At 37.8% G+C, this 72,089-nt stretch overlaps 1 protein-coding gene across 1 annotated transcript; it reads left to right on the top strand.

Moving 5' to 3' along the window:
• The first annotated feature begins 41,544 nt into the window (after positions 1-41,544).
• LOC126024231 (interleukin-36 gamma-like) lies at positions 41,545-52,765 on the top strand. Its single transcript, XM_049784636.1, has 4 exons — positions 41,545-41,596; positions 44,561-44,668; positions 48,376-48,515; positions 52,556-52,765. The coding sequence occupies exons 1-4, from the start codon at positions 41,545-41,547 to the stop codon at positions 52,763-52,765; spliced, it is 510 nt and encodes a 169-aa protein (XP_049640593.1).
• The last annotated feature ends 19,324 nt before the right edge of the window (positions 52,766-72,089 follow it).

Raw genomic sequence — 72,089 nt, 5'->3', positions numbered from 1 at the left:
ACTCCTGAAATTCATTTGGAACAATAAGCACCCATGAATAGCTAAAACAATCCTTGGGAAAAGGAATATGGGAGGCATTACTTTCCCCAATTTTATACTGTATTAATAAGCCATAGTTATCAAAACAGCATGGTACTGGAATAAAGATACATCCTCTGATCAGTGGAATAGATTTGAGTACTCAGAGAATATTCCCCAGACAGGCAATCAACAAATCTTTGATAAAAGGCAAGAGATCCAAAATGGAGCAAGGAAATCATCTTCAACAAGTGGTGTTGACACAACTGGCTAGCCACTTACAAAAAAGCGAACTCAGACCTCCATCTAACACCATGCACAAAGATCAAATCCATATGGATAAAAGACCTTGATATCAGGCCTGAAATCATAGGATTATATTAAGCTGAGAAGCTTCTGCACCTCAAAGGAAATAGTGCATAAGATACGAAAACCAGGGCCCGGAGAGATAGCACAGCGGTGTTTGCCTTGCAAGCAGCCGATCCAGGACCAAAGGTGGTTGGTTCGAATCCCGGTGTCCCATATGGTCCCCTGTGCCTGCCAGGCGCTATTTCTGAGCAGACAGCCAGGAGTAACCCCTGAGCAATGCCAGGTGTGGCCCAAAAACCAAAAAAAAAAAAAAAAAAAAAAAAAAGATACGAAAACCATCTACAGAATGGGAGAAACTATTCACCCAATATCCATCAGACAAGGAGCTAAAATCTAAGATATACAAGTTACTGACAGAACTTAATAAGAAAAAAAACATAAAACCACATCAAAAAATGAGAAGAAATGAACAGACACTTCCTCAAAGAAGAAATACAAATGTTCCATGTCACTAATCATCAGGGAGATGCAAATCTCACCATCTCACACCACAGAGACTGGCACACATCACAAAGAATAAGAACAATCAGTGCTGGCAGGGATGTGGAGAGAAAGGAACTCTTATTTACTGCTAGCGGGAATGCCGTCTAGTCCAGCCTTTATGGAAAACAATATGGAGATTCCTCAAAAAACTAGAAATTGTACTCCCATATGATCCAACTATTCCACTCCTAGGGATATACCCTAAGAACACAAAAATACAATTCAAAAATCCTTTCCTCACACCTAATTTATTGCAGCACTATTTACAATAGCCAGACTCTCGAAACCATCAAGATGCCCTTCAACAGATGAATGGCTAAAAAAACTGTGGTACGTATACACAATGGAATATTATGCAGCCATCAGGAGATGAAGTCATGAAATTTTCCTATACGTGGATGTACATGAAATCTATTATGTTAAGTGAAATAAGTCAGAGGGAGAGAGATAGACACATAATAGTCTCACTTATCTATGGGTTTTAAGAAAAATTAAAGACATTACTGTAATAAGGCCCAGAGACAATAGAGTTAACGGCTGGAAGGGCTGGAAGGACTGACTCACAATTTGAAGCTCACTACAAAGAGTGGTGAACTCTGTTAGGGAAATAACATGCCAATGTTAAAGAATGAGAGAAGTAAATGCCTGTCACAAATACAGGTAGAAGTGGGGAGGGGAGGGCATTGGTGGTGGGAATGTTGCACTGGTAATGGGGGTTGTTCTGTTTATAAATGAAACCCAACTACAAACATGCTTGTAATCATGGTGCTTAAATAAAAATTTATATTTAAAATAAATAAAAATAGAGTGTTTTATACAATTATATCCACTCTTACTGAATTTTATCAGAATACCTAAACTAAAAAGGGATTGACTATGTCATCTAAAATACATAGAGCTAGGTTATCTATGTATGCTAAAGTATTTCTGATGTGTGATTAAACTGAATGTTCCTGCTTTAAACTGTAATATAAAATTATATAATAGCAAAACTGTGGTACTGGTATAAAAGTAGTGGAGATGAATTGAGTTCCTCAGAGTAAGCTATCAAAATTATGAAGAGTTATTTTAAAATAAATGAACCCATAGCAATGAACTAGAAAGGAAAACCTCTTCAAAAAAAGTATAGGGAGAAAATTTGGGAGCCATCTACAAAGGCCTGAAGTTGGACTTACCTCACACCATGCACAAAATTTTACTCCAAATGGATTGAGGAATTAGATGATAGACATAAAACTATAAACGATATAGAATAAAACATTGGGAAAGCACTATGATATTGGGTTCAATAGTGTCTTGATTACTTGGTTTCAATATCAAGAAAATCAAAATCAAAAGTAAACAAATGGGATTACATTAAACTAAAAACTTTTTTCTATTTTAAGAAGCTATCATTCAAACAAAAAGATGTCCTATATAATGGGAGAAAATATTTGCACCATACATCTGTCAAGAAGCAAATATCTTAGATATATTAAATACAAAACTAACACAAAACAGTACCAAAACATATTTATATCTATATGAGATTTCAAGAAGTCAGGGACATGCGATTTTGAAGTGTTGGGACCCAAGTATGAATCCTAGCATCACGAGGTATAGCCGCTATGGACCTGGTGGTTCCTAGTACCAACAACCCAAGCTGCTTGGTATACTTGGGTTCTAGCATAGACCTACCTGGTCTTTTCTGTGGAGTATGACTGTGAGTAGCATACAGGTATCTAGAGCACAGTTTGTCAAACCCACCCTCTTTAAAAATAACTCAGTCAACAAATGAGAAGAACAATCATTTCTCCAAAGAATACATACAGATGACCACAAGGCTATGAAAAAAAAAGTGCTCATCATATTCAAATATCAGGTACAAAGCAAATCAAAATGAGTATGAGGTATGAAACAAGTGCAGGTTAAAATGTGAAAAAGAAAAAAACCTCATTCACTGTTAGTGGGATTAAAAATGACTTTAACTTTCATAGGTAATAATATGAAAGCTTTTCAAATATTAAAAATAAACTTTAATTCTACCTAGAAAATACATTCTATTTATATATTCAAAGAACACAAAATGCTAATTGGAAAAGAATAATGTGAATACCTGTATTCATTGCAGCTTACTTATAGTTGTTAAATAAGGGAACAAATCAAGTGCCCAAAAGGAAATGAATGGATAAAGAAGTTGAGATATATATGCATAATTAAAAAGCAATCAGCTATAAGAAAAAATAAAAGTTTCCCTTGTTCTATGCTATGCCATAGATGGAGCTGGAGGATATCATAGCAAGCAAATTAATAGTCAGGAGAAGACAAAAATAAGTGTATCTCACTAATATCTGGTACACAGATAGAGCAAAGGAAAGGATAATGTCTAGTAAAAAACAAACCATTAGACCTTATTGACTGAATGAAGTTAGAGGACTGAGACGGTCCTATATACTGTGAAATGTCATAGTGGCAATGCTAGAGTGGGTATGATATGTTAACATTGTAAAAACAACACATAAAAATAATTAGACTATAGGGGTAAGAGCTAGATAGTACAGTAGGTAGGGTATTTGCTTTGCATATAGCCAACCCAGGTTTGATCCCTAGGATTATATAGGGTGTCCCAAACCCTGCCAGAAGTGATCCTTGAGGAGACAGGCCTAAGTACCAGTGGGTGTGATCCTCTAAATAATTGCACTCTAGTAAAAATTATTACATAAATAAAATTTTTGGGAAAAGTTAATATGCATTTAAATTTAGGTCAAGATATCCTGATATTCTGTATCTAATTAAGGCTATTTATGAGTCCTTATAAATTAAATTTTTTTTGGATTTTGGGCCACACCTGGTGATATTCAGGGGTTACTCCTGGTTATGTGCTCAGAAATTGCTCCTGGATTGGGGGACCATATGGGACTCTGGGGATGTAACTGAGGTCAGACCTGGGTAAGCCACGTACAAGGCAAACTCCAGATCACTGCTCTATCACTCCGGCCCCCTTATACATTATCTTAAGGCAACAGGTGAATGGCTAAACAAACTGTGGTGCATCTACACAATGGAATACTATGCAGTTGTTAGAAAAACATGCAGACATAAAATTGACCTATATATGGATGAACATGGAGACTACTATTATGTTAAGTGAAATGATCCAGAAAGAGACGGATAGCCATAGAATAGACTCATCATCTGTGGGATCTAAGAAAAAAAGAAGACAATATGGTAATAATATCCAGAGACAATGAGATGAGGGCCTCAAGGACAAGTCCATGACATGAAGTTTACCACAAAGAATGGTGAGTGCAGTTAGAGCACTAATTATAACAATGATAATAAGAGAGAGAAGCATTGTCAATTGTCAATAAGAGATGCTTGTCCCTGAGACAGGCAGGGGTTGGAGGGAGGAAATGGGGAGCATTAGTGGCTGGAAAGTTGTGCTGGTGTGTAGGATTACAGGATTTATCTGCCTGTTTCTACCTCAATCTTTATGTATTGTTTCCTCATTGGATCTTTGAATGTAGAGCCTTGGATAGGTGTGAAAATAGGATGTTCTACCTTCCAAGTGTGACATTGTCCCCTCGAATAAAATTCTTGTTAGGAAGGAATAAAGGGTTTTCCGTTTTGTTTTCTAGAGCTCCAGCTTGGATTGTCGGCTGGCTAATAGGAGTGTATGGGAACTCGGGGGAAATCTTTCAAAACCTTTTCTCATTACATGAGTGTGTGTGAATTATTTTCCAGAACGTCCTCTGACCCCTACCCATCCCATGGCTCCCCAGTGTTCTAGGGTTGGAACCTGAGGGATTAAATACAATGGCTCCTGTTACAGTGAGTTATCTGGAACTTGGTGAGCTGATTTCATGGCTTTCTGATTGGGTATCGCCGTGGATTTGTGGGTTTGTCTCTCATCGTTTTGGAGATAGGACTAGGAACATGGAATACACAGATATTATAATTTGTTTGATGGGAATTGTATGTTATTATTTTTTTTTTACTGTTAAGGTATAAAGTTTATCACAGAAATTGACTGATGTACTTTTAAAATACTCTGATTTATCTCAGAAAATATCTGAGGTGGTTTTTTTTTTTTTTTCCTGAGTATCGGAGAAGCCTTGATTTACATTTTTCCATCATGACAAGTGGTCGAGCTGGTTCTACACCGCCAACTACTGGCGATGGCCAGAAGACATCTTAGTTCCATGGGTCCATAGCTAGCATGGGTCAGACAGGACATATTTTGGAAACTGTAGAGAATCATACAAATATGTTGTCTCAAAATTCTGATTCTATACAAGAAACTAATGTAACCCAATAATCTGGGGCAGAGGGGGGATCTGTAAGCCTATCACCCACACTCCCTTCACCACAAACCTCTAGTGAATGCAGTACAGACTAATGCAATGAATGCAGTACAGACTTTCTCCCTCACAGACTAATAGGGAGTGTGGTACAGATCCCATACCTTTTCCACAGACTTCCAGACGGAGTGGGGCAGACCCACTGTTTTCCCCCAAATGACTAGTCATAAGAGAAATTGGCATAAATACAGATTCAGAAACAAAGGAACTCGATTGGAAAAATATCTGACCATGGGGGTCAGTTCTTATAGAAATTGAAAATGAGACAGATTCTGGAACAAATTTTCTCTACCAAGAGGATGAAATAGCCTTAACCTGTGAAGGCTAATAACTTTAAGAAAGCATGCACAGAATATGGGCCTTTTGCCCCATACTGCATCCAACACATTGGTATCTGGAGTGAAGAGGCAAATTGGACTCTCAGAGACTTTAGAAGCATGACAAAGGTCTGTCTCAACCCATCTCAATATTTATAATGTAAAATGTATTTCCATAAGCTGGCTTGGGACAGACTGAAAAAAACTAGATTACTCTGGAAAGATGGTTGCAGGTTGCAGGTATCCAATTGAATTATGAAGTACTTGCAAGTTAGATTACCATATACTCTTTTAAGGATGATTAGGGATCTTGCTTTATAGGCTTTAAAAAAGGTTGACTTGAAGCTAAATATATTGGTAGCTATGCTAAGATTATCCATGGGGCTACAGAGCCATATGTAGATTTTGTATAGATTATGAAGTGGAAATGAGAGACAGGTAGAGGATATAGACTCCTGACAATGACTGATAAGATATTTAGCCATTGATAATGTTAATGTACAGTATCAAGCAATATTACACCCTATAAAAGAAAGGGATGCTTTAATAGGGTACCTACATACTTGTAAAAATTTCAGCTATTTACAATAACCTCAGACATAGTCCCCTTTTCCCCCCAATGGTTCTAATAATTATCCTTCTGGGCTTTATGCCACCATACCTGTGGTTTTTGCCAACTTCCCTCACCCCCTGCAGTTACTCATGTAACACCAATACTATACAGATGCAGATCCTGGGAAATCAAGTTAATGGCTTGGCTTAACCTCCCATAACTTCATATGCTATTCAAACAGGGAATCAGGCTACAGGCCTTTGTACAATAAGAGTACCTAGACTATGTCTAGGTGTGGCAAGGGAGCTTGCTGGAGAGAGACTGCCATTCACATTGAGATGGCACACAGGGAAAGGGTTTAAAACCTAACTCAAGTGGCAGGTAAAATACTTTAATTGTGGGTATATGGAACATTTAAAATGATTTCTTTGAGATATTGGCCCTGAAGTCGGGTTCTACAAGGAGTTTAACACCGTTTAGAAAGGATATGAGGCATCTTGCCTCAATGCTTTGTTCACCAGGGAGCTAGATATCTGAAATGCTAAGGGCCGGAAACTCAACAAGCAGTAATTTGGTATTTATAACTCTAGTTTCCATGAGTCTATGGGGATGTGATTTGTATAAGCAATTGTGGGGCAGAATAGCATATCCCTCACCAAAAACTTCTCAGCATGTTAATTCAGTGGTTTCACCTTTTTAATTGGGACCACTGGTTAAAGCACCCAGAACCCATTCCTATCGAATGGAAATTTGATGTTCCAATCTAGATTCCCTGGCAGCCCATTCATAACATTAAATTTGAGGTGCTTAGAAATTTAGCTGATGAACAGTTGAGACTGGGATATATTGAAATCTCATTTTTTAGTTGAAATTCTCCAATATTATCACAAATCCATCAGATTCTGAAGACTTTTAACTGGTTTAAGGTCTGTTAATTTTCAAATGGTTTTGATGAACAAAAGGCAGAATGCTTTACCTTCTCCAGCAGCCATTCTAAGAGATTGACCTCTGATAGCAATTGATTTAAAAGACTGCTTTTATAATATTTCTATACATCCAAAAGACAAAAAGAGATTTGCCTTTTCAGTTCCTTCTCTTAATAACAGAGCCCTATATGTAGCGATTTCAATGGACAGTATTACTTAGGGCATGTAAAATTCACCCAACACGTGTCAATATTTTGTTGACGTGATCTTACGTCCAGCTTGTGAAAGTTTTCCATAGGTATATTTGATCCATTACATGGATGACATTTTAATCTTGGCTGAGACTCACAGAGAATTGCAAGGTGTTTATAAATTTGTTATTAACTGCTTGCAGAGAGCTGGGCTAATTATATGCACAAAAAATCTAGACTCTGCCTCCCTTTCAATATTTGGAATTTGTACTGGAGCATACTCCAGTGTGTTCACAAAAATTTCTATTTATGCTGTGTTTCTGAATCCCTGAAGGTCTCCTCAGAGGCCTAGGAAGCACCCCCCCAAAATAACTGCATTTTGAAGCTGCCCAGTGAGTAGATTCTGGTTGTGAGGGTCTCCGTCCAATAGGCTGGGCTCTCTGACCTGCGGAGGCTCCGCCCTGCTATGCCTTTGTTCACTCTAAGGACTTCAAGGAAAACTTCTCCTGTGCCTGTCTGCCTGTGTTTCTGAATCCCTGAAGAAACCAAATCAAAATAAAAACAACAACAACAACAACAACAAAAAACACAATAACCCTGAATCCCCCAAAAAACTGCATTTTGAAGCTGCCCAGTGAATAGATTCTGGTTGTGGGGCCGCCGTCCAATAGGCCAGGCTCTCTGGCTTGTGGAGGCTCCACCTTGCTGTGCCTTTGTTCACTCTGAGGACTTTAAGGGGAACTTCTCCTGCACCTGTCTGCTTGTGTTTCTGAAACCTTGAAGGTCTCCTCAGAGGCCTAGGGAGTGCACCCACAAAGAACTGTCAACTAGAGGCAGCAGAAGAGAGTGACTGCTTCGCTTCGTGGCTGCGCATTCTTTCTAACCAATGAACCCCACCACAACACGCAGGAAGAACCACATTACAAGCGTGACAATGGAGAAACCTCGCAGGCAAACACCAGGCACAGAGAATGAAGACAAAAGCTCGGATGACCTAATAAATTCCAACAACCTGATTAACCTCTTGGATAAGGAAATTAAAATAGCAATATGGAAAATGTTTGAAGAACTCAAAGAAAGCATAGATCAATTTGAACAGAACACAAAGACAGAAATCATAAAACTCCAAACTGAAATAACAGATCTAAAAAACACGGTAGCTCAACTGAAAACCTCAGTGGATGGCCTCGCCAGCAGGGTATCAGCAGCTGAGGAGAGAATCGGAATACTGTAAGATGTGATACAGAAAAACTCAACACAACAGAAGAAATTGGAAAAGAAACTTAAGACAAATGAACAGGCAATGGAAAAAGTACTCAAGGAATGCAAACAGATGAAAATAGAAGTCTTTGATAAACTCAACAGAAACAACATAAGAATCATTGGCGTCCCAGAGGCCCAGGTAGAAGATCTCCAGGAAGAATCAACTGTCAAAAACATCATCAAAGACATACATACTCCCAGAGTTAAAGACTACACGCATTCAAATCCTGCATGCCTAAAGAGTACCAGCTAAAAGAGACCCAAAGAAAAACACCCCAAGACACATCCTCGTTACAATGACAAATCCCAAAGATAGAGATAGAATACTGAAAGCAGCAAGATCAAAAAGGGAAATTACATTCAAAAGAGCATCCCTAAGACTTATAGCAGACATGTCATAAGAAACTCTCAAGGCCAGAAAACACTGGTGGGATATTGTGACAAGACTAAATGAAATGAATGCCTCACTGAGAATACTGCACCCAGCTCGACTCACGTTCAGGTTTGAAGGAAGAATACATAGCTTCATGGATAAACAATAGACCAGAAACTTCACAGATGATATAACAACCTTAAAGGAAAAACTGAAAGGTCTACTCTAAGACAAGGGAGACCAACAAACACAGCAAACTTATCTACAAAGATGACATTAAATCCTATGACAATCATCTCCCTCAATGTCAATGGACTAAATTCACCAATTAAAAGACACAGAGTGGCAAAATGGGTCAAAAAGATGAATCTAACCTTCTGCTGCCTACAAGAAACATATCTGAATAGTCAGAACAAACGTAGACTCAAAATCAAAGGCTGGAGGAAAATCATCCAAGCAAACAACACCCTCAAAAAAGCTGGGGTGGCCATATTAATATTTGATGACACCAACTTTATACTCAAACAAGTGGTAAGGGACAAAGATGGACACTATGTACTAATGAAGGGATATGTGCAACAGGAAGAAATCAGACTATTAAACATATATGCACCCAATGAGAGAGTAGCAAATTATGTAATACAATTACAAATTAAATTACAAATACAAATTAGGTAATTGTATGTCTGGGGGACAATGTCTTAGAACTCAAGCCTATTCCACTGATCTGAGGGTCTGTCTTTATTCCAATACCATGCTGTTTTGATAACTATTGCTTTGTAGTACAGTTTAAAGTTGGGGAAAGTAATGCCTCCCATTTTCCTTTTCCCTAGGAGTGCTTTAGCTATTCGAGGGTGTTTATTGTTCCAGATGAACTTCATAAGTGTTTGATCCACTTCTTTGAAGAATGTCATGGGTATTTTTAAGGGGATTGCATTAAATCTGTATAATGCTTTGGAGAGTATTGCCATGTTAATGATGTTAATCCTGCCAATCCATGAGCAGGGTATGTGTTTCCATTTCCGTGTGTCCTCTGTTATTTCTTGGAGCAGGGCTTTATAGTTTTCTTTGTATAGGTCCTTCACGTCTTTGGTCAAGTTGACTCCAAGATGTTTGAGTTTGTGTGGCACTATTGTGAATGGGATTGCCTTCTTGACTTCCTTCTCTTTCCTATCATTATTGGTGTATAAAAAGGTCATTAATTTCTGTGTGTTAATTTTGCAGCCTGCCACCTTGCTATATGAGTCTATTGTTTCTAAAAGCTTTTTGGTAGAGTCTTTAGGGTTTTCTAAATAGAGTATCATGTCGTCTGCAAACAAGGAGAGCTTGACTTCTTCCTTTCATATCTGAATTCCCTTGATATCTTTTTCTTGCCTGATAGTTATAGCAAGAACTTCCAGTACTATGTTGAAGAGGACTGGTGAGAGAGGACAGCCTTGTCTTGTACCAGAATTTAGATGAAAGGCTTTTAGTTTTTATCCATTGAGGATAATATTTGCCATTGGCTTGTGGCAGATGGCTTCAACTAAATTGAGAAAGGTTCCTTCCATTCCCATTTTGCTGAGAGTTTTTATCAAGAATGGGTGTTGGACCTTATCAAATGCTTCTTCTGCGTCTATTGATATGATCATGTGATTTTTATTTTTCTTGTTGTTGATGTTGTTTATGTTGATAGATTTATGGATGTTAAACCTCCTTGCATTCCTGGAATGAAACCTACTTGGTAGTAGTGTATGATCTTCTTGATGAGGCATTGGATCCTATTTGCCAGGATTTTGTTGAAGATCTTTGCATCTGCATTCATCAGGGATATTGGTCTGTAATTTTCTTTTTTGGCAGCATCTCTGTCTGGTTTTGGTATCAAGGTGATGTTGGCTTCATAAAAGCTGTTTGGAGTGTTCCCGTTTTTCAATTTCATGGAAAAGCCTGGCTAGGATTGGTAGTAGCTCCTCTTGAAAGATTTGAAAATATTCATTAGGAAATCCATCTGGGCTTGGGCTTTTCTTTTTGGGCAGATGTTTGATTACAGTTTCAATTTATTCAGTAGTGATGGGGGTGTTTAGATATGATACATCCTCCTTACTTAAATGTGGAAGGTTATAAGTGTCCAAGAATTTTTCCATTTCTTCTAGGTTCTCATGTTTAGTAGCATAAAGTTTCTCAAAGTAGTCTCTGATTACTCTTTGGATCTCTGAAATATCTGTCGTGATCTCCCCCTTTTCATTTCTAATACGGGCTTTCAGGTTTCTTTCTCTTTTTCTTTGTGAGTTTTGCCAATGATCTATCAATCTTGTTTATTTTTTCAAAGAACCAACTTCTGCTTTCGTTGATATTTTAGATTGTTTTTTGGTTTTCCACTTCATTGAGTTCTGCTTTCAGCTTTGTTATTTCCTTCTGTCTCCCTATTTTTGGTTCCTTTTGTTGGTCATTTTCTAATTTTGTGAGCTGCATCATTAAGTTCTTCAGGTATGCCCTTTCTTCCTTCCTGATGTGTGCTTTTAAAGCTATAAATTTTCCTCTCAGGACTGCCTTTGCTGTGTCTCATAGATTCTGGCAGTTTGTGTCTTCATTATCATTTGTTTCCAGGAAAGTTTTTATTTTCTTTTTGATTTCATCTCAGACCCACTGGTTGTTCAGTAACAGGGTGTTTAATTTCCAGTTGTTAAAGTTTTTCTTCTGTGTCCCTTTGTAGTTCACATCTAATTTCAGAACCTTGTGGTCAGCAAAGGTAGCCTGCAAGATTTCTATCCTCTTGATTTTATGAAGGTATGTTTTATGTGTCAGCATGTAGTTTATCCTGGAGAATGACCCATGTACATTGGAGAAGAATGTGTATCCAGGTTTTTTGGGATGGAGTGTCCTATATATATCTACTATTCCTCTTTCTTCCATTACTGTTTTCAGGGCTAGTATGTTTTTGTTGGGTTTCAGTCTGGTTGACCTATCAAGTGTTGATAGGGCCGTGTTGAGGTCTCACACAATTATTGTGTTTTTATTGATGTCTTCTTTCAGATTTGTCAACAATTTTATTAAATATTTTGCTGGTCCCTCATTCGGTGCATATATGTTTAGGAGAGTGATTTCTTCCTGCTTCCCTTGATTAATACCAAATGTCCATCTTTGTCCCTTACATCTTTCCTAAGTATAAAGTTTGCATCATCTGATATTAATATGGCCACTCCAGGTTTTTTATGAGTGTTGTTTGCTTGGATGATTTTCCTCCAGCCTTTTTTTTTGAGTCTATGTTTGTTCTGACTATTCAGGTGCATTTCTTTTATGCAGCAGAAGTTTGGATTGAGTTTTTTGATCCATTTAGCCACTCTGTGTCTCTTAACTGGTGCATTTAGCTGATTGACATTGAGAGAAAGAATTGCCCTGGGAGTTAGTGCCATCTTTATATTGAAGTTTGGTGTGTCTGTTGGTCAGTCTTGTCTTAAAGTAGGGCGTTCAGTTTTTCTTTTAAGAATGGTTTTGAGTCTGCAAAGTTTCTGAGCTGTTGTTTGTCTGTGAAACCATGCATTGTTCCTTCAAACCTGAAAGTGAGTTTTGCTGGGTGCAGTATTCTAGGCGAAGCATTTATTTCTTTGAATTTTTTCACTATGTCCCACCACTGCCTTCTGGCCTTGAGTGTCTCCGGTGACAGGTCTGCAGCAAATCTCAAGGATGTTCCCTTGAATGTAATTTCTCTTTTTGATCTTGCTGCTTTCAGAATTCTGTCTCTATCTGTGGGATTCGTCATGTGTCCACGGGTGTTTTTTCTGGGGTCTCTTTTATTTGGTACTCTTAGAGCATGCAGGATTTTATCGCATGTGTTCTTTAGCTCTGGTAGTTTCTCTTTAATGATGTTCTTGACTGTTGATTCTTCCTGGATATTTTCTTCCTGGGTCTCTGGGACTCCAATGACTCTTAAATTGTTTCTGTTGAGCTTATCATAGACTTCTATTTTCATATGTTCCCATTCTTTGAGTAATTTTTCCATTGTTTGATCATTTGCTTTAAGGCTTTTTTCCAATTTCTTCTGCTGTATGGAATTGCTATTCATCTCATCTTCCAGTGTACTATTTCTATCCTCAGCTGCTATTAACCCATGGGAAAGTTCAACCATGTTTTTCTTTAATTCATCTAATGAGTTTTTCAGACCTGTTATTTCACCTGTAATTTTAGTTTGGAGTTTTCTGATTTCTATCTTCATATTCTCTTGATTCTTATAGTGTACTCTTCTATACTTTCTTTGAGTTCTTTGAACATCTTCCATATTGTGACTCTAAACTCCTTAGTTGGTTGGTCATGTTCAAGTTATCAGAGTTGCCATCTTCATTCTCTATGTCTGGCGCTGGCCTGCGTTGTTTCCCCATTGTCACACTTGTAATGTGGGTTTTTCTATGTGTTGTGGTTGTATTCATTGGCTAAATGATGTGCATGGCTGTGAAGTGGAGCAGCCGAGGTCCTCTGGCTCCTCCCTTTCTGGGCGTGTAAACTCACCTCCAGGGAAGGCGAGCAGTCTACAGATGAGCCACACACAGGATGAAATCAGGCCAAAAATGCAGCACAGCACAGAAGACAGGCTGATAGGGGCGCTGGCATCTGAGTTCCAGCAGAGTTCAGAGACTTCCCCTTTCTGGGTGAGTAAACTCACCTCCAGGGAAGGCTCCAGGGAAGGCGAGCCGTCCGCAGATGAGCCACACACAGGATGAAATCAGGCCGAAAATGCAGCACAGCACAGAAGACAGGCAAATAGGGGTGCTGGCATCTGCGTTTCCAGAAATCCTTTAGAACTTTAATCCTAGTCTGAAATGGGTAATCCCCTCAGATGGTTGGGGCTTCCCATCCTCTTACTGACAAAGGTGAAAGAGCTTGAAACCTCCAAAACCTTTACTGTGGTCTCCAGGATCACCTAGAAAATTGACATTCACCTCTGAAGCAGGCAGGATCACCGGCAGGAATGCTGATGAAATCCAGTCTCAGGCAGCTGAAAACAGCATGACCCAAGATGGCTTCTGCACCCTTCTGACTCCTGGCAGAAACCAGCAGGAATCAGTGTGTGTATGTTCCAACCCACCTCTGAAGCAGTCAGGATAGCCGGCAGGAAAGCAGATGAAATCCAGTCTCAGGCAGCTCTGAAGCAGGCAGGATCACCGGCAGGAACGCTGATGAAATCCAGTCTCAGGCAGCTCTGAAGCAGGCAGCAGTAAAATGTATTGTTAATGAGAACTGGGGCAACACCTTGATAGAGGAGAAGCTCATTCCTCTCCTAACCTCCTTTGGTCACTGCTACAAGTCATTCTGTCTCCCCCACCCCACTTGAGGAGATGACACTTTCACTATTCCAAACTCTGGCATTCTGAGTTTCTTCACTTTTCTAGTATCTAATTCTATGCCCACTCTGTTTTCTGTTTTTCAGAGACTATCATGTTGGTAGTCTCTTTAACTCTTCAGAGGTCAACTTTGAACCTTTGAGGCCAACTTAACCTTAATGTTTTACCTTGCCTTAATGAATTCATACTATTCACAAATGATTTCACTGCAATTATTTATTTTTTTATACACAGAATGTGCTCTGTAGGTAAGAAATGCAGAATCTTAGGTCCTACCCCCATAAGTAATGAATCTGTACTTTGTCTGAACATTCACAAGATCCCTCTTGATGCAAAACCTGAGAAGCATGCTTCAGGCCTACAGTTAGAAAAAGAAGAAAGATACAAAGCTAAACACACTACACAGAAGCAAGTCTTCCTCTGCATGATGTCCCCAGATGTGGGGACACCATGGTGCATGTAGAAAGCTACAGGGATGAACACTGAGTAAATAAGGTTGAATTGTACAACTTATCAAACTCAGTCTTATTTGTGTGTTCAAGTTCCTAAGTATTAAAGTTCATCTATGAATGAGTTGACAGGATGAGGTGAAAAAAAATAGTGTAGAGATGTGCACTACAGACAGTCATCAAGGTGTAGTGAAAACAGCTCTCCTGTGCCTACTAATGCTGGAGAGGCTAATGGGAAGGCATAAGATTTGGTATACTAAGTGTCCAAATCTTTTGACTATTTGGGGTCAAAAAAATAAAAACATGACTCCAGAAAAACATGTAATTCAATCTAGAAACTACCAAGTTCTAATCCTGAGAGAGGAGTCCTTGGAGCCTTTAATGACAACCCCACCATAACTGGAGGTACCACAGACATGCTCTATGCAACAAAACTGGCTTCCTCCTCTCTCCTTCCTCACCTGGCCTCTATTGAGTCACTGTCTCTGACTGAGACAGCTCTCACTTCTTAGAAATGAACAAAGAGAGAGTCACTTTATGGGGTAGCCTTCTCAAGGGTAAGATGGTGATGGGCCAGGGAAAGAACAGACTTACTCCTCCACAGGACTATTTGATCCCTGGGAGGCTGGAAGAAGCCAAAATATACAGGGGGTACAGTCTTCTAAGAGCAGGGATGTCTCTGGTACAGAACCAACTTAGGGGTGAGAATCTGATCACATTACTAATGGAAAAGGGGAGTTGAACCTAAAATATAAAGGGTAATGATCCCTTTCTTCCTCCACCACTGACTCTGTCATTTGACTTTTTCTAGAGTAATTTCTTACATTACCTTCACATAGAGCTAACAATGAAAATGAAATCTTTTTGGTTGTCACTGAAGAGAAACTCTTTAGTGTGATAGGGTCAAAGAGCCAGAGAATCTGAAAGAGCTACAAAACTTCTTTTCCCCCAACTCAGTGCAGCAGGAGACTGACATCTGAGGCTAAAACACAAAATAGGCAAAAACCTATGCCAGGGGTGGCGAACACGCGGCTCTCGAGCTGCATGGCTCCTGGCCAAAATGAATGCGGCTCTTTGCCTCTTATCATAATTTTATATACTGTGGCTCTTTGCCAAGTTTGGATTTTGTTCTGCTACTTCTGAGGAGGGACCTCTGAGGAGAGATCTCCGAGTGCGTAGTCTGGCCCCAGGCTGCGTCATCCCGTCTCCCATCCCTTGGAAAAAACTGCACGGGCCAGTGAGAAATGATTGAGCTACGCTAGGAAGATAGACTGAAATCTCTTTTGAAGGAAGGCCATGTTACGTTTTGGAGAGCTGTGCCAACTGAAAAATACCCGTGAGTAAAAAGAGCCGCTCAAGCTGCTGTCTATGTTCTCGTCAACATACGTCTGTGAGAAGCTGTTTTCTACTTTGAAATTCGTGAAATCAAAGCACCGGTCCATTCTGACTGACACTCATGCAAAGGAGTGCTCCGAGTGGCTACAACTGAATACAAACCTGATTTGCAGATTACTGAAAACAAAAGATGCCAGAAATCCCACTGAGATTATCATACCATCACTCTAACAAGGTAACAAAAAACACCTGATTGAGCATGTTATATTATGCGTTTTATATATTATTATTATAATAATTATTAAAATTATATGCTTTTTGTGTGAGTGTTTGTCTGTTTTGGCAGGTCACTGCATGGTGTGGCTCTCTGACTCTCACAGTTTAAAATTTTGGTTCTTTGTGTCGAACTTGTTCGCCACCCCTGTTTATGCTGATCTCATATTCTTTCCTTCACAGCATAGCCTGGATACTTAATAAATTCTCTTCATATTTCAGAGAAAGATTATTAAATATGCTTATTTGGTGAGAAGGAGAATCTGTCCTTTACTTTCAGGCTCCCCCTTAACTTTGGTGAAATGAAATACTAATCCTAAAATATAAGAAATGGCTACAAATTGAAGATATTTCATCTACAACTTTAGCTTACTCAGACAACCTGTGGAACTATCTATGGTGGGGGTTCCAGCTCACTACATGAAGCTCACCACAAAGAATGATGAGTACAGTTATAGAAATAACTACAATGAGAACTAGCATAACAATGTGAATGAATGAGGGAAGTAGAAAGCCTGTCTAGAGAACAGGCTGGTGTGGGGTGGGGACTAGGGAGATTTGGGACATTGGTGATGGGAATGTTGCACTGGTGAATGAGGGTGTCTTTACATGACTGAAACCCAACCACAATTATGTTTGTAATCAAGGTGTTTAAATAAAGATATTAATTTAAAAATAGTGGAGTCACACACACACACACACACACACACACACACTCACAAAAGAGCAACTACCAACTCCAAATAGGGCAGACAGGCTTGTTTGTTATGCAAATAAGCCCATTCTAGAGGCCCTAACATCTGATCAAGAGCACCCACCTGTAGGAGAAAGAGGGGTAGCAAAATTAAAAGCTATATATTTTTCTTCAGGTATAAACCTGGTAAGATAGGACTCTCTAAGCCAGTACATAAAAAATTTCAATTCCTGTTCTGCCTTTTTAGTTAAACACCTGGGACTATAGTGCAGGTCACCTTTCAAGACACCAAACAGGTTACTAAGTTGAGTTTGGGATTCCTAGAGATAGGAATACCCAATTTATATCACCTAAATGTTTTTGAAAGTCATTAAGAGTCCTTAGATTTTTTTTCTGATAAATAGAAATTTTTTTTATGATAAAAATTTTTAATAAAATAGGGGTGGAATAAACCTTCCATAACATAGTATTTGTTATCTATAAAAATCCCTTTGCCAATATTATTCTTTTTTCTTTATTTAAACATCTTGATTACATATATGATTGTGATTAGGTTTTAGTCATGTAAAAGAACACCCCCTTCACCAGTGCAACATTCCCACCACCAATGTTCCAAATCTCCCTCCATCCCACCCCACCACCATCTGTACTGTAGACAGGCTTTCCAGTTCCCTCATTCATTCACTTGATTATGGTAGTTCTCTGTGTAGTTATTTCTATAACTGCACTCACCACTCTTTGTGGTGAGCTTAATGAGTGAGCTGGAAATTCCAGCCCTCCTCTCATTGTCTCTGAGGATTGTTGCAAAAACGACTTTTATTTTTTTAAAACCCATAGATGAATGAGACTATTCTGCGTCTCTCTCTCTCTCTCCCTGACTTATTTCACTCAGCATAATAGATTCCATGTACATCCATGTATAGGAAAATTTCATGACTTCATCTCTCCTGACAGCTGCATAATATTCCATTGTGTATATGTACCACAGTTTCTTTAGCCATTTGTCTGTTGAAGGGCATCTTGGCTGTTTCAAAAGTCTTGCTATGGTAAATAGTGCTGCAAAAAATATAGGTGTAAGGAAGGGGTTTTTGTATTGTATTTTTGTGTTCCTAGGGTATATTCCTAGGAGTGGTATAGCTGGATCAAATGGGAGCTCGATTTCCAGTTTTTGGAGGAATCTCCATATCACTTTCCATAAGGTTGAACTAGACGGCATTCCCACCAGCAGTGAATAAGAGTTCCTTTCTTTCCACATCCCCGCCAACACTGCTTGTTCTCATTCTTTGTGATGTGTGCCAATCTCTGTGGTGTGAGGTGGTATCTCATTGCTATTTTTGTGTGTTAATTTTGTAGTTTGCCACCGTGATATATGAGTCTATTTTTTCTAGAAGCTTTTTCGTAGAGACTTTAGGGTTTTCTAGGTAGAGTATCATGTCATCTGCAAACAGCGAGAGCTTGACTACTTCCTTTCCTATCTGGATTCCCTTGATATCTTTTTCTTGCCTATTTGCCATAGCGAGTACTTCCAGTGCTATGTTGAATAGGAGTGGTGAGAGAGGACAGCCTTGTCTTGTGCCAGAATTTAGATGAAAGGCTTTTAGTTTTTCTCCATTGAGGATAATATTTGCCTCTGGCTTGTGGTAGATGGCCTTAACTATATTGAGAAAGGTTCCTTCCATTCCCATCTTGCTGAGAGTTTTGATCAAGAATGGGTGTTGGACCTTATCAAATGCTTTCTCTGCGTCTATTGATATGATCATGTGATTTTTATTTTTCTTGTTGTTGATGTTGTGTATTATGTTGATAGATTTATGGATGTTAAACCAGTCTTGCATTCCTGGGATGAAACCTACTTGATCGTAGTGGACGATCTTTTTAAGGCATTGAATCATATTTGCCAGAATTTTGTTGAGGATCTTTGCATCTGTATTCATCAGCGATATTGGTCTGTTATTTTCTTTTTTGGTAGCATCTCTGTCTGGTTTAGGTATCAAGGTGATGTTGGCTTCATAAAAACTATTTGGAAATGTTCCTGTTTTTTTCGATTTCATAAAAGAGTCTTGCCAGGATTGATAGTAGTTTCTCTTGAAAAGTTTGAAAGAATTCATTAGTAAATCCATCTGGGCCTGGGTTTTTGTTTTTGGGCAGACATTTGATTACTATCTTAATTTCTTCAATAGTGATGGGTGTGTTTAGATATCCTACATCCTCTTCATTCAACCGTGGAAGATTATAAGAGTCCAAAAATTTATCCATTTCTTCCAGGTTTTCATTTTTAGTGGCATAGAGTTTCTCAATGTAGTTTCTGATTACCCTTTGAATCTCTTCCATATTAGTAGTGATCTCTCCTTTTTCATTCCCAATACGGGTTATCAAGACGCAGAATGGTTTCACTCATCTATGGCTATTAAGAAAAATGAAAGATGGGGCCGGGTAGGTGGCGCTGGAGGTAAGGTGTCTGCCTTGCAAGCGCTAGCCAAGGAAGGACCTCGGTTCGATCCCCCGGCGTCCCATATGGTCCACCCAAGCCAGGGGCGATTTCTGAGCACATAGCCAGGAGTAACCCCTGAGCGTCAAACGGGTGTGGCCCAAAAACCAAAAAAAAAAAAAAAAAAAGAAAAATGAAAGACATTCTTGCAGTAATGACTTTCAGACACAAAAGAGAAAAGGGCTGGAAATTACAGCTCACCTCATGAAGCTCACCACAAACAGGGATGAGTGTAGTTAGAGAAATAACTACGTTTTGAACTATCCTAATAATGAGAATGAATGAGGGAAATAGAAAGCCTGTCTAGAGTACAGGCAGGGGTTGGGTGGGGAGGAGGGAGATTTGGGACATTGGTGATGGGAATGTTGCACTGGTGATGGGTGATGTTCTTTACATGCCTGAAACCCAAACACAATCATGTATGTAATAAAGTTGTTTAAATAAAAAAAATTAAAGAAATACATTTTACCGTCATTGGGTAAGGACCAGTAGACAATCCATATCCTTGGATTGGCCTTGTATGAGCGGCCACTATCTACAAGTTAGAGGGTCAGAAGGATGGAGAAAGACTGAATTAGGTCAGCTTCCCACTGTTGATTATGAAGACAAGAAGGACCTTTAGGACTGGTCTGAAACTGACCAAATATTGCAACACATGTAGGCTCTTGTCTTTTTTTTGTTTGATTGTTTGTTTTTATTTGTTTTTTTTTTGTTTTTGTTTTTGTTTTTGGGCCACACCTGACAGGGTTCAAGAGTTACTTTTGGCTTGGTCCTCTAGAATCACTCTTGTGGGCTCTGGGGACCATACAGAATGCTGGGGATTGAATCTAGGTCAATCATGTGCAAGGCAAAAGTCCTACCTGTTTACTATCTTGCTAGCCCTTGAGGCACTTATCTTTAAACCCCCAGTATTGGAAGCAGAGACAACCCAATAACCACATTCAGAAGTTTTATTTAAATATATAGAAGAATGGGAAAAGAATAAGAAGGCTTCTATATTTTGGAAGGGTATCCTAAAAAGCATTCTGGAGAAACCAGAACACCATTATTTTATATTCTTTAAATTAGGGACAAAGATGAATGTTTAATTTCAAAATTTCAATTAATTAATTTATTTTAGTTTGAGGTCACACATATGGGTTCTTGAGAGCTATTTCTGGCTCTGTGCCCAAGAGTAACCTTAATAATACTTGGAGATAATGTGTGATGCCAGGGATATAAGGCAAAGAGATGATTATTTTCTGGTCATCCAAGCTGGTCATTTTTTGTGACATTCCATTCTACACACTGATAATTTATTTTTTTATATAAAATCTTTATTTGAGCACCGAAATTTATATCTTTTTATGGGCATATAAATGATAGAAATTAACATTATGAACAATTCTGTGGCAATATCTTTTGAAGATTTATATGAGGTAGATAAGTCCTACAACATAAAAGATTTTTTAACCACAAGCTATTGTGTTAAGTTTACCAAACCTTATTTTGATTTCTCTAAGGATTATTTATCTTTTTGAAATCATCTTTATTCTCTCTGGTGTGGGCATTTAATGAATTCACAGACAACTGGATCATCATGCCCATAAATATCTGACTCTTAAATTTGGCTTTGACTGTGTGCCCAATTGTATCCTCATATTGTAATTGGGGATTGTTTTGCATTATATTGATAGTTCAGTTGCATTCAATTGTAATAGTTCAATTTTATTAAAATTGCCAAGCTCCTGAGGATATTCAGTGGCTCCCAATAAGTTCTTATGCTCCTCATTACCTTGTCATTTGTGGCGTGTGTGTTCAAGAACATGAGAAGGATTATAGTGATAGATAGCATTGTTTTTGCATAAAGTTTCCTTATTTATTTGCCCTTGCCATAGCTTCCCTTCCATGTAGGTTGAGTGTACTTCCTTACTCATTTTATTTTTGGTTAGCGAAATGTGGGCCTCAGCGACAGTGAACAAGCCATGAGTGAAAAAGATTGCAAGTGGACTGGAGTAAATATTTTGCACAGAGAATACTGAATTCAATTCCTGGCATTGTGTGGTCCCCAAACAATTCCAGGAACAACTGCTGAGAACTGAGAAATAACCTCTGACCATCACTGGATGAATGGTAGTCCAATAAAAGACACATAATAGCCCATTGGAATTTGTGCCCTTTTTTATGATAAGAGAAGGCTCCAGTATGCTGAGTTCTGAGTACTAACAAGGGGACCCAGAAGACTCTGACTCACAACCCTTCTTTCACACCATGGATGGAAGATAATCAAAATGAGATCAAGTGAACCAATACTGAGACCAGAGAGCAAGAGCAAAATAAATGTTCTAAGTCCCAAATTTTTATTTGTTATGTAGCATAATTGTGTCAGAAACCTTTCTAATACTAGGTGGCAATTTCAATGCATCATGACTGTATAGTGAGTGCATATTATTGAACACTTCACCTCTGACATAAAGGCAAACAAAAATGGCAGTCATTAAAACTTCTTTTTACTTCCTTAGTTACAGATAAATAATCAAAAATATTGAAAAGGAAAGTGACATGAAAGTAGCACAACCAAAAGTAAAGAACAGGATCTAGTATTAGAAAGGTCTCTGACCTTACTCTTGTATCCTGAGTTGGGAAGTTGGGAAAGTTGCAGAGATCAGAAGGTTGAGGGACAAAAGTTTGAGGTACAAAAAGTGACATACAAATTGTTGACGTACAATTATAAACTGCAGTGTCCATCCTGTAGCTTTTGGCACCCACCAGGAAATGTGCAGGTAATTCATCCTACAGAGACAGCCTTACAGTGGGAAGTCATCCCCATAACAATAACCCCAAGGTTGGGATTATTCCCAGGCAAAACAAATTAGGCCTTTTAGAATAATATAATCTGGGCAAGCAAAAATGCACCCAATAAAGAACAGAATAAAATAGTTTAGGGCCTTTCAGATATAGGAAACACCATAGGCAAAAATAGAGTAAGAATTTGTCGTGACATTACACTAAACTTTAAGAGCTTCCTACATAGAAAAATAGCATTAGATAGCTATTTTTTATATATTCATAATTTTTTTTTGGTTTTTGGTCACACCTGGCAGCGCTCAGGGGTTACTCCTGGCTCTTTGCTCAGAAATTGCTCCTGGCAGGCTCGGAAGACCATATGGGATGCCGGGATTTGAACCACCAACCTTCTGCATGCAAGGCAAGTGCCTTACCTCCATGCTATCTCTCCGGCCCCTATTTATAATTTTCAATATATTTATATATAAATATATTTTATATAAAAACTATGAGAAAATAATTTGAAAAAAGAGTGCTTATTGATTGGCTATGTAAAATATTTCTCTGCTCTGAGTGTACCCATTGAATTTTGATGTCTAAGTCAATTACTGATGGCTGCCCATGTGATTCTAAAACTTGGACAGTCCTTAAATATTAGTCTTTAATAGTCTGTCACATTCTCTTTAACTATTTTCCCCCTCAAACACACCTTACCTTTGGATGGAAATCAGAGGTGGTAATCTGATTGGCTTTATTGTGTTAAAATGCCTATATCTGGCCTTTATGTAGAATGTGACTTCTTTGTGCACATTTCCTCTGTCCTTTTTTTTTCTGACAGAAAAACTCACACATGACTCAAACTATTTTCTGTGAATTCCTAGGGATCTTGCGAAAGTTTAAACGAGATTCTGATTCAACAGTTCTGGGGTGAGTAGTTCTAGGGTGAGACCCGATGCTCTGTGTGTCTAATCTATTGACTCTGAGTTATTTGAGTAATTTATCATTGCAGTGAAATAATGTGTGGCTAATATGCATAAGTTTAGGTAATATGAATGTTGAATTGAAGTAAAATTTTATTTGAAAGAGTATTTTTCCATGGATCTTTACTTTTCCAAGATCTTCTTTTTGGGTGTCTTGGAAATATGTCTTGAAAATACTCATTCAGGAGTAGGTTTGGACTTGTATATTTAGAAATTATTTTCCAGCTAGATTCTTGATATTTTCAATGGTTTTATTTTGGACTCATTCCAGGAGGTGCTCAATTGACTCTGCAATCAGGTACCACTCTTGGCCTGGACTCAGGGATTGAGCATATGTTGTCTGTAAATGTCCTATCTGCTGTATGATCCCTCCAGTCCTTCACATTTTCTTTTTTTTTCTTTCATTTTTTTTTATTTAAACACCTTGATTACATACATGATTGTGTTTGGGTTTCAGTCATAAAAGGAACACCACCCATCACCAGTGCAACATTCCCATCACCCAAGTCCCAAATCTCCCTCCTCCCCACCCAACCCCCGCCTGTACTCTAAACAGGCTCTACATTTCCCTCATACATTCTCAATATTAGGGCAGTTCAAAATGTAGTTATTTCTCTAACTAAACTCATCACTCTTTGTGGTGAGCTTCCTGAGGTGAGCTGGAACTTCCAGCTCTTTTCTCTTTTGTGTCTGAAATTTATTATTGCAAGAATGTCTTTCATTTTTCTTAAAACCCATAGATGAGTGAGACCATTCTGCGTTTTTCTCTCTCTCTCTGACTTATTTCACTCAGCATAATAGATTCTGTGTACATCCATGTATAGGAAAATTTCATGACTTCATCCCTCCTGACAGCTGCATAATATTCCATTGTGTATATGTACCACAGTTTCTTTAGCCATTCGTCTGTTGAAGGGCATCTTGGTTGTTTCCAGAGTCTTGCTATGGTAAATAGTGCTGCAATGAATATAGGTGTAAGGAAGGGATTTTTGTATTGTATTTTTGTGTTCTTAGGGTATATTCCTAGGAGTGGTATAGCTGGATCGTATGGGAGCTCGATTTCCAGTTTTTGGAGGAATCTCCATATTGCTTTCCATAAAGGTTGAACTAGATGGCATTCCCACCAGCAGTGGATAAGGGTTCCTTTCTCTCCACATCCCCGCCAGCACTGTTTGTTCTCATTCTTTGTGATGTGTGCCATTCTCTGTGGTGTGAGGTGGTATCTCATTGTTGTTTTGATTTGCATCTCCCTGATGATTAGTGATGTGGAGCATTTCTTAATGTGTCTTTTGGCCATTTGTATTTCTTCTTTGTCAAAGTGTCTGTTCATTTCTTCTCCCCATTTTTTGATGGGATTAGATGTTTTTTTCTTGTAAATTTCTGTCAGTGCCTTGTATATTTTGGAGATTAGCCCCTTTAACTCGTCTCCATCCACAAACCATTGTAATTGAAGATATTGGGTCAGACAATATAAACTTAAATATTCTCTTCAGTTATTCAGCAAAGAATAAATGTCTATCATTTCAAAAAAAAATTTAAAGCACTTTTTAGCATATGGTTTCAGAAAAACCACTGACACAATCAAGATTTTAAACAAAAGGGTATAGTGAAAAAATACTCTCTAAAATTTGCAAGTCTAGATAAAATATATAAGTTCACAAAAATAAAAATTTTAATAATATAAAAGGAAATATATAATTTTGATAAGCCAATTAACAATTGATAAAATTGAATGTAGATCCTCCTATACCCAAAAGTACCAGACTAGGATAATTTTAAGGATGATGTCTACCAAAAATTTTAAAGAAACAATCAATTCTTTTTGATACAATATATCTCACATATAAAAGTTTTCAACTGTTAGGACTGAAGGGATATTGCACAGCAGATGGGGCATTTGCTTTGTAGGGTTTCATTCTTGGAATATTATATGGTCCCATGAACCTGCCAGGAGTGATTTCTGACTTAAGAGACAGGAGTAGCCCCTGAGTGCCACCCAGTGCTGCCCATAGAAACTAAAACAAAAAATGTTTTTAATTCTTTCAAGGAATACATTTTTTTTTACCAAAAAGTCTTAAGTAAATTATTTGTATCTGCCAAGGGACAGGCTATGAGCAGGTTGGAAATCTGATGACCAGGGTGGAAGGAATGTCACATTGCTGGAAGGGTTAGTGTTGAAATATTGGATGCCAGAAATAACTGTGTTATAAACAACTCTGTAAATCACAGTGTCTAAAATAAATTCAATTAAAATTTATTTTAAAAATTTAGCTTGTTAATTTTTTAAATTTAAGTAATTAAACATTTTATTTAAAAATTAAAAATAAATTTAATTAAATGATAATTAAATTATAACTATAGCAATTATGGATCACTGCAGAATGATCACTGTGGAAAGTGGCTGCTGATCTGATCCTTGTGTGATGGTTTTGAAAGCAACTCCACCTAGAAGCATCTCTGATTGAAGCATCTATATGACTGAAGATGAGCTGGCAACACCTAAGAAGGGTGGAGCCTGATTGCAGTCCTAGTAAGCGACTGGTGACCTGACCCTTGGCTTCCAGTTTTGGGAACTACCCCACTCAGAAGCGTCTGTGGAAGCTACATGTTTGGAGGAAGGAGGCATCACTCATGGATTGGGAAGATTAACATAATTAAAATGGCAATACCCCAAAGCATTGTACAGATTTAATGCAATTCTTTTAAGTTTACCCATGACATTCTTCAAAGAAGTATATCAAACACTCCTGAAATTCATTTAGAACAACAAACACCCATGAATAACTAGAACAACCTTTAGAAAAAGAAATATGGGAGGCATCACTTTCCCCAACTTTAAATTGTCATTAAAGTCATTAAAGCAGGATGTTATTGGAATAAAGACAGACCCTCAGGTCAATGTAATAGACTTAATTATTCAAAGATGTTCCATAGACATACAATCAATTAATGTGAGATAAAGGGGCAAGAAATGCAAAATGGAGCAAATGGTGTTGGGACAACTGGTCAGCACATGCAAAAAGTGAACTCAGGCTTCCATCTAACACCATGCACAATTCAAGTGAATTAAAGACCTTAATTTCATTCAGGTCAAAATCAGGGCACAAAGATTCTGTAGCCTGACATTTCCCAAATGCACCAACAATATAATATGGCACCATTCCTTTTTGCAAAGGCATACTAAAAAAGGGGGGGATTTTATGTATAGAAACAAGCTCTTATCTACTAGAGATAAGAACCTATAGATTTTATAATACAAGGGCGCCTCTCACCCTGAACATGTATCATATGGACCCAACTTAGACTCCATGTGATCTGGCAGTGAGTGTCCAATCCTGAGACCTAGACCTCAGACATAGAACCGACACCATTCCCCACAACAGTACCAGGAACCAAACTCCCCTTGGGAAATTCTTAATACTTCTATAGCATCAACTTATGCCAGTTTTGATATGACATCCTGACAAAGAGGAAATGGCAATAACTTGATCCAAGAGCAGAACTTTCTTTTTTTTTTTTTTTTTTTTTTTTTTTTTTGGGCCACACCCGGTAACGCTCAGGGGTTACTCCTGGCTATGCGCTCAGAAGTCGCTCCTGGCTTGGGGGACCATATGGGACGCCGGGGGATCGAACCGCGGTCCGTCTCCTAGGCTAGCGCAGGTAAGGCAGGCACCTTACCTCCAGCGCCACCGCCCGGCCCCAGAGCAGAACTTTCTAATGGTAAGATGAAATCAGAAGACATGTCACCCTTTGACCTATGCAAAGACCAAGATTACCAACTACTGAAGACTGACATTGACAGCCAAGACTGGGCAGTACTTACCTTGGGACCAATAAAAAAGACCCTACACTAGCCTTAGGCCTAGGGTCTGTACAAAAACCAAGACCTCCTAGAGATCTGATTGTAACAACTGTAATGGAATAGAACTTCTGGAATCATAATTTAAGATAACAGATCAGGATTTGGAGATGGAATCATAATTTAAAAACTCTATTCCAGGCTTTGCCCTAGGATTTGCGCAAAAACCAAGACCACTAATTATAGAAGTCTGTTTACAACAACAATGATGGAACAGAACTTCTAGAACTATAAAAAAAAAAGACTATTCCTAGGCTTCGTCCTATGACCTGTGTAAATACTAAGATATCGAGTTAGAGAGGCCTGATTATATCATTCACAACGGAGTGGAATGATGCCTGGCACCATAAAAAGACTGTGGGGAGAGAAAAAGAGCATCTATGGAGCCTGTAGTGGTTCTCATGAAAGTAAGATTCAAGGGCAGAGAAATCCAAAATCTCTTAGACCAAGGGAATTCCTTTTCTAACTTCCCCAATACTTACTACGCTTTTGTGGATTTCACCCCCACAAGATATTCCAAAAGACAATGGGGAAGCCTATATTTTCTTTATAAGTGTAAGTCCTATATAATACTACCGCTTAATATGTTTATCATCAAAAGCCAGGTAGCCTCCTCCAACACTTGGTTCCCTTAATTACTATTTAAAACTCATTTTTGTTTACTTTTTTCCTTTATATCTATATGTAGGGGCATATATATATATATACACACATACATACATACATACATACATATATATATTTGGCCCTGTTTTGCTTAACTCCATTTATTTTGGTGTTTTGGCTCTGCTGGGTACAAAGACCTACAAGAAAAAAATCTTGCCTGGGATTAAAGCCTAGGTTAAAAGCAGGGCACAGAGCCCAACACTCTCAGCCCCAAATACACCAGTAATATAAGATAGCACCATTTCTTTTTGCAAAGGCATACTAAAAGGGGGGAAATCTTACATATAAAAATAAGCTTTTATCTACTAGGGATAAGAGCTCATACTTTTTTGCAATACAGGGTCACCTCCCACCTTGAACATATGTCATGTGGTCCCAACTTAGACTCCATGCGATTAGACAGTGACCACCCAACCTGAACCCTGAATCTCAGATATAGAACCGACATAGTTCTCCGCAACTGCTCCAGGAACCAAACTCCCTCTGGGACATTCTTAATACGGCTCTGACACCAATATGCGCCAGTTTGGGTATGATATCCGACGAGGAAATGGCAATAATTTGGTCTAAGACCAGACTGTCTCATTATCAACACCTAACAATATGATAAAACCAGAAGACAAATCATCCTTTGATCAGTACAAAAGCCACGGTGGCTAACTACAGAAGACAGAACGTAACTATTATGACTGGGCAGAACCTATCACAGGACCAATAAAAAAGTCCCTAGTCCAGGCTTTGGCCTATGAACTATACAACAACCAAGATCTCTAATTCCAGAGATATGACTGAGACAATTGCAACCGTACAGAACTTCTAGAAACATAATGACTCTATCCTAGGATTCGTCCTGGGATATATGCAAAAACCAAGACCACCAAATACAGATGACAGAGTAAAACAACAGTGATGGAAAGTAACTCCTGGAACTGTAAAGAAAGATTCCATCCTATGACATGTGCAAATACCAAGATCACTAGTTACAGAGGTCTGATTTTATCATCCATGAGGGAGCAGAAAACTTCCAGACATCACAAAGGATCTAGGAGAGTAAAAGAGCATGTACGGAACCTGTAGTTATACCCATGACAGCATAGTTCAAGGGCTGAGAAACCCTGTATATCTTAGGCCAGGGGAATTCCCTTTCTAATCTCTACAATTTTTACTGTGCCTATGCAAAAAAAAAAAAAAAAGCACAAATAATTTTTTTCTTTAATTTTTTAAAAGATTGTTGACTTTTTTTCTTTTTCTTTTCATACTCTTTTCTTTGCCCCTTTTTTCCTTTTTTTTTTTTTTTTTTTACCTGTACTTTGATTCTCTTTCAGGACCGTGGTTAGTGTTTAGTTGTTGTTAGTAATGCTGTGGTGCTTCACAGGTTTTTTATTTGTTCATTTTTGTTTTGTTCTATTATGGGTTTTATTTTTTTGTATTATTTTTATGTTTTCCTTCCTTTCTCCCCCCTTTTTTTTTTCTTAAAATGAGATTTATAGTCTCTAGAAGGACCCCTCTCGTTTTTGTTTGTTTGTTTTTTCTTTTGAATTTTTGCCCTCTTTTTATTCTTTTCTTTTCTCTTCTTTTCTTCTTTTCTTTTTTCCTCTTACCTTCAAACAGAAATACATAACTTGAACCATCTTGTTCTGCCTTTCAAATTGAGGGGAAATAATGGAGGGCACCAAGACCAAACAGTCATATGAACATTGAGTAGAAATAAAAAAAAAATGATCAGACTTGAACACCAAATCCAAAGCCAACTACAACAGAAACGATACCCAATCTACAACAGGCTAGACACAGAAGGGACCACTTGTACTAGCAGCCCGGGAGGCAAAGGAAGGGCGATATGGGATGCAGGGAACAAGGGTGGAGGAAGGACAACATTGGTGGTGGAAATGCCCCTGATTCAATGTCACTATGTACCTGAAATACTACTGTGAATTATTTGTAAACCACTTTGGTCAAAATAAAAATTATTAATAAAAAAATTTAGAATACAATACAAAGGCTTTAAATAAAACCAAAAGTTGTTATATTTAGAGTAAATGATAAAGTACAACCTTTAGTTAGTTTCATAAGAGAGAGATCTTAAAAATTGTATTAGAGATGAAATGGAAGTTTGTGCAAAGACAAATCAGAAATACAAAATATCATGGCAGTACTATGAACAACTCTATGCACTAAGCTGAAGAATCAAACAATGGATATATTTTATGTTTTTACAATATCTTTAGATTGAAATTATGAACAGACCTAATCCTGAATAAGAAAATTGAGAAAATGATTGCAAATTCCCCAAGAAAATTATACCTATATCCTGATGGGTTGATTGTTCTTCATTATCTTTATTGTCAAGAGAAGGCATGTTCTCAACATCAAGAAGAGATGTTAAGGGAAATAATTTTTATAGAGAAGGATAAAAATGAATAATTTTATTCATTTCAAATATAGAAAAACAAAACAAGGGAATAGACCATTTTTATTGATAGCAAATCAATTGGCAATGGATCACAAAATTGAGATTACCTATAAGAGTGCTAAAAGTTGTGAGGTGTGGATAAGAGGAAGTGGTGGAGTAAAAGCAGAATAAAACATTGCTGGATTGTCTTGGGAGTTTTGTTAGTGATGGGTTTAGTAAACGTACAGCAGTACCAGAAATTTTCACACTATTGTTAATATATTACCTAAACTATATAAATAAAAAAATAAAATCCTCACAAATATTCACACACACACACACACACACACACACACACACACACACACAAAAGAAGCAGAAACCTTTTTATGTAGTTGCTGGTTGGAGTTTTTTGACTTTTTTTCCCCCTTTGTCGTTGTTGGTCTTTTTTTCTTTTTCGTAGTTGCTGGGTTTTTTTTTTTTGTTTGTTCTTTTTGTTTGTTTGTTTTGTTTTTGTTTGTGTGTTTTTCTTGTTATTGCTTTGTTGTTTTTTGTTTTACCTTTTTCTTCTTTTTCCCTTCTTTCTTCTAAATTAATATTTATAACACCTAGAAGGACTCCTTGTTTTCTTTTTCTTTCTTCTTTCTTTCTTCTTCTTTTTCTTTCTTTCTTTCTTTCTTTCTTTCTTTCTTTCTTTCTTTCTTTCTTTCTTTCTTTCTTTCTTTCTTTCTTTCTTTCTTTCTTTCTTTCTTTCTTTCTTTCTTTCTTTCTTTCTTTCTTTCCTTCCTTTCCTTCCTTCCTTCCTTCCTTCCTTCCTTCCTTCCTTCCTTCCTTCCTTCCTTCCTTCCTTCCTTCCTTCCTTCCTTCCTTCCTTCCTTCTTTCTTTCTTTCTTTCTTTCTTTCTTTCTTTCTTTCTTTCTTTCTTTCTTTCTTTCTTTCTTTCTTTCTTTCTTTCTTTCTTTCTTTCTTTCTTTCTTTCTTTCCTTCCTTCCTTCCTTCCTTCCTTCCTTCCTTCCTTCCTTCCTTCCTTCCTTCCTTCCTTCCTTCCTTCCTTCCTTCCTTCTTTCTTTCTTTCTTTCTTTCTTTCTTTCTTTCTTTCTTTCTTTCTTTCTTTCTTTCTTTCTTTCTTTCTTTCTTTCTTTCTTTCTTTCTTTCTTTCTCTCTCTCTCTCTCTCTCTCTCTTTCTTTCTTTCTTTCTTTCTTTCTTTCTTTCTTTCTTTCTTTCTTTCTTTCTTTCTTTCTTTCTTTCTTTCTTTCTTTCTTTCTTTCTTTCTTTCTTTCTTTCTTTCTTTCTTTCTTCTTTCTTTCTTTCTTTCTTTCTTTTCTATATCTCCAACAGAACCACATTGCTTGAATCATCTTGTTCAGCCTCATAAATTGAGGGGGGAAAAATAAATGGCACCAGGTCCCGACACTTGCACGAAAATTTAGTGCAAAAAAATGCTCAGACCTGAACATCAAATCCAAAGCCAATGACAACAGAATCTATACGTGTCTGCATTTCTGTGTGTCCTCTCTTATTTCTTGGAGCAGGGCTTTATAGTTTTCTTTGTATAGATCCTTCACATCTTTGGTCAAGTTGACTCCAAGATATTTGAGTTTGTGTGGCACTAATGTGAATGGGACTGCCTTCTTAACATCCATCTCTTCCATATCATTATTGGTGTACAAAAAGGCCATTAATTTCTGTGTGTTAATTTTGTAGCCTGGCACCTTGCTATATGCTTCTATTGTTTCTAGAAGCTTTTTGGTAGAGTCCTTAGGGTTTTCTAAGTAGAGTATCATGTCATCTGCAAACAAGGAGAACTTGACTTGTTCCTTTCCTATCTGGATGCCCTTGATATTTCTTTCTTGCCTGATCGCTATAGCAAGTTCTTTCAGTACTATGTTGAAGAGGAGTGGTGAGAGCGGACAACCTTGTCTTGTACCAGAATTTAGACGAAAGCCTTTTAGTTTTTCTCCATTGAGGATAATATTTGCCATTGGCTGTGGTAGATGGCTTCAACTAGATTGAGAAAAGTTCCTTTCATTACAATCTTGCTGAGAGTTTTTATCAAGAATGAGTGTTGGGGGGCCGGGAAGGTGGCGCTAGAGATAAGGTGTCTGCCTTGTAAGCGCTAGCCAAGGAATGGACCGCGGTTCGATCCCCTGGCGTCCCATATGGTCCCCCCAAGCCAGGGGTAATTTCTGAACACTTAGCCAGGAGTAACCCCTGAGTGTCAAACGGGTGTGGCCCAAAAACCAAAAAAAAAAAAAAAAAAAAAAAGAATGAGTGTTGGACCTTATCAAATGCTTTCTCTGAGTCTATTGATATGACCATGTGATTTTTATTTTTCTTGTTGCTGATGTTGTTTATGATGTTGATAGATTTACGGATGTTAAAACATCCTTGCATTCCTGGAATAAAACCTACTTGGTCATAGTGTATGATCTTCTTGACGATGCATTGGATCCTATATGTCAGGATTTTGTTGTAGATCTTTGCATCTGCATTCATCAGGGATATTGGTCTGTAATTTTCTTTTTTGGCAGCATCTCTGTCTGGTTTTGGTATCAAGGTGATGTTGGCTTCATAAAAGTTGTTGGGGAGTGTTCCCGTTTTTTCAATATCGTGGAAGAGCCTGGCTAGGATTGGTAGTAGCTCTTCTTGAGAGGCTTGAAAGAATTCATTAGTAAATCCATCTGGGCTTGGGCTTTTCTTTTTAGGCAGCTGTTTGATTACAGTTTCAATTTCCTCCATAGCGATGGTGATGTTTAGATATGCTACATCCTTCTTACTTAACTGTGGAAGGTTATAAGTAAATTTATAAGGAATTTATCCATTTCTTCCAGGTTCTCATGTTTAGTAGCATAAAGTTTCTCAAAGTAGTCTCTGATTAACCTTTGGATCTCTGAAATATCTGTCGTGATCTCCCCCTTTTCATTTCTAATACAGGTTATCAGGTTTCTCTCTCTCTCTCTCTCTCTCTCTCTCTCTCTCTCTCTCTCTCTCTCTCTCTCTCTTTCTTTGTGAGTTTTGCCAATGGTCTATTAATCTTGTTTATTTTTTCAAAGAACCAACTTATGCTTTCGTTGATAACTCGGTTTGTTTTTTGGGTTTCCACTTTATTTATTTCTGCTTTCAGCTTTGTTATTTCCTTCTGTCTCCCTATTTTTGGTTCCTTTTGTTGGTCATTTTCTAGTTTTTTGAGCTGCATCATTAAGTTATTCAGGTATGCCCCTTCTTCCTTCTTGATGTGTGCTTTTAAAGCTATAAATTTTCCTCTCAGGACCGCTTTTGCTGTGTGACATAGATTCTGGTAGTTTGTTTCTTCATTATTATTTGTTTCCAGGAAAGTTTTGATTTTCTCTTTGATTTCATCTCAGACCCACTGGTTGTTCAATAGCAGGCTGTTTAATTTCCAGCTGTTAAATTTTTTCTTCTGTGTGCCTTTGTAGTCCACATCTAAGTTCAGAGCTTTGTGGTCAGCAAAGATAGCCTGCAAGATTTCTATCCTCTTGATTTTATGGAGGTATGTTTTATGTGTCAGCATGTGGTCTATCCTGGAGAATGACACATGTATAGTGGAGAAGAATGTATATCCAGGTTTTTTTTTGGGGTGGAGTGTCCTATATATATCTACTATTCCTCTTTCTTCATTACTATTTTTAGGGATATATGTTTTTGTTGGGTTTCAGTCTGGTTGAGCTATCAAGTGTTGATAGGGCCCTGTTGAGGTCTCCCACAATTATTGTGTTATTATTTATGTCTTCTTTCAGATTTATCATTAATTGTATTAGATAATTTGCTGGTCTCTCATTGGGTGCATATATGTTTAATAGTCTAATTTTTTCCTGTTGCACATATCCCTTGATTAGTACATAGTGTCTTTATCCCTTACCACTTTTCTGAGTATAAAGTTGGTGTCATTATATATTAATATGGCCACCCCAGCTTTAAGTGTGTTGTTTTCTTTGATGGTTTTCCTCCAGCCTTTGATTTTGAGTCTACGTTTGTTCTGACTATTCAGATGTGTTTCTTGTAGGCAGCAGAAGGTTGGATTCATCTTTTTGACCCATTTCGCCACTCTGGGTCTTTTAATTGGTGAATTTAGTCCATTGACATTGAGGGAGATGATTGTCATAGGATTTAGTGTCATCTTTGTAGATAAGTTTGCTGTGTTTGTTGGTCTCTCTTGTCTTAAAGTAGACCTTTCAGTTTTTCTTTTAAGGCTGGTTTTTCATCTGTGAAGTTTCTGAGCTGTTGTTTATACATGAAGCTATGTATCCTTCCTTCAAACATGAACGTGAGTCGGGCTGGGTGCAGTATTCTCAGTGAGGCATTCATTTCATTCAGTCTTGTCATAATATCCCTCCACTGTCTTCTGGCCTTGAGAATTTCTTGTGACATGTCTGCTGTAAACTTAAGGATCCTCCTTTGATGTAATTTCCCTTTTTGATCTTGCTGCTTTCAATATTCTATCTCTATTTGTGGGATTTGTCATTGTAACAAGGATGCGTCTTCGGGTGTTTTTTTTTCCTTGGGGGGGTCTCTTTTAGCTGGTACCCTTTGGGGATGCAGTATTTTATTGCATGTAGTCTTTAACTCTGGGAGTATCCTTTGATGATGTCTTTGACAGTTGATTCTTCCTGGGGATCTCCTACCTGGGCCTCTGGAACTCTAATGATTCTTATGTTGTTTCTGTTGAGTTTATAAAAGATTTCTATTTTCATCTGTTCACATTTCTTGAGAACTTTGTCCATTGTCTGATTGTTTGTCTTAAGGTTATTTTCCAATTTTTTTTTGTTGTGTTGAGTTTTTTTGCATCTCATCTTCTAGCACATTGATTCTGTCCTCAGCTGCTGTTACCCTGCTGGCGAGGCCATCTACTGAGTTTTTCAGTTCAGCTACCTTGTTTTTCAGATCTGTTATTTCCGTTTGGAGTTTTCTGATTTCTGTCTTTGTGTTCTGTTCAGATCGATCTATGCTTTTTTTGAGTTCTACAAACATCTTCCATATTGCTATTCTAAACTCCTTATCTGAGAGTATAATCAGATGGTTGGGATCTTTTAGGTCATCCGAGCTATCATCTTCATTCTCTGTGCATGGTGTTTGCCTGTGAGGTTTCCCCGTTGTCACACTTGTAGTGTGATTTTTTTCTGCATGTTGTGGTGGGGTTCATTGATTAGGAAGAGTGCATGGCCTGAATCAAAGCAAAGCGGCCGTGCTCTTCTGCGGCCTCTAGATGACAGTTTTTTTTTTTGGGGGGGGGGTGCACTTCCTAGGCTTCTGAGGAGAGCTTCAAGTTTTCAGGAAAGACAGACAAGGAAAGAAAAGAGTTACCTTTAAGTCCTCAGGGTCATCCAAGGCACAGCAGGAGGGCAGAGCCAGCCAAGAACTCTCTGTAGCAGGGAGTAGCACAGGCAGGAACCCTGATGAAATCCAGTTTCAGGTGGCTAGAAACACCATGACCCAAGATGGCTTTTGTGCCCTTATGACCCACCTCTGAAGCAGGTAGGATCACAGGCAGGAACGCTGATGAAATCCAGTCTCAGGCAGCTGGTAACCACATGGCCCAAGATGGCTTCTGCACACTTCTGACTCCTGGCAGAAACCAGCAGGAATCAGTGTGTATATGTCCCAACCCACCTCTGAAGCAGGCAGGATCACCAGCAGGAACGCTGATGGAAACCACATGGCCTAAGATGGCTTCCTGTCTTTTTATTCTTAAAACTCATAGATAAGTGAGCTATTTTGTGTCTCTATCTCTGACTTATTTCACTTTGCATAATAGTTTCCATATTCATCCATGTATAGAAAAATTTAATGACTTCATCACTCCTGATAGCTGCATAATATTCCATTGTGCATATGTACCACAGTTTCTTTAGCCATTCATCTCTTGAGGGGCATCTTGGTTGTTTCCACATTCTGGTTATTTTAGAGAGAACTGAAATGAATATAGGTGCGAGGAAGGGATTTTTGTATTGTGTTTTTGTGTTCCTAGGGTATATCCCTATTAGTAATATTGCTGGACATATGGGAGCTCAATTTCCAGTTTTTCGAGGAATATCCATATTGTTTTCCATAAAGGCCTGACTAGATGGCATTCCCACCAGCAATGAATGAGAGTTCCTTTCTCCCCACATCCCTACCAGTACTTATTGTTCTTAAACTTTGTGATGTGTGCCAGTCTCTGTGGCATGAGATGGTACCTCATTATTGTTCTGATTTGCATCTACCTGATAATTAGTGTTGTGGAACGTTTTTTCACATGCCTTTTTGGCCATTTGTATTTCTTCTTGAGAAATTGTCTGTTCATTTCTTCTTCCCATTTTTTTCTTGATAGTTATGTTAGTAACTTATATATATTAGATATTAGACCCTTGTCTGATGGGTATTGGGTGAATAGTTTCTTCCATTATGTGGTTAGTCTTTGTATTCTAGGCACTATATCCTTTGAGGTGCAGAAGCTTCTCAGCCTCATATAGTCCCATTCGTTTATCTCTGTTTTCAATTGTATGAATAGTTCTGTTTCCTTCTTGAAGATGCCTTTAATCTCAGTGTCATGCAGTGTTTTACTTACGGTTGTTCAATATACCTTATGTTTTTGGGTCTGATATCAAGGCCTTTAATCCATTTGGATTTGACCTTTGTGCATGGTATTAGATGGATATCTCAGTTCACTTTTATGCAAATGGCTGACCAGTTGTGCCAACACCACCTGTTAAAAAGGCTTTCCTTGCTCTATTTTGCATTTATTGCCCCTTTATTGAAGATTAATTGATTGTATATCTGGGGCACATTCTCTGAATACTCAAATCTATTCCACTGAAATGAGGGTCTGTCATTATTCAAGTACCAAGCTGTTTTAATGACTATAGTTTTGTATTACAATTTAAAGTTTGGGAAAGTGATGCCTCCCATACTCTTTTCTTCAAGGGTTGCTTTAGGTATTCGTGGGTGTCTATTGTTCCAAATAAATTTTAGGAGTGTTTGATCAACACTTTTGAAGAATGTCATGGGCATCCTTAGAGGGAATGCATTAAATATGTACAATGATTTGGAGAGTATTGACATTTTAATGCTGTTAATACTGCCAATCCATGAGCAGGATATGTGTCTGCTTTTTCTTGTGTCCGCTTTTATTTCCTAAAGCAGGGTTATGTAGTTTTCTTTGTATAGGTCCTTCATGTCTTTAGTTAGGCTGACTCCAATATATTGAATTTGTGTGACACTAATTTGAATGGAGTTTTTTTTATGTCAATTTCTTCTCTATATTATTGGTGTATAAGAAGGCCATTAATTTTTGAGTGTTAATTTTGTAGCCTGCCTCTTTGCTATATGAATCTATTGTTTTTAGATTTTTGGTAGAGTATTTAGGGTTTTCTAAACACATTATCATTTCATCTGCAAACAGTGAGAGCTTAACTTCTTCCTTTCCTATCTGAATGCCATTGATATCTTTCTCTTGCCTAATTGCTATGGCAAGAACTTCCAGCACTATGTTTAATAGAAGTGGTGAGAGAGGGAAGACATGTCTTGTACTAGATTTTATAGAAAAGGCTTTTAGTTTATCACATTGAGAATAATATTTGCCATGGCTTATGGTAGATGGCCTTGACTATAGTGAGATATGTTTCTTCCATTCCCACCCATCTTTTTTTTTTTTTTTTTTTTTTTTTGTTTTCTGGTCACATCCCAGCAGCACTTAGGGGTTACTCCTGACTCTATGCTCAGAAATTGCTCCTGTCAGGCTTGGAGGACCATATGGGACCCTGGGATTTGAACCACCATCCTTCCCCATGCAAGACAAATGCCCTACCTTCATGCTATCTCTCCGGGCCCCCATTCCCATCTTGATGAGTTTTTTAAATTGAGAATGGGTATTGGATCTTATCAAATGCTTTCTCTGATCTATTGATACGACTATGTGTTCTTTTTTTGTTGATATGGTGTATTATGTTGATTAATTTGTATGACTTTTTGACGAGGCATTGGTTCCTATTTGCCAGAATTTTGTTGAGGATCTTTGTATCTGTGATATTGGTCTGTAGTTTTATTTTCTTGCAACATCTCTGTCTGGTTTTGGTATCAGGGTTATGCTAGCTTCATAAAAAATTGGGAGTGTTCTTGATTTTTCAATTTCACGAAAGAGCCTAAAAAGAATTGGGAGTGGTTCTTCTAGAAAGGTTTGAAAGAATTTGTTTTTGAATTCATCTGGGCCTGGGCTTTTGTTTTTAGGAAGACTTTCGATTACTCTTTTAATTTCCTCAGTAGTGATGGGTCTATTTAGTTATGCTAGATCATCCTGGTTTAACCATGAAAGATTATAGGATTCCAAGAATTTATCCCTTTCTTCCAGGTTCTCATGTTTTGTGGCATAGAGTTTCTCAAAGTAGTCTCTGATTACCTTTTAAATCTCTGCAACATTTGTAGTGATTTCACCCTTTTTTTTTCTAATCCAGTTTATTAAGTTTTTATCTCTGTGCTTCTTTGTGAGTTTTGCTAGTGGTTTATCAATTTTGTTTATTTTTTCAGAGAATTAACTTTTGCTTTGTTGATCTTTTGAATTGTTTTTTTTTAATTTCCATTTCATTTTGATTTTTGCTCTAAGCTTTATTATTCCCATTTGCCTACCTATATTTGACTACTTTTGTTGATCATTTTCTAATTTTAAAAGCTGAGTTATTAAGCTTTTTTATATAGGCCCTTTTTTCCTTTCTGTTTTGTTTGTTTGTTTTTGGTTTTGGGGCCACACCCGGCGGTGCTCAGGGGTTACTCCTGGCTATGTGCTCAGAAATAGCTCCTGGCAGGCACGGGGGACCATATGGGATGCTGGGATTCAAACCAACCACCTTAGGTCCTGGATTGGCTGCTTGCAAGGCAAACACCGCTGTGCTATCTCTCTGGCCCCCTTTCTTCCTTTCTGATGTGTGCTTGCAAAGCTATAAATTTTTCTCTTAGTACCACTTATGCTGTGTCCCATAAATTCTGACAGTTTGTGACTTCATTGTCATTTGTTTTCAGAAATGTTTTGATTTCCTCTTTGATTTCATCTCTGACCCAACAGTTATTCAGCAGTGTGCTGTTTAATTTCCAGGAGTTAAAGTTTTTCTTCTATGACCCTTTAGAGTTCACTTCTAATTTTAGAGTCTTGTGATCTGAGAATGTACACTTTCTATCCTCTTGATTTTATGAATATATGTTTTATGGGTCAGCATGTGGTCTATCCTGGAAAATGACCCATGTGCATTGGAGAAGAATGTGTATCCATTTTTCTGGGGATGGAGTGCCCTATATATATCTATTAGTCCACTTTCTTTCATTTATATTTTCAGAGCTAGTATATTCTTGTTGGGTTTCAGCCTGGTTGACCTATCAAGGGGTGACAGGGCAGTGTTGAGGTCTCCCACTATTATTGTGTTGCTATTGATGTTTTCTTTTAGGTTTGCCAACAATTGTATTAAATATTTTGCTGGTACCTCATTGGGTGTGAATATGTTTAGGAGAGTGACTTCTTGCTGTACATGTCCTTTGATTATTACAAAAAATTATTATTCTTGGTCTCATAACATTTCTGAGTGTAATGTTTGTGTCACTGACATTAATAAGCAACTCCAGCATTTTTAAGGGTGTTGTTTGCTTGGATAATTTTCCTCCAGCCTTTTATTGAGTCTATGTTTGTTATATTTAGTGTGTTTCTTGTAAGCAACAGAATTTTGGATTCAGTTTTTGATCCATTTTGCCACTCTGTGTCTCTTAACTGGAGCATTTAGTCCATTGACATTGAGAGACATAATTTTCATGGGATTTAGTGTCATTTTTGTATAGAAGTTGTGTCTGTTGGTCTGTCTTGTCTTAAAGTAGACCTTTCTGTTTTCCTTTCAAGGCTGGTTTTGAGTCTAAATTTTCTGAGCTGCTGTTAATTCATGAAGCTATATATACTTCCTTTAAACCTAAAAGTGAGTCTCGCTGGGTGTATTGTTCTAGATAAAGCATTCATTTTGTTGAGCTTTGCCACTATATCCTACCACTGCCTACTGGCCTTGAGGGTTTCTTGTGACAGGTTTGCTATAAATATTAAGAATTCTCCTTTGAATGCAATTTTCCTTTTTGATCTTGATGCTTTCAGTGTTCAATCCCTATCTGTGGGATTCATCATTGTGACTAGGATGTGGCTTTCCATTGAGTTTTTAATTTCATCTATTGTGTTTTTCAGTCCCATCATTTCAGTTTGGAGTTTTCTAATTTTTATCTTTGTGTTCTTTTCATCTTGATCTATTCTTTCTTTGAGTTCTATGAGCACCTGCCATATTACTACTCTAAACTCCTTGTCTGAGAGGTTAGCTACATGATTGGTACTTAATGGGTCAACAGAGCTGCCATCTTGACTCTCTATGTATGCTGTTGTCCTGCCTTTTTCCCCATTGAAATGCTTGTAGTGTGGCTTTTACTGTGTGTCGTGGTGAGGTTCATGGGCTAGGAGATGTGTGCAGCCACTTTCCTGCTTCTGTGTTTCCTGGCCAGTGAACCTTGATGGAATTTACTTTGCTGCGGTCTTCCTCAGCAGTCTCCTGCAGGGATCAAGAAGTGCCACACTTGGTTGAAGCACAGAGATTACAAAATTATAGAATTCCACTGGTATGAAGGAGAGGACAAACTTCCTGTCCCACTGAAGAGACTCTGTGAGGCGTATGATGTTTGAGTTCTAGCTCTAGAGGGTCATAGCAGGAATACTGAGCTTTGGGGAAGTCCCTTTGGATCCCTTTTCAGAGAACCCATGTCTGTCATAATATCCTGTGGGCTTGGTTCAAACATGCATGATGCTGTGATACTTTCCTCAAAGCCTCACAGGTCCCTAGCAGGTGGAACTGGCTAGCCTTTCTAGTACATGATCGTCACACCTCATCAAGGAAGCAGGGGCCTCCCAATCTCATTACATAAAAGGCCAAGTTCAGTCAGAGCCTATTGCTATTCTTGGGAGCTGCAACTCAGTCTCCTGGACTTTAAGTAAGACCTTTGTTCACCAGCTGGCTATTAGAAGGTTGTCTGGTTCTGGAAATTTTTCTCTTTTCTAGGCTTTGGGACTAGTGAGGCGGGAACTATACCAGGCTTGCTACATTTCTAAGCTGTATGGAGCAATTGCTAGGATACTTGTGGAGTGGTTCTGGCATGGGATGTTATTCCAGGCAAGAAACACAAGCATTTCTAGGAGGAGGACTGTTTGTGTGTCTGTGGGGGAGGATATTAAGGATCAAAATCAAGTCTCATATTAGCAATTCTAGATGGACAATGCCATTGCAAGATTTCTGGGATGGAAATAGTTTTGCCTGATATTCTCTATCTGCGGAGGAAGGTTTAGTACAAAAGATATCTCAGATTCATAGTTAGACTGTTCCAAATCTCTATTCCGAACATATGTCTTAATAAGCAGTGTCTTAGGAAGGTCTTGGAGAGTCATTTCAAGTTGATAACTTCTATTTGTCCCCACAGGTGTTGACACAACCCACTATGTCGCACGTTCCAAGTGACGCTTCAGATTCCGGTTCTGCAAGTGCTACAGGTAATCTTGGGATGGAGTTCAGGAGGCCACATTAACAGCTGTCTTTTTAAAATGCTCCAGTACTCTTCCAGTACTCTGCTTCTCTCTCTGTGTGTCATATCCCACTAGCATCTACTGTTTCCTATAGAAACTTGTGACGCTCATGCTGAGGTTGTGCACTTGATGATATGCTCTAGCTCTAGACCAGCAATGAATTGAAGGGTTGAACATACACTATATTCTAGTGGTCATCAAAAGAGATAGAGAGCCTTCACATGTGTACTAATGATTAGCTGTCTTATGAGTTAGGCTTTACTGAATTTGCAGACCCCACAGCTTTTCTGTACATAAAGTCTCTCTCTCTTCTCTCTCTCCTCTCTCTGTCTCTCTCTCTGTCTCTCTCTGTCTCTCTGTCTCTCTCTCTCTCTTTCTCTCTCTCTCTCTCTCTCTCTCTCTCTCTCTCGTTCTTGTATGCTAGCAAGCTTGGTGATAAAATCTTTAACCTTTTTCCCCCCCTAGTGGCTGCATACTTTTTTTTTGTGTTTTTTGGGTCACACCCGGCAGTGCTCAGGGGTTATTCCTGGCTCCAGGCTCAGAAATTGCTCCTGGCAGGCATGGGGGACCATATGGGACGCTGGGATTCGAACCGATGACCTCCTGCATGAAAGGCAAACGCCTTAACTCCATGCTATCTCTCTGGCCCCAGCATAATATTTCATTGTGTAGATGGACCACAGTTTCTTTAGCTACTCATTTGTTGTCTGGGTTTGGGTTGCTTCCAAATACTGGCTATTGTAAATAGTGCTGCAATGAACATAGGAGTGCAGACGGCATTTTTGTATAATGTGATCCTACAGTGTTTTCCTCGAAGTGATATTGCTGGATCATAAGGAAGCTCAATTTCCAGATTTCTTGAGAAATATTCATATTATTTATCTGAAAGAGTAGACTTGATGGCATTCCCATCAGCACTGAATGAGAGTAAATGAAATAATGAAATTTACCTATATATGGATAGACATGGAGATTATTATGCTGAGTGAAATGAGTCAGAGGGAAAAGGATAAACCTAGAATAATCTCATTCATCTGTAGGATATAAGGAAAATAAAAGATGTGTGCATATGATATCTAAATACAATAGAGATGAGGATTAGGAGGACCAGTCCATGGTTAAAAAGCTTGCCACAAAGAACAAAGAGTGTATTTAGAGTAGATAAGGGTCTACTATGAAAGGGATATGCATGACACCTGTTACATTAACAGTAGTGCAAACTAGTGTCAAAAAAAAAGATTGAGAGAAGTAAAATGCCTGTTCCAGGAGCAGGTGGGGGAGGGTGGGTGTGAGAGAAGAAGGCATCAGGGAAGGTGAGAGAAAAACTTAACATTGGTGGGAAGAAATGTGCACTGGTGAAGGTTGCTGTATTATATGACTGTTACTTAATCATGAACAACTTTATCTGTGAAAAAACTGTTGAACAATCTTGTACCTATGTTTTTTTAATATTTAAATAGTATCTATTAAAGCACCATGATTACAAATATGTTTTTAGTTTGGTTTCAATTATCAAAAAGAACACCCCACTTCACCAGTGCAACATTCTCACGACAAATTCATTCCATCTCCTTCCTCCCATCCCCCTGCCTGTATTCAAGACAGGCATTCTACTTCTCTCAGTCATTTACATTGTCATGATAGTTGTTACTGTAGTTATTTCTCTAACTGAACTCACCACTCTTTCCAGGCCTCATCTCTACTGTCTCTGGGTATTATTGCAATAGTGTCATTTATTTTTCTTAAATTCCAAAGATGAGTGAGATTATTATGTGTCTATTTCTTTTTCTCTGACTTATTTCATTCAGCATAATAGTTTCTACATAGATGGCCATATATAGAAAAATTTCATGACTTTATTTTTCCTGATGGTTATATTGGATTCCATTGTGTATATGTTCCATGGTTTCTTTAGCCACTCATCTGTTGCCAGATATGGGTTGTTTCCAGATTCTGATTAGTGTAAATAGCTCTGAAAAGAAGGAATATTTGTATTGTGTTTTTGTATTCCTCGGGTAGATCCCTAGGTGTGGTATAGCTGGATCATATGGGAGCTCAATTTCCAGTTTTTTGAGGAATCTCCATATTGTTTTCCATAAAGGCTGGAGTAGATGACATTTCCACCAGCAGTGAATGAAAGTTCCTTTCTCTCCACATCACCCCCAGTACTGATTGTTCTTGTTCTCTGTGTGCCTGTCTCTGTGGCATGAGATTCTATTTCATTGTTGTTTTGATTGCATCTCTGTGATGATTAGTGATGTAGTGCATTTTTTCATGTGCCTTTTGGCCATCTGCATTTATTCTTTGAGGAAGTGTCTTCATTTCTTGTCCTCATTTTTTGATGGGGTTAGATGTTTTTTTTTTCCTAGTAAATTTTGTCAGTACCTTATATTAGATATTAGCCTCTTATCTGATGGGCATTGGGTGAATAGTTTCTCCCATTCTGTGTGTGGCCTTTGTATCCTACTCAAAATTTCCTTTGAGGTGTAGAAGTTTCTCAGCTTCATATAATCCCATCTGTTTATTTCTGCTTCTACTATTTGGACAGTGATGTTTCCTCCTTGCTGTCTTCAGTCTTAATGTCATGGAGTGTTTTACCTATATGTTGTCTATATACCTTACATTTAGGATCTGATATCAAGGTCTTTAGTCCATTTGGATTTGACCTTTGTGCATGGTGTTAGATGGAGGGATGAATTTGCTTTTTTTTTTGGTATGTGGCTGACCAGTTGTGCCAACACCACAAGTTAAACAGGCTTTCCTTGCTCCATTTTGCATAGTTTTATTTTAAAGATAAAAAAAAACAGTTAGCATAAAATAAAAGCATCAACTCTTCAAACTGAAAGACCTACATTAGGTGATTTTTCTCCCAATGAACATTAAAACAGCCTTATCCTCATGAATTTTCATTATCCTTTTTCATTTAATCAGGGAGAACTACAGCTGACTCAGCAAAGATATCTGACTTGAATCAAAATGTGTGGACCCTTCACAGACAAGACATCGTGTCAGTTCCACGGAGGAACAATGTGACTCCAGGTGAGTGGGGATTCTGTGGCCATTCTCAAAGAGGCAGCTTCCTCACAAAAGGTTGCCACTGGGCATTTGGTTAAAATGTGGCCCTTTTGAGATGGGAGAATTTCACATCATCATGGAAAAGAAAGGAAGGGATGAGTTTGTGTGGGTCCTTACTGAAGGGAGAGCAAAAGAACAGGAGAGAGTCTTTCAGGTCTAAGGATTTGCATTGTATTTTTTTTAAGGAGCAGCTTGTATTTTCTGAGTGCAAGTTGTCCCATCAGGACTAAAACAACACAGGGAGATAAATGTCAATTTTGTATTAGGCAAAATTCGAATGTAGGCAGAGCGCTTCGAGGATCAGAAGTTTTTGTTGGGGATCTCCACCTCCAGGTATTTAAGTAGAATAGTAAAAAACTCCAGTGCAGAGTTTTCCATCTGATTAAGATGTGCTTGCTCCATGTTCGAGGATGAGATGGGTATGAGGTGTGAATAAATGAAACAGGATGGTCATTTAGTAGACTCCCTGCAATGAATCAATTTCTTCTGACTTCAGAGGAAGAATACATATTACCCTTCTTATTTTTTTAATTTTAATTTATTTGGTTTATGGGGCACACCTGATGACTCTCCTGGCTTTGTGCTCAGAAATCGCTCCTGGTTTGAGGGACTCTAATGCGACACCAGGGGGTGGGGGTGTAGGTCAGCTGGTGCAAGGCAAATGCCCTATGGCTTCGCCACCTCTCTGGCCCCAATTTTTTTAATTTGGTTGTTTTTTATTTTTAGATTAATATCTTTTATTACATTACAAACATGTTTGTAGTTGGTTTTCAGTCATAAAAAGAACACCCTCCTTCACCACTGCAATATTCCCAGCACCAATGCCCACTCCCATACCCCCATTTCCCTCCTCCATTTCCCATCACACCCTTTATATATGTATTCGAGACAGACATTCTACTTCTCTCACTCATTAGCATTGTAGTGATAGTTATAAGTGATTTTTTCTCCACTATTTATGGTAAGCTTCATATAGTGAGCCGGTCCTTCCAGCCCTCATCTCTATTGTCTCTGGATATTATCACAATGTCTTTTATTTTTCTTAAACTTATAGATGAGTAAGACTATTATGTGACCCTCTGTGTCTCTCTCCCTCTGACTTATTTTATTCAGCATAAACGTTTCCATGTCTATTCATGTATAGGAAAATTTCATGACTTCATCTCTCCTGATGACTAAAATATGTTCCATTGTGTATATGTATCACAATTTCTTTAGCCATTCATCTGTTGAAGGGCATCTTTGTTGTTTCCAGATTCTGGCAATTGTAAATAGCACTGAAATGAATATAGATGTGAGGAAGGAATATTTGATTGTGTTTTTGTGTTCCTAGGGTATATTCCTAGGAGTGGTATAGCTGGATCATATGGGAGCTCAATTTCCAGTTTGTTGAGGAATCTCCATATTGTTTCCCAATCCAGAGGGGCTGCACTAGATGGTATTCCCACCAGCAGTGGGAATATCTCTTCAGCACTGATTGTTCTTGTTCTTTGTGATGTGTGCCTGTCTTTGTAGTATGAGATGCTAACTCATTGTTGTTTTTATTTGCATCTCCCTGATGATTAGTGATGTGGAGCATTTTATCATGTGTCATTTGGCCATCTGCATTTCTTATTTGAGGAAGTTTCTGTTAATTTCTTGTCCCCATTTTTTGATGGGGTTAGATTATTTTCTTGGTAAGTTTTGTCAGTACCTTATCTTAAATATAGCCCCTTATCTGATGGGTACTGGGTGAATAGTTTCTCCCATTCTGTGCCTGACTTTTGTATCCTAGTCAATATTTTCTTGGAGATGCAGAAGCTTCTCAGCTTCACATAGTCCCATCTATTTATCTCTGCTACCACTTGTTTGGACAGTGATGTTTCTTCCTTGAAGATGATTTTAGTCTCAATGTTATGGAGTATCTTATCTACATATTGTTCTATATACTTTATGTTTTTGGATCTGATATCAAGGTCTCTAATCCATTTGTGCATGGTGCTAGATGAAGGTCTGAGATTGCTTTTTTGCATTGGCTACCCAGTTGTGCCAACACTTGTTGAAGAGGCATTCCTTGCTCCATTTTGCATTTCTTTCCTCTTCATCAAAGATTAATTGATTGTATGTATGGGGAACATTCTCTGAATACTCAAATCTATTCCATTAATCTCAGGGTCTATCTTTATACCAGTACCGTGCTGTTTTAATGACTATTGCTTTGTAATACATGTTAAAGTTGGGAAAAGTGATACCTCTCATATTCCTTTTCCTAAGAGTTGCTCTAGCTATTCATGGGTATTTATTGTTCCAAATGAATTTGATACACTTCTTTGAAGAATGTTATGGGTATCTTTAGAGGAATTGCATTAAATCTGTACAATGCTTTAGGGAGTATTGCCATTTTAATGTTGTTAGTCCTCCCAATCGATGAGCAGGGCATGTATTTGCATTTCCTTTTGTCCTCTTATATTTCTTGAAGCAGTGTTTTGTAGTTTTCTTTAAATGGGCCCTTTACCTCTTTTGTTAAGTTGAATCCAAAGTATTTGAGTTAGTGTGGCATTAATGTGAACGGGGTTGTTATTTAATGTGCATTTCTTCTCTATCATGTTTGGTGTATAAGAAGGCCATTGATTTTTCATGTTTATTTTATAGCCTGCCACTTTGCTTTATGAATCCATTGTTTCTAGAGCTTTTTGGTAGAGTCTTTAGAATTTTCTAAATATATAATATCATGTCATTTGCAAACAGTGAGAACTTGACTACTTTCTTTCTCACCTGTATGCCCTTGATAACTTTTTCTTGCCTAATTGCTAATACAAGAACTTCCAGAACTATGTTGAATTAGAGTGTGAAAGGGTATAGTCTTGTCTTTTAACAGATTATAGAGGAAAGACTTTTAGTTTATATATATTGAGAAAAATATTTACCAGAGGCTTGTGCTAGATAGATTTGAGTATATTGAAAAAAAGTTTCTTTAATTCCCATCTTGTTGAGAGTATTTTTTTTTACCAAGGATGGGTGTTAAACATATTGAATGCTTTCTCTGCATCTACTGATATGATCATGTTTTTTATTTTTTCTTTTTGTTGATATGGTATATTATATTGATTAATTTATGTATTTTAAATCACCCTTGAATTCCTGGAATAAAACCTACTTGGTTGTACTGTATAAACTTCTTGATGAGGTGTTGGCTCCTATTAGCTAGAATTTTGTTGAGGATCTTTGCTTCTGTGTTCATGAGAGATATTTGTCTATAGTTATCTTTGTTTTGCAGCATCTCTGTCTGGTTTTGGTGTCAGGGTGATGTTATCTTCATAAAATCTACTTGGAAGTGTGCCTGTTTCTTTAATTTCCTGAAAGAGCCTGTAAAGAATCAGTAGTAATTCCTCTTGTGAGGTTTGAAAGAATTCATTAGTGAATCCCTCTGGGCCTGGGTTTTGCTTTTGGGAAGATATTTTTTGATTACCATTTTACTTTTCTCAATAGTTATGGGTGTATTTAGATATACTAGATCATCCTGGTTTAACCATGGAAGACTTTAAGAATCCATGAATTTATTCATTTCTTCCAGGGTTTCATGGTTGTGGCATAGAGTTTCTCAAAGTAGTCTCTGAGTACCCCTTAAATCTCTGCAGTATATGTAGTAATCTTCCCCTTTTCATTTCTTGTCACCCTTCTTATCTTTATAGTCACTATATACAGTATTCCTTGCAAGTATTCATTGCCTTCTAAGCAAAACTCCAGGTTTCCAATTTATTTGGGAATAAAGAATCCAGAAAAATGTCTGTGTTGTGAGAAGATTAAAGGGAAGCCTACACTGCAACTGAAGGTGAGTGACTAAGACAAATAATGTCTTAAAAAGTCATTTCATTTGATAAAAGTTTCTGTGATAAAATTATAATTTTAGAATTAAAAATAACTATTTTCTCATTCTTAAGTATATTTGTTTTTTCCTCTTTTTTATTTAGGTCTGTACCTAAAATTTCTATTTTTTGATTTTTTTGATGTTTACTCAGTGAGATCTCTGTATTTTCTGAATTTTAAGATCTCAGGCACTGTTTCTTCAAATACATTCTCTTCTTTAACCCACCTCATTGTCCATTGGGAACTCCTAATATTTGTCATCAGAACATTTAGATGTATTTTATTTAAAAATTTCATCTTTGTTAATTATTTACTGTTACTTGCAATACTATTAATGAAGGTTCCTATATCTAACCTTAATATTTTATTTTATAGACATCTCTTTTCTTTTTTAATATTTTGCATTCCAGGAGAAATTTTAATATTTTTACTATTTTTATTGAGTTATTGTAATTTCTAATATTGCTAAATGTAGGGTACTTATCTGAGACCCACCCATTTCTGGGAGGGGTCTTGGGAACCGGATAATAGGTGTGACTTTACCTGCAAAGCCCGGCCCATTCCTGGGAGGGGTCTTGGAATAGGTAGATAAACCCGGAAGCCAGGGGATTAGGGGCTTTTGCCTTTTGGCCCTGCTGGGCTCTCTGAGAGAGATGGCTGAAAGAGGATAAGACGCAGGGCAAGCCTAGGATGGCTGTATGCTTGAAAGGTTATGAGATAGGCCACACACATGTGGTGGCTAGGGCCTAAATAAAGATGATTCTTCCTGAAGCCTGCGTGTGAGTGAGTGATTTCGCGTTTCACCTGGGCCTGGAACTCGCCGGCTGGATGGGGGATGAAGCCACGTGGCTGGGGCCTAAGCACAAAGGCCTCCATCCATCGCCATCCAGCCCCATCCTTAATTAATTAATACAACACTAAGTATATTTTTATGCGTACAACATTCTGATACCATGCCCTTCCCTAGAGGGCCCACTTCCCTCCACCAGGGTCCAAGATCCCCACCAGCCACCCTCCTGCCATGTAAACTCAACTCTAAACAAAATTTCCAGTTCTGATGCTTTTGGCTATTTAGTGTTCTCTTAATAAATTTCTTCAGATGGGAAAAAAAACTCTTACTTGAATCTCCCAGGTAGGTCATGGTCAGTATTGTACTTTTCTCCTATCTGCTTAGTCATTCTTATTTTGTGTTTTCTGATATTGTCACCTTTACTATGTTATATATTTGGTCATTTATTGACAGTTGTCTGATACACACATATGTATATATTTTCCCCTTAAACTGTTACCTTTGCCTCAGTGTAACTTAGTTCATTTAATTTCATCACATCTATTTTAACTAATGAATGTATGGGTTATTACCTCCAGCACTATAGTGGGCATTTGAGCTACATCAATACCTAGTTGGAGCTTGAATTTTAGTAGAAGGAGAGAAATGCTAAACTGTTTGTTTAATAATAGGCACTCTATGACATGGTATGATGTGCCCTTGAAAAGAATGGTTAGGGCATGATGAGAAGACTGGCAGTGCCGTAAAATGTGTCAGGCTACTGTGATGAATAGTGCTATTAATATTATTGAGATAGTGCAAGTGTTCAACACAGTAGAAGGAGGCAAGGAAGTTGGCCAGCAAGATGTTTGGTAAATTGAAGGACAGAATTTAGGAAGAAGATGTTCAGGGAGATATAAATAGATTGTGAAAGGTCCTGTAAGTCCTTGTAAGGATTTTGGCTTTTATTCTGGTGAAATGAAAAACTGGAATGCTTTGGACAAAAGGATGTTGGGTGTGGATAGAGGTTGCCAAGGATTATTTTGGTTCCAATTGAGATAGTAAATTATAGTGGGGGCATATCAAGGGAAATACTACTTGTACATCTACTTCCATATATCTTCAGAGGAGCTGAGAATCAATACATTCAGAAATGGAATGAATGGGTCCTTTTAGGACCATGAAATGCATAATGGCAGAGGTGAAGTCCAGCTAGAAATGAAACTAAGAAAGAAATTGTAGACAGTTATGATATATAGAAAATTTTCTTAAAAGGGGACCGGGAATGGTGGTGCTCAACCAAAATAATTATCACCAAAAGATGCAGAATGACAGATAATGTTCAGATAGAATCACTAAGTACTAAAAGCAAAAGTACTAATCACTAAGTTCTAAAAAACAAGGAAAAAGGAAAGAATAGCATCCTTTAATTGGTGAGTATGGAGGGGGCCTGTCACCTGAACCTTTCCAGACAGGAGGTGAAAATGAGGATAGAGGAATTAAAAATGAGCATTATTATCATGACTTATAATAAGCTGGCAGTGTTATAGTGATAAGGGAGAGAAATGAAATTGAGGACTTTAAGATGACATGTTCACAGGTACTCTTCCAGGGGCTGGGCATTTTAGCTGAAACCTAAATAGTTGAAGGGAAACTTCTAGGGAAGGTTTGGGACAAGATTTCATGTAGAAAATAAGTGCTATTGTCCTGGGACAGAAATAACTTAGTGTCTTTGAAGAGAAGAAAGGAAACAGGGCTGAGTGGAGGGAGCAGACAGAGGAATAGAAAAATAGCCTTCTCTGTAACTATACAAGAGTTGAATGGCATAGCTCCTGCAAACTTTACTTAATTTTAGTTTATTTGGGAACTAATCCCAAATGGTGATCAGTGTGATAAAGTTCTACTGTTGATTCTCAAATAACTGGACCCTGTGTTCAATATAAGAATCCAAGTATTTAGTGCTACTTGGATCCTATGGTATTGAGGATATACAATTCACACTGAGGGTGCTGGTGCATAATAAGGCCAAACCTAGTGATACTTGAGGGAGTTTGTGGTTCTGGGATCAAAGTAGGTTCAGACACATGCAAAACATGTACCTTAATGTCCTGTGCTGTCTGTTGGACTCTGTTGCAGATTTTATTATGTGATTTGATTTTTATTGTGTCTATGATAGAAAATCATATGCAGGACTCATTCTGAATGGTAACACAATCTTATGCATTTATTTTAGTTTAAAGTTCATGTCTCTTTTGTTGTAAAGTGAATGGATGGATTACAGGGAATAACATAGGTTATGACTTAAATTTGTCATTTGGATTGAGTGGGATTAGGGGTAAGAGACTTTGAAAAAATGAGCTCAATTTAAGATATTTTTGGACTAGTATTTACTGATTTTACAGGAGGATTAGATGGTGAGATATCTTCGAAGACTGTGTCATGGTGATTGCTTGGTTTGAAGTCATGTAACCAAATAACTGGATAGATTAACAAGAGGTCAACTGAATAAAGGTCTCATACAGAAGAACTGATGACCTTTGTGGGGGATATGGCATACTTCTGTGTACTTATGGTGATTTAGCATTTTTGCCACATGCTTATGGATACTTATTTTGCCTACTTGTACAATAAATGTACACTATATACTAATATATACACATATACACTTACTTCTAGAGGCATTTTTCTAAGGCATTCTCTTATTCTGAGGCATTTTCTGAGATACAGAGGCATTTTCTCATTAATATTTTTACTTTGTTCATTTAGAACTGCTCATATGTATTAGTACAATTGACTTTTCTCTTATGCTGGCAATTAATTAGAGATCCAGACCCCACCTGATCTTTACCCAGAGCATTGTATCCTTTAGTGATCCCAGGATGCTTGGTAGCTTTCTTTGCTAAGGGAAGAGTTTAGCTTTCCAGTGCATAAATGCTGCTATTTCTTTATGATCCTTACAATCAGTGTGAGGAGTGTCCCAATTAGTCCCAGAAGTGTGGTCAATGTTCATTAACTTGTCTCTTGTGACACTCACTTGCCATTGGAGGGTGGGGGTAGCAAGAGGATTTTTTTTAAAATATGTATCCCGTTCTTTTGAATTTTTTTCAAAATTGTTTTTCTAGACTTGCTTTAATAGAAGGAAAAATTTTCTAGAACTTGAGAAAATTTATTTTTATAGAATAACTGAACTATTCATTTATACTCTCTTCTCCTTTTGGACACTGTCTTCATTTCAGGACAAGAAGATCTTAGACCTGTACAATGCGCCTGCACCTGTGTTGAACTTCCTTTTCTACAGAAACCAGACTGGCAGTACCTCCACCTTTGAGTCAGTGGTCTTTCCTGGCTGGTTCATTGCCTCCTCTGATAAAGGCCAGCCCCTTTTCCTCACTTCAAACCCAGCGGGAGCAGAAAATACTGCCTTTATCTATAATGCTTCTCAATAAGCCTAGATAAAGGTTTAGGTCTGAGTCTTAAATTTTCCTGTATCCATCATTGTTTTCATCTCTGTTGTTTTAATGTCATTTCACATCAGTACTGAGAACGTGAGTAAGACCTGCTATTATCTCATTTATTGACTGAAAATAAATGTGAGTTCATGGGAACTGAAGATGGAATATGAATTCAGAAGAAAAAGAATGGGCTATATAAGGTTTATCTTTCAGTTCTTTATGAGGATTATATTGAGACTTTTCAGAGGTTTTACCAGAAATGAATATGAAGAAGCCTAAGATCTCGTACAATTGTATCTAAGATTACTGAAATAAATCTGATATTTGTTGTAATTTTCTTTCCTAAATGTATAACATGCAAATTATTCTTCAGCTGTGGGTTCTATTCCATTATACATTAAATATTTTAAAATCAAACCCTGTCAATACTAAATTATTTTTGTCCTATGTCTAATATATAAGCCTAAAGGAAAATATGAAATGTTTATATTCCTATACAATAAGGAAAATAAAAACTGTATACACAGTAAGACTATACAAGTTTTATAGAAAATACAAAGTAAATGGAAATTATCCACAGTAACTAGAGAGCGCATCATTGTGTGTGAGTCAGAACTAGTGGTTAGTCAGGGAGGAAAAAAACCCCTTTTAGTCGTGAAAGGATTGTGTAGGGACAAACATGGAAAAGAGAACTGTTGCCTCACTACTTTCTTTTCTGTCTTTCAGCCCCACTCTCTTACTTCCTATATCTTTGTCTTTTAAGTATACTCACAATCCATAGAATCCTTTTTATTATTATTTATGTATTTATTCTAGGGGGCTGCATCTGGTGATACTCAGGGGTTAATACTAGCTCTGAGCTCAGGAAACACTGCTGAAGGTGATCAGAGAACCATAAGGGATGCTGGAATCATACCCTGGCTGGTCACATGGGAGTGCCTTCTATAGAGTTCTTCCAATAACCATGCTAAAAACTGCCAAAAGTGTGTCTTTTGGGGGAACAGAAAAACATAGGTTTTAACAGAAAATGACTTTTGAATTTGTAGCAGTAGGATCAAAAAATAGGAAATATACAGAATCATATAGAAAAATATAGAGCGGAGGTCAGACTTCCCCGCCCAGAGACTGTGGAACTAGGTGTCTCTGCTGCCTCTGGAGCATGGCAGACATCTTGGGACTTCTCTCTGCCTGTTTCTTCCTGGGAACTTTGATCCTCTCCAGCATCCTTGCTTGTGGGCTTGCCTTCTCCTGATGTGAGTCTTCCCTGCCCAGACTGTGGAACTAGCTCACTCTGCTGTGTCCCTGAAGCACAGCAGATATCTTGGGCCTTCTTGGAGAAGTACTGGCTTATTCAGACATGTTGAATAATAGGAAGCTATAGTAATAAGAGACTGAGGTTAGACAGGACACACTTCACCTTAGCCAGAATTTTTAAAACTTAGCTGCACAGGCAGTCACCAAGATCTCTAGATACAGAGGTCTGATTTTACCATCCATGACAAAGCAGAAGTCTTCCATATACCACAAAAGCACCGAGGGGAAAGTAAATGATCATGCAAGGAGTATAGTTAATCTCATGACAGTATACTTCAGGGGTGGAGAAACCCTGTATCTCCTAGGCCAAGGGAATTCCGTCTATAATATCCCCAATAGTTACTGTGCCTATGCAGGGAGAAAAAAAAAAAGAAAAAAAAGCACAAAATAATAATTTTTCATATATATATTTATTGATTGATCAATTCTTTTCTTGACGTCCTTATTTTTGTGTAGATATTGAAGTTGATGTCTCCTTTTTAATTTAATTTTATTTTATCTTCTCTTTCTCTTTCTTTTTGCACTCGGCATGATTTGATTTCAGAACCGAGACTATTGTATGGTGCTTGTCTTTATTGCTGTAGTGCTCACTGGATATTTAATTTGACATTTCTTTTTGTATTGTAATGGTGTTTCAATTACCTTTCTCATGTCCTCTCTCAAATTGAGGTTGATAGCCACTAGAAGGACTCCGCCCATTTTCAGCATATTTTAATTTTTTCTTCTTATTCTTTACCCCAATCTATTGCTTTTCTTTCCCTCAAACAAAACCACATAACTCGATTTATCTAGCTCAGCCTCTCAAATAGAGGGAGAAACAAGGGAGGGCACCAGGACCAAACAGATATATGATCACTGATAGTAAGCTAAACCAAGAGGGGACCACCTACTCTAGCAGCCCGGGGGGTGATAGTGGGGGATATGGGTTGCAGAAAGGGAACAGGGAAGGGGGGAGGACAAATTTGGTGGCGGGTATTCCCCTGATTCAATGTTAATATGTACCTAAAATACTACTGTGAAAGATATGTAAGACACTATGATCAAAATAAAAATAAAAAAAAAATAAAATTAAAATAAATGGAGATTTCAAGTCATAGAGAGTAAATACTAGAAAGAAATCAAATTCCCATGCAACAGATTTCTTGTTTTTTCTTTTTTAAATATTTTTTCTTTATTTAAACATCTTGATTACAAATATGATTGTGATTAGGTTTCAGTCATGTAAAGAACACCCCACCCTTTACCAGTGCAACATTCCCACCACCAATGTCCCAAATCTCCCTCCATCCTACCCTATCCACACCTGTACTCTAGACAGGCTTTCCAGTTCCCTCATTCATTCACATGATTATGATAGTTCTCTGTGCAGTTATTTCTATAACTGCACTCACCACTCTATGGTGAGCTTCATGAAGTGAGCTGAAAGTTCCAGCCCTCCTCTCATTGTCTCTGAGGATTGTTGCAAAAATGACTTTTTATTTTTTTTAAAACACATAGATGAGTGAGACTATTCTGTGTGTGTCTGTCTCTCCCTCTGACTTACTTCATTCAGCATGATAGATTCCATGTACATCCATGTATAGGAAAAATTAATGACTTTATCTCTCCTGACGGCTGCATAATATTCCACTGTGTATATATACCATAGTTTCTTTAGCCGTTCTTCTGTTGAAGGGCATCTTGGTTTTTTCCAGAGCCTGGCTATTGTGAATAGTGCTGCAATAAATATAGGTGTGAGGAAGGGGTTTTTGTGTTGTATTCTTGTGTTCTTAGGGTATATCCCTAGGAGTGAAATAGCTGGGTCGAATGGGAGCTCAATTTCCAGTATCCTTTAATTGGTGAGTACAGATGGGGACTGTCACCTGAATTTTTCTGGACAGGAGGCTGAAAATGAGGATAGAGTAGTTAAAATGAGCCTTATTATCATTACTCATAATAAGCTGGCAGTGTTATAGTGATAAGGGAGAGAAATGAAATTGAGGACTTTAAGGTGACCTGTTCACAGGTACTCTTCCAGGGGCAGGGCATTTTAGCTGAAACCTAAGTAGTTGAAGGGAAACATCTAGGGAAGGTGTGGGACAGGCTTTCACGCAGAAAATAAGTGCTATTGTCTTGGGACAGAAATAACATCATGTCTTTGAAAAGAAGAAAGGAGACAGGGTTGAGTGGATAGAGCAGACAGAGGCATAGAAAAATAGCCTTTTTTGTAGCTATACATGAGTTGAATGGCATAGCTCCTGCAAACTTTACTTAATTTTAGTTTATTTGGGAACTATTTCCCAAATGGTGATAAAGTTCTACTCCTGTTGATTCTTAAATAACTGGACTCTATGTTCAATATCAGAATCCAAGTATGTAGTGCTACTTGGATCCTATGGTATTGAGGATATACAATTCACACTGAGTGTCCTGGTGCATAAGGCCAAACCTAGTGATACTTGAGGGACTTTGTGGTTCTGGAAATCACACTAGTTCAGGCACATGCAAAACATGCACCTTAATGTCTTGTGCTGTCTGTTGGACTCTGTTGCAAATTTTATTATGCAATTTAATTTTTATTGTGTCTATGATAGAAAATCATATGCAGGAGTCTTAATCTGAAAGGTAACACAACCTTATGCATTTATTTCAGTTTAATTTCATGATTCTTTTTTTGTGAAGTGGATGGATGGATAACAGAAAATAGCATTCATGATGATTTACAATTGTAGATTGGAGTGAGTGGGGTCAGGGGTGGGAAACATTGACAAAACGAGCTCAATTCAAGATGTTTTTGAAATAGTATTTACAGATTTTACAGTGGGATTAGATGCTTTGATATCTTTGAAGATTGCATAATGGTGATTCCTTGGTTGGGAGTCATCTACTCAAATAACTGGATAGATTAACAAGAGGACAACTGAATAAAGAACTTATACAGGAGAATCCATGGTCTTTGTGGGGGATATGGCATACTTTTGTGAATTTATGGTGTTTAGCATTTATGACACATGCTTATGAATATATATATTTTGCCTAAATATAAAATTATACTAATATATATACACATATAAACTTACTTCCAGAGGTATTCTCTGATTTTCTGAGGCATTTTCTGAGATACAGAGGCATTTTCTGATAAATATTTTACTTTGTTACTGTAAAATCACTCATATCTATTAGTGCAACTGACTTTTCTCTTCTGCTGGCAATTAATTATAGGCCTAGACCCAAACTGATCTTTGCCCAGAGCACTGTATCCCATCTCGGGATGCCTGGTAGCTTTGCCAAGGAAGGGACTTGGCTTTCCACTGTACAACTGCTGCTACTTCCTTATAATCCTTTCAGTCACTGTGAGAAGCATGCCAGTTCACTGTTCAAGTGTGGTCACATGTTCATCAGCATGTTTCTTGTTTCAGTCATATGTCATTTCTAAATTGAAAGGTGAGGGTAGCAAGGGGATATTTGTTTTTATGTTCATTCTGTTCTTTTGAATTATTTATCAAAATTGTTTTTTGAGACTTGCTTTAATAGAAGGAGAAACTTTCTAGAACTTGAGAAAGTTTATTAATTGTATAGGATGGCTGAACTATTCAAATATCCTCTCTTCCCCTTTTGGAGACTGTCCTCATTTCAGGATAAGAAGATCTTAGACCTGTACAATGCACCTAAACCTGTGATGAACTTCCTTTTCTACTGAAACCAGACTGTCAGGACTTCCACCTTTGAGTCGGTGGCCTTTCCTGGCTGGTTCATTGCCTCCTTTGGTAAAGGCCAGCCCCTTTTCCTCACTTCAAACCCAGCGGGAACAGATAATATTGCTTTTACCTATAAGGATTCTAATTAAGCCTAGAGGCTTAGGTTTGAGTCTTAAATTTTCCTGTACCCATCATTGTTTTCATCTCTGTTATTTTAATGTCATTTCACATCAGTACTGAGAGATGAGTAAGGCCTGCTATCATCTCATTTACTGACTGAAAATAAATGTGAGTTCATGGCAACTAAAGATGGAATATGAGTTTAGAAGGAAAAGAATGGGCTATAAGGTTATCTATATAATTTGAAGCACTACCCTTCAGGTCTTTATGAGGATTATGAGACCCACAGGCATTTCAGAAATGGATATGAAGAAGCCTAAGATCTTATGAAATAATACCCAAAATTACTGAAATAAAGCTGACATGCGTTGTTATTTTTTCTAAATGTATAACATGCAAATTATTCTTCAGCTGTGTATTCTATTCAATTATATATCAAATATTTTAAAACAAAAACACTGTCAATAGTAAATTATTTTTGTCCTATGTATAATATGTAAGCCTTAAGGTAAATATAAAATGTTTATATTCCTATACAATAAGAAAATATTTCTTAATTAAAATACTACCTCTTTTCCTATTCTGCTCTCCTTCCTCCTCCTCTTTCCTCTTCCTCCTCTTCCTCTTCTCCCTTCTCCTCCTCTTTCCTCATCCTCCTTCCTCATCCTCTCCTCCTCTCTTCCTCTTCTTCATCCTCTTCATCTGCTCCTCCTTCCTTCTCCTCCTCTTCCTCTTCTTCTCCCTTATCCTCTTTTCTTCTTCTCCCTTCTCCTCCTCTTACCTTCTCCTTTCTCCTCCTCTCCTCCTCCTCTCTTCCTCCTCTTCCTCTTCTTCTGCTCCTCCTCCTTCTTCTTTCCTTTTCCTCCTCTTCTTCTTCTCCCTTCTCCTCCTCTTCCTCTTCTGCTTTCTTATTCTCCCTTCTCCTCCTCCTTTCTCCTCTTCCTCTTCTCCTTTTTTCTTCCTCCTCTTCTTCCTCTTCTTTTCCCTCTTTTCCCTTTTTCTTCTCCCTTCTCCTCCTCCTTCCTCCTTCCCACTTCCTCTTATTCTCCTTCTTTTCTTCTTCTTCTTCTTCTCCTTCTCCTCCTCTTCCTCTTTTTCCTTCTTCCTTCTTCCTCCTCCACTTCCTCCCTCTTTTTCCTCCTCTAAGAAAGAAAAGAAAAAAAATACTACCTGTACTTAAGCTATCAACATTTGTACTTTGCAACTCATATACCATGATTGGAAATTTTAGATGATATGTAATATAAAATATATATACATCATTTATTGATATGCTGTGACATGAGAAAATCTGAACTGTTTTGTCAAGATAAACTGAAAATATTTTACACTGAAAAAAAGAAAAATACTTCTTGCTCCTTTATCAAAAATTAGGTGATTGTATGTCTGGGGAACATTCTCTGAGTATTCAAGCCTATTCCACTGATCTGAGGGCCTGTCCTTATTCCAATACCATGCTGTTTTGATGACTATTACTTTGTAGTAAAGTTTAAAGTTGGGGAAAGTAATTCCTCCCATATTCTTTTTCCCAATGATTGCTTTAGCTATTCTAGGGTGTTTATTGTTCCAAACAAATTTCAAAAGTGCCTGATCCACTTCTTTGAAGAATGTCATGGGTATCTTTAGAGGGATAGCATTAAATCTGTATAATGCCTTGGGGAGTATTGCCATTTTGATGATGTTAATCCTGCCAATCCATGAGCAGGGTATGTGTTTCCATTTCTGCATGTCCTCTCTTATTTCTTGTGGCAGAGTTTTATAGTTTTCTTTGTATAGGTCTTTCACATTTTTAGTCAAGTTGATTCCAAGATATTTGAGTTTGTGTGGCACTATTGTGAATGGGGTTGTTTTCTTAATGTCCATTTCCTCCTTATTACTATTGGTGTATAGAAAGGCCATTGATTTTTGTGTGTTAATTTTGTAGCCTGCCACCTTGCTATATGAGTCTATTGTTTCTAGAAGCTTTTTCGTAGAGTCTTTAGGGTTTTCTAAGTAGAATATCAATGTCATCTGCAAACAATGAGAGCTTGACTTCTTCCTTTCCTATCTGGGTTCCCTTGATATCGTTTTCTTGCCTAATCGCTATAGTGGAGCAAAGAAAGCCTCTTCAACAAGTGGTGTTGGCACAACTGGCTAGCCACTTGAAAAATATTGAACTTAGACCGCTAGCTAACATCATGTACGAAGGTTAAATCCAAATGAATTAAAGACCTTGATACTAGACCCTAAACCATAAGATATATAGAACAATACGTAGGTAAAACACTCCAGGACATTGAGACTAAAGGCATCTTCAAGGAGGAAACTGCACTCTCCAAGCAAGTGAAAGCAGAAGTTAACAGATGGGAATATATTAAACTGAGAAGCTTCTGCACCTCAAAAGAAATAGCGCCCAGGATACAAGAGCCCCCCACTGAGTGAGAGAAACTATTCACCCAATACCCATCAGATAAGGGGCTAATCTCCAAAATATACAAGGCACTGACAGAACTTTACAAGAAAAAAACATCTAATCTCATCAAAAAATGGGAGAAGAAATGGACAGACACTTTGACAAAGAAGAAATACAAATGACCAAAAGACACATGAAAAAATGTTCCTCATCACTAGTCATCAGGGAGATGCAAATAAAAACAACTATGAAGTACCACCTCACACCCCAGAGATTGGCACACATCACAGAGAATGAGAACAAGCAGTGTTGGCAGGGTTGTGGAGAGAAAGGAACTCTTATCCACTGCTGGTGGGAATGCTGTCTAGTTCAACCTTTATGGAAAGCGATATGGAGATTCCTCCAAAAACTGGAAATCGAGCTCTCATACAACCCAGCTATACCACTCCTAGGAATATACCCTAGGAACACAAAAATACAATACAAAAATCCCTTCCTAACACTTATATTCATTACAGCACTATTTACCATAGCAAGACTCTGGAAACAGCCAAGATACCCTTCAACAAATGAATGGCTAAAGAAACTATGGTATGTATACACAATGGAATATTATGCAGCTGTCAGGAGAGATGAAGTCATGAAATTTTCCTATATATGGATGTACATGGAATCTATTATGCTGAGTGAAATAAGTCAGAGAGAGAGAGAGAGAGAGAGAGAGAGAAAGATGCAGAATAGTCTCACTCATCTATGGGTTTTAAGAAAAATGAAAGACATTCTTGCAATAATAATTTTCAGACACAAAAGAGAAAAGAGCTGGAAGTTACAGCTCACCTCATGAAGCTCACTGCAAACAGGGATGAGTTTAGTTAGAGAAATAACTACATTTTGAACTATCCTAATAATGAGAATGTACGAGGAAAATGGAGAGCCTGTCTAGAGTACAGGCGGGGGTTGAGTGGGGAGGAGGGAGATTTGTGACATTGGTGATGGGAATGTTGCACTGGTGATGGGTGGTGTTCTTTACATGACTGAAACCCAAATACAATCATGTATGTAATAAAGTTGGTTAAATAAAAAATAAAATAATTAAAAAAAGAAAAAATAAAAATATAAAATGTTTATATTCCTATACAATAAGAAAAATATAAAACATTTATGTAATATGACTATGCAAGTTTTATAGAAAATATAAAGTAAACGGAAATTATACAAACTAGCTAGAGAGGACATCATTGTGTGTGAGTCCAGAACTAGTGTTTAGTCAGGGAGAAAAGAATCCCTTTTAGTTGTGAAAGGGTTGGGTAGGGACAAACATGGAAAAGGAAACTTTTGCCTCACTACTTTCTTTACTGTCTTTCAGCCTAGTGCTCCTACTTTCTCTATCTTTCTCTTTTAATCCATAGTATCCTTTTTATTGTTATTTATTTATGTATTTATTTTAGGGGCCTACATTTGGTAATGCTCAGGGGTTACTCCTGGATCTGAATTCAGGAATCACTACTGAAGGTGATCAGGGAACCACATGTGATGCTGAGATCAAACCCTGGTTGGCCACATATGAATGTCTTCTCTAGAGTCCTTCACATAACCATTTTAAGAACTGCCAAAAGTGTGTCTTTTGAGGGAACAGAAAAACATAGGTTTTAATGGAAAATAACTTTTGAATTTGTAGCATTAGGGTCAAAATAGGAAATACACAGAGCCATATAAATAAATATAGAATGCTTTATACAATTATACCCACTTTTACTGAATTTCTTCAGAATATAGAACCTGAAAAAGAATTGACCATGCCATCTAAAATACATAGAGCTAGGTTATCTATGTATGATGAAAGCTTTTCTATGTGTGATTAATCTGAATGTTCCTGCTTTAAACTGTAATATAAAGTTATATAGTAGTAAAACAGTGTGGTAATGATATAACTGTAGTGGAGAAGAATTGAGATCCCCAGAGTAAGCTCTTAAATTTATGTACAGTTATCTCAAATTAAATGAACCCAGAGTAATGAATTAGAAAGAAAAACCTCTTCAAAAAGAGTGTAGGGAGAAAATTTGGGAGCCATCTACGAAGGCCTGAAGTTGAACTTACCTCACACCATGCACAAAATTTTACTCCAAATGGATTAAAGAATTAGATGATAGGCATAAATCTGTAAAATACATAGAATTAAACATTGGGAAAGCACTATGATATTGGGTTCTATAGTGTCTTAATTACTTGGTTTCAATACCAAGGAAATCAAAAGCAAAAGTAAACAAATGTGATTACATCAAACTAAAAACTTTTTCATATTTTAAGGAGCTACCATTCAAACAAAAAAGATGTCCTATATAGTGGGAGAAAATATTCACTCCATACATCTGACAAGAAACTAATATCTTAGATATATTAAATACAAAACTAATAAAACAGTATCAAAACATAATATGTAAGAGATTGTGGAAAGTCAGGGACACATTATTTTGATGTGTTAGGACCCAAATATTAACCCTAGCATCACTAGGTGTAGGCACCATCGGCCTGCTGGTCCCTGGTAACAACTTCCCATGCTGCTTGTATTCTTGGGTTCTAGTATTGATCTATGTGGTCTTTTCTGTAGAGTATGACTGTGAGTAGCATACAGATATCTAGAACACAATTTGTGAGATCCATCACCCACACCTAAAATATAATATAGCCCCAAAATGAGAAGAACAATAATTTCTCCAAAAAATACATACAGATGATCAATGGGCTGTAAAAAATGCCCATCATTTTCAAATATCAAGTAAAATAGCTAGTCAAAATGACCATGAGTTATGAAACAAATGCAGGTTGAAATGTGGGGGAAAAAAGAACTGTCATTCACTGTTAGTGGAAATAAAAATGATTTTAACTTTCACAGAAAACAGTAGGAAAGCTTTTCAAATATTAATAATAAACTTTAATTTTAACTAGAAAATACACACTATCCATATATTTAAATAACACAAAATGCTAATTGGGAAAAATATGTGAATACCTGCATTCATTGCATTTTAATTACAATTGTTAAATATGAGAGCAAACCAAGTGCCCAATAGGAATGAGTGGATAAAGAAGTTGAAGTATAATTATGCATAATTAAAAAGCACTCAGCTATAAGAAAAAAATAAAACCTTGCCTTGCTCTAGGCCTTGGATAGAGCTGAAGGATATCATAGCAAGCAAAGTAAGTGTCAGGAGAAGACAAATACAAGCATATCTCACTGATACCTGGTACACAGATAAAGCAAAGGAAAGGATAATGTCTAGTGATAAATAAACCATTAGGCCATGTTGACCGAATGAAGTTAGATGCCTGAGAAGGTCCAATATGCTTTGAAGTGTCATAGTGGCACTGTTGGAGTGGGTGTGATATGTTAACATTGTAAAAATAAGACATAAAAATAATTAGGGCAGAAGCTAGATAGTACAATAGGTAGGGTGCTTGATTTGCATATAGTCAACCCAGGTTTGATCCCTGGAACTACATAAGGTATCCCAACCCTTGCCAGAAGTAATCGCTGAGCAGACAGACCTGAGTACTAGTGGATGTGGTCCTGTAAATAAGTATACTCTAGTAAGAAATAGTTACATGAATAAAATGTTGGGAATATGTGAATAATCATTTAAGATTTAGATGAAGATATCCTGGCATTCTGTATCTAATTAAGGCTATTTATGAGTTCTTATAAATTATCTTAAGAGAACAGACGAATGGCTAAAGAAACTGGTGCATCTACCTAATGGAATACTATGTAGCTGTTAGGAAAAATGAAGTCATGAAATTTGCCTATACATGAATGGATATGGAGACTACTATTATGCTGAGTGAAATGATCCAGAAGAAGAGAAATACACATAGAATAGTCTCACTCATCTGTGGGATATTAAAAAAAAAGACAGTATGGTAGTAATATCCAGAGACAATGAGATGAGGGCCTAGAGGACCAGCTCATGATATGAAGCATGCCACACAGAGCAGTAAGTGCAGTTAGAGCTGTAACTGCACTGACAACTACCATGACAATGATAGTAAGAGAGAGAAGCAGAATTCAGAAATAGTCAAGAGTTGAAGGGGAGAGAAAAGTAGACATTGATGGCAGAAACTTTTACTAGTAAAGGGTGGTATACATTCTATATCTAAAATTCAACTACAAACCACGGTGCTTAAAAAAGAAATTATTTTTAAAAATTATATTAAGGGAACATAGTGAAATTAAGGGGCCCATAATAATATATATCAGTGATTTGAACCACTGTCATCAAAATAAGTGTCAACCCAAATAAATGCAACATTTGCTATGTAGTATGCAACAATTGCCACACTTGAAATGTAGTATGCAACATAGGACCCCAAAGCAGGCAAACCTCTCAATTTTCCTTGTTTTCAACTTTAACTTGATCTTGAATTTCTGGTTTGCTTGCTGATTGCTCCCTGAAGCTTCTTTAGATCTGGATCTTGCCTTTCTTTGGACTTGGACCCATCTGACTTTAAATGAGTGGTCCCATTTGATCACTGACAAGATCTCAAAAGGTAATTTTTCTCTGTAAAAAGAACCAGAGACATAGAAACGCCAGGATAAGGTCAGACATGCTTAGAAAAGCAACAAGACCAGGGGCACTGAGATAATTGCTTCTAAAATCAATTTCAACCTAGAATTTGAGGGCTAACTGCAGTCAACTTTTTATACCCCATTGCACAGGAATTAAAGGCACAAAGTGTTAGGGAGCAAGTCAGGCCAATCAAGTACAAAAGTTTCCTGGGTCAGGCAATGTGTCAGAGGGGAAGGTATTGTCTGTTTTCTATTCCCTGTAGAAACAAATACCCACAATTGAGAAACAACAGTAGCTATTTATTTATTGGGACTCATTGTAGCATAAGTGTCAGATACTATACACATGTTTTTCAGAGTCAAAAGAGTACTAAAGCTTCCTGGTGAAATAAAAGGAACTGTGTATGAATCCCCTTCCCCAACTTCTTATTATTCCAACTACACCTATAATGGGAGGAAAGAGGAGTTTATTTGGCGGGGAGAGAAGGGATAAGAAGGAGAGTTAGAGAGAGAGGGGAGAATCAGAATCAGTAGAGAAAATCAACAAGGACAGCCAGCAAAGGGAAGTCAGTTAGCAACGAAGCCTGAAGAGCAGCCGAAAGAAAGACAAAGGCAAAGAGAGCCAGAAAAGGAGCAGAGAAGTAGCTGCTAGGAAAAGGCTTAGCACAGAAGCCAGGTGAGGAAATGTACGTGGCGATTAGGACTGTGAAATAAAGTTGGCTGTCTCCTGGAACTTCATCTGACTGCTTTGTGAATTTCTCTGCATCACCCTGCAACCTTCAGACATGCCAGGCCGCAGGGGCTGCAGGACTCGAGCCCATCCAGTTAAGAAAGGCTTCACAATACCCACACCAATACTCGGGCTCATTAATTTATATTAAAACAACAGGAGTGTTTCCCAAATGTCTTGATTAGGGCTGTTGGTTTGAAAAACTAGAAGGCAGGGCATACTATATGATGAATGTGGAAACAGAGCTGTCTTAATCAACCTGGTCCTGAGTAGAAAACGGAGGTAAGAAATAGAGAAGCCCAAAGTCATTGATGAAGCTGTTATCATCCTCAGCTGATAACTACAAAATTTGAATGGTCAAAGAATTCTGATCAATGTCCATGAGTATAGTCACTCTCACATATACATTGAAATTCACATTAAATTCAAAAGTTTCCTGGGTCAGGCAATGTGTCACAAGATGAACATATTGTCTGTTTTCTATTCCCCATGGAAACAAATATCTACAAATGAGAAACAACATCAGCTATTAATTTATTGGGGCTCATTGTAGCATAGGTGTCAGATACTATACACATGTTTTTCAGAGTCAAAGGCAGGCATAGAAATAATAAAGCTTCCTGTTAAAATAAAAGAATCTTAAAAATTAAATAAAAGAGTCCTGAATATCTTGATTGAAACTATTGGTTTTGGAAAGGAGGAGGCAGGATTTAATGTGTGATGGATGTTGAAACAGAACTGGCTTCCTCTAGTTGGTCCTGGGTTGGAAATTGAGATAAGAAATAGAGAAGTCCTTAGTCATTGTTCAAGCCTTTGCCATGTTCAGCTGATAACAACAAAATTTGTGTGAACAATGCCCATATGTGTAATCACTCTCATATGCATTGAAATTCACATTAAATCCCAAATTTAAAATGAATGCTTTCTCCCCACCATAGATAGTTACCCAGGTTGTCTGATTGAGCTAAAGTTCTAGAATCTAGATGGTATATGTCCAATTTGTATCTATTTCTTATATTTGAGGATTAGTATTTTATTTCACCAAAGTTAAAGGGGAGCCTGATGAAGGTAAAGGACAGATACTCCTTCTCACCAAATAAGCATATTTAATAATCTTTCTCTGAAATATGAAGATAATTTATTAAATATCCAGATTATGCTGTGAGGGAAAGAATATGAGATCATCATATGTTTTGCTTGCTTTGGAGTTTAGCCTCAGATGTCAGCCTCCTGCTGCCTTGGGTTGGGGAAAAGAAGTTTTCTAGCTCCCTCATATCTTTATTTGCAAAGAGGGAGACTCTGGCTCTCTGACACTATCACACTACTAGAGAGAGTTTCCCTTCAGCAACAACCAAAAGATCTCATTTCTATTGTTAGTTCTATGTGAAGGTAATGTAAGAAATTATTCTAGAAAAATTCAAATGACAGAGTCAGTGGTGGTGGAAAAAAGGGATCTTTTCCCTTTATATTTTAGGTTAATCTACCCCTTTCCCTTTAGCAATGTGATCAAATTCTCATCCCTAAATTGGTTCTGTACCAGGGACATCCTTACCTTAGAAGTCTGCATCCCATATATGTTCTGGCTTCTCCCTTCCAGCCTCCCAGGGATCAGATATTCCTGGAGGAGTCAGTCAGTCCTCTCCCTGGCCCTCCACCAATTTACCCTTGAGATTGCTACCCCATAAAGTAACTCTCTTTGCTCACTTTTAAGAAGTGAGAGCTGTCTAAATCAGAGACAGTGGCTCAATACTGGCCAGGTCAGGAAGGAGAGAGGAGGAATCCAGTTTTGTTGAACAGGGCATGTCTATGGTACCTCCAGTTATGGTGGGGTTGTCATTAAAGGCTCCAAGGACTCCTCTCTTAGGACTTGAACTTGGTGGTTTCTAGATTGAAATATATGTTTTTCTGGAGTCATGGTTTTGATTTTTTGACCCCAAATAGTCAAAAGATTATGGACACTCAGTATACTAAATCTTGTGCCCTCACATCAGCCTCTCCAGGTTTAGTAGGTACAGGAGAGCTGTTTTCACTACAACTTGATGACTCTGTATGTAGTGCACATCTCTACACTAGTTTTTTACTCCATCTTGTCAACTTATTCATAGATGAACATTAATGCTTAGGAAATTGAACTCACAAATCAGACTTAGATGAATAAGTTGTACAAACCAACCATATTTACTCAGTATTCATCCCTGTAGCTTTTTATATGCACCATGGTGTAGATAAGATGACTTATCCTGCAAGGGAAGGAAGTTTGCCTCTGTGTAGTGTGTTTAGCTTTGTATCTTTTCCCCCTAACTAAAGGGCTCAAGCATGCTTCTCAAATTTTGCATCAAGAGGGATTTGTGAACGTTCAGACAAAGTACAGATTCATTACTTATGGGGTGGGACCTGAGATTCTGCATTTCTTACCTAGGCTGCACATTCTATGTATGAAAAAAATAAATGATTACATGAAATCATTTGTGAATAGTATGAATTCATTAAGGCAAGGTAAAACATGAAGGTTAATTTGAAATATAATTGACCTTTAAAGGGCTGGAAAGACTACCAGCATGATAGTCCCCGAGGTACAAAAAAACAGAGTGGGCATAGATGCAGATGCTTGAAAGTGAAGGAACTCAGAATACCAGAGTCTGAAATAGTGAAAGTGTCACCTCCTCAATTGGGGGTGGAAGTGGGGGAGAATGACTTGTGACAGTGACCAAAGAAGATTAGGGGAGGAAAGAGCTTCTGATTTCTCAAAGTGTTGCCTCAATTCTCATTAACAATACACTTCACTACCATCAGGCAGGGAACAGTAGCTCAAAAGATGGTCCACATTGTTGGATTGGCCTTGTCGGATTGGCCACTATCTTCAAGTTAGAGGAACAGAGAGATGGAGTGAGATTGAATTAGGTCAACTTCCCACTGTTGATTCTGAAGACAGAAAGGACCTTCAAGACTTGTCTGGAACTCTCCAAATGTTACAACACATGTAGGCTATTGTCTTTTTGTTTTGTTTTGTTTTGTTTTGTTTTGGGGCCACACCTGGCAGTGTTCAGGAGTTACTTTCGGCTTGGTGCTGTGGAATCACTCTTGTGGGCTCTCGGGACCATATAGGATGCTGGGAATTGAATCTATGTCAATCATGTGCAAGGCAAAAGACCTACCTGTTTACTATCTTTCTAGCTCCCAAGGTGCTTGTCTTTAAACCCCTGATATTGGAAACAGAGACAACACAATAACTAAATTTAGAAGTTTTATTTAAAATTATAAAAGGAAAGGAAAAAAATAAGAAGGTTTCTATATATGGGAAGGGTATCCTAAATAGCATTCTGGAGAAAGCAGAACACCATTCTTATATATCCTTTAAATTAGGGACAAGGATGAATATTTTATTTCAATTTTTAATTAATTAATTTGAGTTAGAGGTCACACCTATGGGTCCTTGAGAGCTATTTCTGGCTCTGTGCCCAGGAGTAACCCTAACAGTCCCTGGAGATAATTTGTGGTGCTAGGGATTATAAGGCAAAGAGATGATTGTAGTATCAAATAATTAACGAAGGGGCTGGATGGCGATGGATGGCGATGGATTTCTCTTTGCCATCCCAGGCCACGTGGCTCCGCAACCCCATCCAGCCGGCGGGTCCCAGGCCCAGGTGAAAGGTGAAATCACTCACAGGCAGGCATCAGGAACCATCAGCTTTATTCATGCCCTAACCACCACAGGTGTGTGGCCTATCTCATAACCTTTCAAGCATTCAGCCATTCTTAGCCCTGCATCTTATAATTCAGCCATCTTCCTTTGGCCTCCATCCTGGTCAAAGACCAAAAGAGGCAAAGAACCTAAAGCCAGCAAGCGCAGCAGGGCAGAGCTTGAGCCCCTAATCCCCTGGCTCCAGGGTTTATCTACCTATTCCAAGACCCCTCCCAGGAATGGGCGGGGTCTTACAGGTAAGGTTACACCTAATATCTGGTTCCCAAGACCCCTCCCAGAAATGGGTGGGTCTTAGGTAGCCACACCTAAATCCAGGGTCTCAGATAGGTACACCAACAGATGATAATTTTTTGGTTATCCAGGCTATTATGTCATTTTTGTGACATTCCATTCTACACACTGATAATTTCTTTTTTTAATGTAAAATATTTATTTAAATACCATTATTCCAAACATCATTGTAGTTGGGTTTCACTTTTTTTAGTGTCAATTTTTCTGTATGCTTATCTTCTATAACCACCACAAACCTCTCTATATATATTTATGATCAGCTCTTTTTTAACTTTAGACCATTTTATTGAGTTACCAGGATCTTTATTAATCATACTTTGCATGAGTATTTCATTACAATACCACACCCACCACCAGAGATTCATCTTCCCTCCATGAGTGTCCCAAGACCCACCCACTGAATCCTCCCAAGAAATAAGCTTAGTTTATTGACAAAATCTTTACTTCTGATGACATTGACCATTTGTTGTTTCCTTAATATGTTTTTATCTCATATACAGGGTAAATATTTTATATTTTTATTATAAAATTGATGAATCTACACTCATAGAGGAATAGAGCTAACCTTCTGAAATTTAAAAATATAAATAAATGATAAATCTATAGATGAAAAAATTTCAAAATTGATATCTTTTTATGGGCATATAAATTATAGAATTAACATTGTGAACAATTCTGTGGCAATGTATTTTGAAGATTTATATGAGGTTGATAAGTCCTACAAATATAAATGATTTTGTTTTTTTTTGTTTTGTTTTTGTTTTTGTTTTTTGTTTTTTGGGCCACACCCATTTGATGCTCAGGGGTTACTCCTGGCTAAGTGCTCAGAAATCACCCCTGGCTTGGGGGGACCATATGGGACACTGGGGGATAGAACTGCAGTTCTTCCTTGGCTAGCACTTGCAAGGCAGACACCTTACCTCTAGCGCCACCTCACCGGCCCCAGTATAAACAATTTTTTTTTAATTTTTATTTTGATCATAGTGGTTTACATAGTGTTGACAATAATATTTTAGGTACATATTTACATAAAATCAGGGGGGATTCCCATCACCAAATTGTCCTCCCTACACCTCCGTTTCTGTCCTACCTCCCATTTCCTCTTCCCTCACCCCAGGTCGGCTAGAATATGTGGTCCCCTCTGTATCTAACCCACAACTTAGTAGTCTTGCACCTGTTTGGTCTTGATGCCTCCCTTAGTTCCTCCTCTAACTGGAGGCAGGACTAGCTAGTTCAAGTTGCATGGTTTTGTTTGAAAAAGAGAAAAGTAATAAACTGGGGTAAGGGTCTAATACCCCGAAACTGGGCGGAATCCTTCTAGAGGCTCTCATCAACGATTTGAGAGATGGAGAAAAAGAAGGTGAAATACTCCACCAGTACCAAAAGAAGTGTCAAATATCCAGTGAGGGCTCGAGCTATATCGATAAGCACCACAAAAAAAAAAAACAAACGAAAAACAAAAACAAAAAAAAAAACCAGGCAAACCAACAAACCCCTCTGGAAATCCAACTATCCCTTCACCCCTCAATTCCATCCAGATCTCCCAGTATAAACAATTTTTTAACCACAATCTATTGTGTTATGTTTACCAAACCTTATTTTGATTTCTCTAAAGATGAATTGTCTTTTTTAAATCATTTTTATTCTTACTGGTGTTGGCTTCTAATTAATTCACAGACAACTGGATCATCATGCCCATGAATATCTGACTCTTAAATTTACTTTGACTGTATGTCCAATTGTATCCTCATATTGTAATTGGGGATTGTATTGCACTATATTGATAGTTCAGTTGTATTCAATTGTAATAGTTCTATTTTATTGAAATTGCCCAAAGTCCTCAGGATATTCAGTGGCTCCTGATAAGTTCTCATGTTCCTCATCACCTTGTCCTTTGTAGTGTGTGTGTTCAAAAACATGAGAAGGATTATAGTGATAAACAGCATTGTTTTTACATAAAGTTTCCTTATTTATCTGCCCTTGCCATAGCTTTCCTTCCATGTAGGTTGAGTGTACTTCCTTACTCATTTTTTTGGTCAGTGGAATGTGGGCCTCAGTGACAGTGAACAAGTTATAAGTGAAAAAATATTTCCTGGTCCTCAAGCAATGCCAGGAACAACTGCTGAGTACCTAACCTCTGATCATCACTGGAGGCATGGTAGTCCAATATAAGACATGCGATAGCCCATAGAAATCCCATTGGAATTTGTGCCCTTTGTTATGACAAGAGAAGGCTCAAGTATGCACCTTCCAGCTGAGTTCTGAGTACAATCAAGGGGACCCAGAAGATTCTGACTCACAACCATTCTTTCACAACCATGGGTGGAAGCTAATCAAAATGAGATCAACTGAACTGATACTGAGACCAGAGAGCAAGAGCAAAATAAAGACTCTAAATTTCAAAGTTTTATTTTTTATGCAGCATAATTGTGGCAGTAACCTCTCTAATATTAGGTGACAATTGCAATCACCAGTTATGCATGTAATGTACATGTGAATAATCAGCAATGTACAGTGAGTGGATATT

The sequence above is a fragment of the Suncus etruscus genome, chromosome 12 (genome assembly GCF_024139225.1).
Source record: "Suncus etruscus isolate mSunEtr1 chromosome 12, mSunEtr1.pri.cur, whole genome shotgun sequence".
In the NCBI taxonomy this organism is placed as follows: Eukaryota; Metazoa; Chordata; class Mammalia; order Eulipotyphla; family Soricidae; genus Suncus; species Suncus etruscus.
Note: the sequence above shows the minus strand (reverse complement) of the source record. Positions and strands in the feature narration are given on the sequence as shown.

Excerpts from the sequence above, each read along its gene's own strand:
- LOC126024231 (XM_049784636.1), top strand. The coding sequence starts at position 41,545 with ATGTCGCACGTTCCAAGTGACGCTTCAGATTCCGGTTCTGCAAGTGCT. Across the intron at positions 44,669-48,375 it reads GAGGAACAATGTGACTCCAG|TCACTATATACAGTATTCCT; the intron begins GTGAGTGGGGAT and ends TTATCTTTATAG. Across the intron at positions 48,516-52,555 it reads AGCCTACACTGCAACTGAAG|GACAAGAAGATCTTAGACCT; the intron begins GTGAGTGACTAA and ends TCTTCATTTCAG.